At 34.2% G+C, this 72,089-nt stretch overlaps 1 protein-coding gene across 2 annotated transcripts; it reads left to right on the top strand.

Moving 5' to 3' along the window:
• The first annotated feature begins 40,413 nt into the window (after nucleotides 1-40,413).
• Nucleotides 40,414-45,310, top strand: LOC112779811 (polygalacturonase At1g48100). Of its 2 annotated transcripts, XM_025824162.3 has the most exons (6): nucleotides 40,414-40,951; nucleotides 41,956-42,123; nucleotides 42,326-42,370; nucleotides 43,137-43,344; nucleotides 43,439-43,520; nucleotides 44,564-45,310. In XM_025824162.3, the coding sequence occupies exons 1-6, from the start codon at nucleotides 40,505-40,507 to the stop codon at nucleotides 45,063-45,065; spliced, it is 1,452 nt and encodes a 483-aa protein (XP_025679947.1). In that variant the 5' UTR covers nucleotides 40,414-40,504; the 3' UTR covers nucleotides 45,066-45,310. The 2 variants fall into 2 exon arrangements, with proteins under 2 accessions (XP_025679947.1, XP_025679948.1); XM_025824163.3 differs by lacking the exon at nucleotides 42,326-42,370.
• Nucleotides 45,311-72,089: the final 26,779 nt, after the last annotated feature.

Below are 72,089 nucleotides of genomic sequence, written 5' to 3'. Positions count from 1 at the left end.
GAAATGTTGAATGCTTGATTTATGAGCAGAATGTGGTGATAAACAAAACTCATTTGTTATCATAAATTGATTTTCTGCTCAAACTACAACATAATTAACCAAAAAATATTTTTTTTAAAAATAAATTGCTGTTTTAAAAATATTTTCCAATCAAATCAGAGCAACATACTTATGGTAAGAAAATATTTTTAATCACGACATAATCACAGCAATTTTCAACATTTATTTTCATACCTAATGCTTAAAGGAACTGCCAAAAATAAAGTATTCAGCAAACATGTTTACCAAGATGAATCAGAATATTTCTTTTCCACTAGTAACAAGCATATTCATCAAGATAAATCCATTGCTTCAACCACTAGAATACATGTTCACAACCAGGCAGCCACATTATTAAAACAAATGCAGCATAAGCATTATATCAACAAAACATAATCTTCAAAAACACAATATTTATAACAAGGATAATCATAAATCCACACGGATTTCATTCCCTATTTTCATGATTTTAATTTTCAGCACTTTCTCCCCCTTTTGTCATCAAGGGGTCTTGCAAAATAAATGAAAACAACATACAAAAGGCAGAATATTTGTTTTTCACCAAAACACAATAGTCCAGTTAGCACACATGCATTTGAGCAAATGACAATCAAAGTTCAACTCGAAATTAATCCACTAACACAAAGTGCTCAAAACAGAGCCAGATCATAGCATAAAACAGAGCAAAGCAGGTCTGCAAAATAGTGCAACAAATCAATGAAACATAACAGTTTCAATTCAGCCTTTTTTTTTCTCTTCTCCTCCCCCTTTTGTCATCAAGGAGGGACCCTGCAAAAAATGAGGAAAAAGCAATGCAATCTAGTCAAACATAAAACAAAACAGCATCAAGTTAAGTTTGGTACAGTCATCCAAGACAAATGAAAATAGTTCCCCTGAGTCAAATACACATAGAGCAAAATAACAGAGCATTCAGTAGCAGCAACAGGTAACCAACATATCAGATCAAATAAAATTGGCAGGCAATAAACATCAGAAAATTCAGAGTAACATTAGATCAGTCACCCCCTATTTCTACTATCCTCCCCTATTAAGATATGATGTGATAAGACCACAAAAAGATTTTGATTTTCAGAAAACATGATGAACTAACAAAACGGTCAGAGTGGGGTCAAAGAGATTCAATGGGGCCCATAAAAATTGAATTCTGCGTTGCCTCCCCCTTGATCATAGCTCCTCCATTATGCCTGCATTTTTATCTCGTCCAAACCTACGAGACAAAACTGAACAGAGTTAAATATTCACAAATTTTCAATGAAACTTAAATCAAACATTCCCAAACTTTTTCTTAAGCTACAGAATCTGTCTTCACAGAGGGGTTTTGTAAAAATATCAGCAATTTGGTCTTCAGATTTTACAAATTGAATATCAATAGTACCCTTTTGCACATGTTCCCTAATGAAATGATATTTTATCTCTATGTGCTTGGTTCTTGAGTGCAGAATAGGATTTTTTGAAATATTTATAGCACTCATATTATCACAAAATAAAGGTATACTATTGATTTTTAATTTGTAATCTTCTAATTGTGTTTTTAACCAAATTAATTGAGTGCAACATGCAGATGCAGAAATGTATTCTACTTCAGCGGTGGATAAAGCCACTGTGGCTTGTTTCTTGCTTGACCACATGTTGAGTGAGCTTCCAAGGAAGCAACACATGCCGGACGTGCTTCTTCTATCCACTCTATCTCCCGCATAATCTGCATCACAAAACCCTACTGCACAAAAGTTATCAGATTTAGGATACTACAATCCATAATCACAAGTTCCCTTGATGTATCTAATGATGCGCTTAACGGCCGTAAGATGGGATTCTTTTGGGTGAGATTGAAACCTTGAACATACACCCACACTTTGGACGATATCCGGTCTAGAGGAGGTAAGGTACATGAGTGATCCTATCATTCCCCTATACCTTGTTTCATCCACATCTTGACCATCATCATCCTTTTCAAGTTTTGTGTTGGGATGCATTGGTGTACCCATTGATTTGGAATTTTCTAGGCCAAACTTTTTGATAAGTTCTTTTGCATACTTTCCTTGGTAAAAAAAAGTACCACTAGGAGTTTGTTTAATTTGGAGGCCAAGAAAGAAAGTAAGCTCTCCCATTAAACTCATTTCAAACTCACTAGTCATGAGTTTTCCAAACTCTTCACACAAGGAAATGTTGGCCGAACCAAATACAATGTCATCAACATAAACTTGAACAAGGAGTATATCATCATTAGATGCTTTAATGAATAAAGTAGTGTCGGTGGTACCCCTTTGAAATTTATTTTCCAACAAGAAGGCACTAAGCCTTTCATACCAAGCTCTTGGAGCTTGTCTAAGACCATAAAGAGCCTTAGTTAATTTGAAAACATGATTTGGAAACTCTTTATGTTCAAAACTGGGGGGTTGTGCCACATACACTTCTCTATCAATAAAGCCATTAAGGAAAGCACATTTAACATCCATTTGAAACATTTTGAAACCTTTATGGGCGGCATAGGCAAGAAGCAACCGAATTGCTTCCATTCTAGCTACCGGAGCAAAAGACTCATCAAAATCTATACCCTCTTCTTGATCGTAACCTTGGGCCACTAATCTAGCCTTGTTACGAACAACTTGTCCATCCTCACCAAGTTTATTTTTAAATACCCACTTAGTACCCGTTACCTTCATACCATCCGAATAAGGTACTAATGTCCAAACCTCATTCTTGTCAAATTGAGCTAGCTCCTCTTGCATGGCCTTGACCCATGATGGATCTTCAAGAGCTTGTTTGACATTGTTGGGCTCCATTTGTGACAAGAAAGCGAAGTTGCTAGGTTTGGTTTGCCTTTTGGTGGAGGATCTTGTTGTTACACCATGAGAGGGATCACCAATGATGAAGTCATGAGGATATCCCCTCATAGACTTCCATTCTCTAGGCTTTCGAACAGGTGTAGAGCTTTGATGAACTTCTGGTGGTTTCTCTGTTTCAGTTGCTCGTGCCGGCTCAGGAGACAAAATGGAAGTGTCTCCTCCAATCTGACGAGACAAAACCGTGCTGACAGATTCTTCATTTTGCACAGATTTGGGATTTTCTTTATTTGATCCAACCTCTTCACAATCTGAATCAATATCCTTCACAATACTGGGAATTAAGTTAGAATCACAAAAAGTAACATGTATGGATTCCTCTATTGTCCTATGCTCCTTGAGATAAACTCTATAGGCCTTGCTTGTGGTGGAATATCCAACAAACATTCCTTCATATGATTTTGGATCAAATTTTCCAAGGTTTTCCTTATTGTTGAGCACAAAGCATTTGCATCCAAAAACATGAAAATACTTAAGATTTGGAGGGGTTCCTTTCCATAGCTCATAAGGTGTTTTCTTTAACCCTTTTCTAATGATTGTTCTATTCAAAATATAACATGCTGTGTTCACAGCCTCAGCCCATAAGAATTTAGGAATTTCACTCTCACATAACATAGCCCTAGTCATTTCTTGAAGGCTTCTATTCCTTCTTTCAACCACCCCATTTTGTTGGGGGGTTCTAGGGCATGAAAAATTATGAGAAATCCCTAAGTCATCACAGAATTTTTTAAAGTCTTGATTTTCAAATTCTCTTCCATGATCACTTCTCAAATGGGCAATTTTCAAATCCTTTTCATTTTGAATTTTTTTACAAAGGGTGGAAAAAGCATGAAAGGCATCATTCTTATGAGCAAGGAAAAGTACCCAACCAAATCTAGAGTAATCATCTACCACCACAAGACCATAGTGTTTACCTCCTAAACTTTGAGTTCTAGTAGGACCAAAAAGATCAATATGTAACATCTCTAATGGCCTTTTGGTTGAGATTCCATCTTTTGATTTAAAAGAGGATTTTACTTGTTTGCGCAATTGGCAAGCATCACAAGTAAGATCCTTATCAAACTTGATGTTTGGAATTCCTCTAACCAAATTCTTTTTGACTAACTTAGAAATTTGATACATGCTAGCATGTCCCAACTTTCTATGCCAAAGCCATTTTTCAGATTCAAAAGATGTAAAGCATGTTACATTTTGTTCCTTTAAATCCTCAAGAGTTAATCCATACACATTATTGCATCTTTTAGCTTCAAGAAGAACATTCCCATTTTTCTCACAAACAACTAAACAAATAAACTTCTTAAAAATAACTTCAAAACCCAAATCACATAGTTGACTAACACTAAGTAAATTATGTTTCAAGCCATGTACAAGGAGAACATCATTTATACAAGAAGAAAAATTTTTACCAACTTTCCCAACAGCCACAATTTTTTCTTTTGCATCATCACCAAAAGTGACAAGCCCTCCATCATATTCATCAAGCTTTATGAAGAAGGTTGTCTTTCCGGTCATATGTCTAGAGCATCTGCTGTCCATATACCACATATTTTCCTTCCTTTTGGATGCTAGGCACACCTACAAGAACAAGCTCAGGTAACCTTAGGTATCCAAATCTTTTTGGATCCTTTTACGTTAAACCATATTCTATGTCCTAAGTCATTGTAATCAAAAACAATTTTATAAACCTTATCACCGACCATTCTTTCACCAAAAAAGCATTGAATGGGAAAGTGTCCATTCCGATTGCATAGTCTACAAAATCTTGGAGTTGCTGTTTTGTTAAAGTAGGTGGGATCTTGAAATCTTGTATCATTAGAAGATGAAGCAATATTTTCAAAATGTGATTTTTCATATTTATAGAACCCCAACCCAGCCTTATCATAAAGAGGTTTTTGACTAGCCAAGATGTGATTCAAATTTTCGGAACTTTGGGTGAACTTGGCTAAGTCTTCCTTAAGTCTTTTAACCTCTTTAAGCAACTCTTCATTTTGCTTAAAACAATCCACATATGCAAGAACAGAATGGTTACTTTCACAGCTTCTAACTTGGGCTCTTAACTGCTTATTCTCTTCAACAAGATCACAAGCAGTTTCGGCCTCTCTCACTTTTTCTTTTAGAAAACTGTTTTCAGCCTTAAGAATGGTGTTTTGTTGTTCAAGTTCTTGATTTTCCAGCAAAAAACATCTTATTTTTTCAGAAATGTGGTCTATCATAAGATGAAGATCTTTAGTGTTAGGGTTATGAAAGACTACCTGATCTATGTGGTCTGCCATGAGACATGTTTGTGACTTGGTCTCGATTTCATCATCATCATCATCTGAGTCATTCTCCAAGTCTTCCCATAAGGCCATCAGTCCCTTCTTCTTTCCTCTTTTCGGTTTTTCCTCCTTCTTTAACTTGGGACAATCAGATTTGAAATGCCCCATTTCCTTGCAATTGTAATAGGTTACTTTGCTCAGGTCTTTCTTCATCTTCCTTGAGCTGTTGCCTTTGCCTTTGAGCTTCACCATTTTCCTGAATTTTTTTGCAAACAACACAAACTCATTTTCAGAAGAGTTATCACTGGATTCATCATCCATAGGGTTAGTCACAGAAGAAAAAGCAATTCCTTTCTTTTTTGAATCCTTTTTTTAAATAGGTGTTTTCAAAAGCAAGAAGATTTCCTCTCAAATCATCAACTGTCATGGAATCTAAGCTACTGCTCTCAGAAATAATTAAGGCTTTTGTTTCCCACTCTTTTGTTAGACATCTCAACACTCTTCTCACTAGCACAGATTCTGAATGTGTAATTCCCAGAGCATCTAAGCCAACAATGATGGCATTGAACCGTTCAAACAGTTCATCAATGGACTCTCCTTCCTTCATTGCAAACATTTCATACTCTCTATTTAACATGTCTGTCCGAGCCTTCTTTACAATGGTGGTTCCTTCATGGGTGATTTGCAATTTATCCCAGATTTTCTTTGCCGTTGCGCATCTTGATACCCGTCGGTACTCCTCAAAGCTGATAGCACAGTTGAGCAGGTTTACTGCCTTGGCATTTAACTCCACTTTCTTCCTATCTTCCTCGGTCCAGCTTGCTTCTGGTTTGAGAGAAACAACTCCTTCGGCACTTGTAACAGTTGGATATTGAGGTCCTTCCAAGATGATCTTCCACAGTCTGTAATCCACTGCTTGCACAAATATCTTCATCCTCTCCTTCCAATAGGTATAATTTTTTCCATTGAAAAGAGGAGGTCTATTGCTTGATTGACCTTCAGTCAGATTGTAGGACACCACATTTGCGCCACTGTTTTCTGCCATAAGGATCTTTACTCCAAGCTGCAAAGCTTGATCTCTTTGAGACCAAGCTCTGATACCAATTGATGGTTTCAGTGGCTAAGAGAAGGGGGGGTTGAATCTTAGCCCCTTTTTTGCTTGCTAACCCTTGCTGGATTTAGAGGAGACTTTTCTGTTTTTAGCTCGTCCCTAGCCACGAGACTTTTTCGTTTTGTCTCGTCACTTGGCACGATACATTTTTGGTTTTTGCTCCTGTGCAGTAGAAAACAGAAATGAAGTAGGAGAGAAGGAAGATTACACCCAGATATATCCTGGTTCAGCTGCTAAGTACAGTGCAGCCTACATCCAGTCTCCATCACAACAATGATGGAATTTCACTATAATCAACTTGATTACAAACTGTAAAGTGCTAACCCAACTTACAAGGGGATTCCCACAGAATCATGAAACACAACATAGATGAACAAAGGAACTCTATGGACATCTATGGCTTTTTCTTTTAATTTTGCACTCTCTGCCTTTTTTCGCTCTATGGCTTTTTCATACAAACCTCACTGTTTGCCTTTTTCCATGAGACTCAAGACATGACAAAATTAAACAGAAAAATACTAAACAGAATACATTGAATGAGAAGAAAATCTGTAAGCTTAGGTAGCTCTGAGAATCCTGTGCCTTGCACTCTCACTGCTTACTTCTAACTCCTTGCTCCAAACAGTGGTTGTTCTCCCTTTTTATAGAAAAGAAAAGCCTCCACACTTGAAGCCAAAACCCAAGCCTAACTTCTTTTCCTTCACACATAACCGGTTCGGCCACACAGAGAGAGAAGAGATAATCATGCAATAACCAACATGCAATTACCTCTAGTCCTTCTTTGGTCATCACTCTTCATCAATCCGAGCTCTCCATCCTTGGCTTGCTCTCCAAGATGGATTTCTGGCCCTTGATGCTTCATGATGATGATGACTTCATCTGCTTCAATCTCTGCCTCTACCATCACTTCGCCACTCTAGCTACTTCCTGTGGTGGTTGAGCAGAATCAAAGACAAGCCATCCTCCAAAGATCTTCCTTGCTGGCCGAATCTTCATCCTCTATTTTTGGTATGGAGAAGCTAAGATATCATCACCATATCTTACCATATGTGATAAGAATCTCAGCCACTATATTTTTTTATGTTTTTCTTGCCATCATTTTGATGGACTTTGGAGAGTGTTCTTCCTTCTTTTTGATAGCTCAAAGTAGCTTTCACGGCTTCCATAATTTCTGTTGAAGTGACCGAAGAGAAGAAAGAGATGAGAGAGAAGATAAAGTGGAACTAAAAGCATGTAATGAGTTTGAATAAAGTAAAACAATGCTGAATTAATTCCTACTCCCCTTTCTTTCTTGGTGGCGTGTAGCATTAATGAGCCATCAAATCAATTGTATAATCTCTCTCATGTTTCCAAGGCTGCAATAACTCCAATTAATAAAATTTGGATTCCATCAAAAGATAAAAGTGATATCCGTTGAAGCATGCAGCACATAATCAAGGAATGGGTTTCTTTTGTTAAGTGAATAAAATAATATTGTGCCACATTTTCTTTTAATTTCGGACCAAGCATTTTTGGTCTCATACCAAGACCTTTAATTGGGCTTGTTATCACAATTGCTAGCCCACTTAATAAAACACTTGTTTCAGCCACCATCCTCATAATAATTTTAACATCAAGGCTGAATGTTGATTTTATTGGGCTTGGGATCTCTTCTTTTCATTTCGGCCCAAATATAAAATCTGCAACACAAAATTATTAATTAACATATGTTAAATGAAAATCAAATTAATAATTTTGTAATTAATTATTTTAATAATGTTTAGTCATCACAAATATTAATTTAGAGTTTTCCAAACTCATCAAACTTTTTTACCGAAATAATTTATTGTCAAATCCGCCAGTAAACCCGATGGTAACGTCCAATGCTAGATCCGACAGTATTCAATATTTTTCTTGTAGTGAAAATATGGTTCTGCTGTTTGGAGGGAAGAGGTTTTCTATTCAATTGTGGTTCTATTGCCTATCTGTAGTCATCAGGTCTTTGACCCAAAAACTATTCCGATTTTGAGTTTAATTGCACTGGGTTTCTGGGATAGTGAAAAGGTATGGCGGGAGAGCCATGGGTCTCTGAATATTCTGATGTTACAGGCACTTCCTACTTTTCACGTTAGGCCTTTTTCCACCACTTTTGCCTTTGTAGAATGCTTCTTCAGCCCATGAACGTGAGTTTCCTATCTTAGCATTCATAATGTCATTATATCTATAGTATTTTTCTTTTAAAACCCTAGCTAGGAATGAGTTAGGTTAGGTAGCTAATCTCCAACATTGTTTGCCAATCAGAGCTAGATTTTGAGCTCGCAGGTTCACAAGCCCAAGGCCCTCTTTATTTTTTTTTCTATTCATTGTATCCCAACTAACCCAAACCATCCGTCGTTCCGCACCCTCCTGATCCTACCAATATTGTGTGCAAATATTGTGAATGTCAGAAAATAGGGAAACCAATAATTTGAAATAGGATAGGGTGTAAATCAGGGCTATTTTCCCAACTCCTTTAAATAGGATATGATTTTTCTCCGAGATGTGTTTACATTTATTAGGTCAATTTTCGGAGACATTAATACTATAGATATACCATGGATATGATAGTATGTACTGTATAATTTGTTTTTTTTGAAAATTACATATACCAGAATATCAAAGACGTTTTCCGATCCGTTGTCACATCCAAATTTTAAGACATTTTATTTTTGAAACCTAGTTTAAAATAAGTTATTTCTACTACTTGCTAGTCTAATTCCATTTGGTTGAACATTCTTCTTTCTCTTATAAATTTTGAGAAAGTATAAAAGGTTGATTTTTAGTTAGACAATTATTTTAGAAGTTAGATTTATAATTTAAAATTTAAAATTAAGAATTTATGATTTAGGATCTAGAATTTAAAATAAATAAAATAATTGAAAAGTTTAATTGATGTTAACTAAAAAAATTAATTCTCTAAAATTATTCATAAATTTTAGTCTCTTAAATTCTAACTATGTTATATAACTAGTCTCAAGTTTAATAAATAAAGAGAGTTGTGTTAGTCTTTTAATAGTTAACATAAAATTTTATTGAATTTTTATGATATGAATCAAATATGTTATTGTGTTGAGACCATATTGTTATCCAAAAATAATGCGTTATATGACTTAAGTCTATTTGTAGTCGATCTTATTCAATGCGATAAAACTTAGCTGTTGTTTTAATTTTATTCATCCGAATTTAAATTTAAAAAGTTTTAATGAAGTTTGATTAAATCAATTAGTTGGTGTAATTCATTTGTATAGTACCTTAACTAGGTTTTCTTATCATTGGTTTAATTTTGCGTTTTAAAATAAGATAAAAATTCGTATGCCGTTGTTATTAAATAAAGTTATTAGTTAAAACAATAATGTTCCACATCCATGCAAAAAACCTAACCAAGTCACCCAAGCATTTTTTTTTAGACGCGCCCCCCAAGTTATGTGAAATACACGTGCTCCTCCTCCCCTCTTATTAACGTAATAGAATTACGTAAAACTTTTTCTTTAATGTAAACATTCTTCAACATTAATGATTTGCATTATAATTTTTGGATCTGTAATTTTTGCTGCTCGTTGTTCTTTTCTGTTGCTCATCATTCTTCTTCCTATTCTTCTTTGTTTTCTTCTTCGATTTATGGATTTATCTTCAGATTTCAATAGACTATCAAAACAATGAATGATTCAACTTCAAATTAGTTGAATGAGAGCGATTTGGATTATTCTTCTGAAACGAATCAAGCAGACGAGGTTTGGATTATTTTTTGAATCGAATTGAATAGAATGCAATTGCTAAATTGAATTGATAATCTCTAAATTGTAGACACAGGTGTTTTGAATTTGATTTTATATAATGGATAATGTTCTGTTCATTTAGTATTATACAATTGTTTCACCTTAATAACGTGTTATGTTCATTATGTAGACAACTGTTCGAATTTGAATTTATATAATGGATAATTTTCTGTTCATGTAGTATTATACAATTATTTTACCTTAATAACATGTTCAGTTCATTATGTAGATAGCTGTTCGAATTTGAATTTAGATAATGGATAATGTTCCATTCATTTAGTACTATACAATTGTTTCACCTTAATAACGAATATGTTCGGTTCATTATGCAGACTAGGTGTGTTGTGGATGAACAATTTATCCCAAAGGTCGGGATGACTTTCAAGACACTAGAAGAAGCTGGAAATTTCTACAAAAATTATTCCAAACTTGCTGGTTTTTCTACCAAAATAAGAAACATGACTCGGAAGGGAGATGAGATTAAGAATCAACTAATCATATGCAGCAGAGAGGGGAGGTGGAAATCCAAGATATCTCCAACTCTGAAGACAAATCCTTCAGCCGGCATAAGCTGTCCAGCCAGGATCTACGTACACATTTTGAAGGACATCAGTCTTTGGACAATTTTCAAAGTTGTTCTGAATCATTCACACCCCCGCTGTCCAGACCGGGCAGAGATGTCCAAACAACACATGGAGTTAAGCATGTTCGTGCGTCGCACCATCAAAACCAACAAGGAAGCCTGAATCAGACTGAGCAAAACTTATGAATCATTCGGAGCAACAGTTGGTAGTCATCGGGAATTAAGTTTTATAGAAAAAGATGTGATGAATTACATCACAAGGGAAGTACGGAGTGTTTCTAAACAAGACGATGCCAAAGAATTCGAGAAGTACTTTTTAAGAATGAAAGAGAAGAACCAAAATTTATTTTTTGAGCTCAACCTCAAAGGGGATCACTCCATCAAAAATGTATTCTGGGCCGACACAAGAAGCAGGGATGCATGCGAGTATGTCGGAGACATGGTTTCATTCGTCACCACCTACAACACAAACAGGTATTCAGTTCAATGAAATTAAGTTTTTAGGTTCATTGAATTTACACATTTTAGTTCATAACTGTGTGAGAGTGTCCGTTTTTATAAGTACAATATGGTTTTTGGTTCTTTTGTGAGCGTGATTCACCATGGTCAGTCAAAACTTCTCATATGCGCCCTGATGAAAAACGAGGACATCCAATCATTCAAATAGCTATTCGAATGTTGGCTTCATTGCATGGGAGGGAAGGCACCAAAAGGCATTCTCACCGACCACTGCGCATCGATGCAAAGGGCCATCGAGATGTGCATGCCAACAACAGTTCACTAGTGGTGCATCTGGCACATCATGAAGTAGATCATAAGCAAACTAAACGGCTAGAAGCAACACGAAGAAATCGAACAAGAGATGAGCCACGTCGTTTGGAACTCGTTCACAAAAGACATATTCGATAGAAACTGGAACAATTTTGTCACAAAGTACGGCCTCAGAGGCAAAAAGTGGCTCTTAGGTAACCGGGGTTTTAATTCGAATTATTTTCATGCTGTTACTTTTTTTTGTTAAAACATGCACAGATTTCGGTTTATGCTGGCTAATGTTTTCGGTTCCTTCTGTAGAGCTATACAAAGATCGCCATATATGGATTCCAGTTTACCTGGATCACGACTTCTGGGAAGGGATGAGAAGCACACAAAGGAGCGAGAGCATGCACGCAGAGAGCAAAGAGAGAAAGAATTCGATGTTGCAGATTTTTACACCGTGATATCGTGCGCAACAAAATTAGCAATAGAGGCGCAGTTTCAGCACGTGTATACCCTCGAGAAGTTCAGGGAAGTTCAAGGAAAATTCAGAGGAAAGGTGAAATGCATCACAAGATCAATGCATTCCACCCTAGGTTTCACACTTACGAAGTCGTAGAGCAGGTTTCTAACTCCAAACATTCAACAAGTTTTTTGTCACCTACGACGCAGTATCACGAGAGGTAAACTGCCAGTGCCTGCTGTTCGAGTCAAGGGGCATATTGTGCCTCCATTCTCTGAGTGTCTTAAGCTTCGAGCGAGTAGATAACGTGACACCAAAATATATACTGGAACGCTGGAGCAAGAACATAAAGAGGAGGCATACACACATCAAGAGCAGCCAAGACAAGCCTCTATTGGAGACGAAAAGCAAGAGATTCGATGATTTGGTGTTTCAGTCGCACAATATTTGTGAATTTGCGTCAGAGTCCAAAGAGCTTACCAGAATTCTGCACCGGGTGTTTGACAATGTCATGCCGAGATGCAAGAATATCAAGCGAGAAGCAAAGGAAAAGTTCGTTATCCCACGAAGAAGCGACGCTGAGCGATGTGAACGACCTTCAAAGCCCACCTCGTGTTAGAACAAGAGGCCGACCCAAGAACAAACTGGGATCAAACTTGGAAAAAAAGATCTCAAACACCATGAAGAAAAAGAAAAAGCCAGCTCCAAGCGAGGTAACATTGATTTGCTTTCGATTAGGGAAACATTCATTTGTGCATTTTGCTAATATAAGATTTATTTTCTCTTTTGCAGTTAAACCTTTTAGACGGCGGATCAACGATTCAATCAAGCTCCAGTGTAAAACCAAAAAAATTAGTAAATAATTAGCAAATAAATTAAGTATTTTCTAGCAAATTAGAAAATGGAATTTAATAGTTTAAAGAGATAGAAAAAATTAAAATAAGAATTTTGACACTAATTTCAAAGAATTTGGCCTAAGACTGGGCCGAACGGACTGAACTGGGCCTAACCCAAGCCCACAATTAATAAAAGCTTCAGCTCTTCTTCCTTTTTTCATAATGAAACATGTTGGGAAATGGATGAAGGGGAGAAGAGACATATAAAACCCTTGCTTTGATTTCAATTTGCCATAACTTTTGATCCGGAGCTCCGATTGATGAGCCGTCAGCGGCCACGCGTTTGTCTCAGAATCCTCTACAAAACCCATTCAACTATTTGGTAAGAAAATCGATTTTTCTTACCTAAATATTCTCATCTTAGTTTCGAAATTTTTTGAGATTAGGTGTTGAGAGTTTGTTGAATTTTGGTGTTTAGAAGCAAATTAGCTTTGTGGATTTGCTGGGTTCTGTCTCAATTTCGCATTGGTAAGGTGAGGAACGTTTAATCCTTTTCAAGTTATCTAATTAGTGAACCCTATGGTAATTTTAGTGTTATTTTGTGAAATTAGTTTGGATTGTGTACTTTGGAAACAAATTGGTGGTGTTAGAGACTTGGTATTGGACTTTGGGGAGCCGAAGACCCGTTTGGGGAGACTTTGGAACCTTGGGTGTCGTGGAACGGTGACAAATTGTGACGTTCCGGGTTTTACGGGAAATCAGCCAAGGTATGGTTTAGATTTCTCGTATTTAATATATAATGTTATATGAAAACTTAGGCTAGATGACCATAGGATAGGCTGGAACGTATGAGTATATTTAATGAGTAGCACATTTGATGTTGATTACTATTTTTCATGATGGTGTGTTAAATGATGAGTTGATGGAGATTTATATAATGATATGAATGTGTATACAAATATGTATATTGGATTGGTGAATGTTAATCTTGTTGATGTCTTTGGGACTGTTGAAAGTAAGGAATGGTAGGTTGTGAAGGTTGTTGTGGTGATGGCAAGGATATGTTGTGTTGATGATTTTGGTGCATAGCATATTAGGTTTTAAAGAAAATTGAGGTTTTGAGGTTTTGTGTAAAGTTGGTTTTTGGCCGAAATTCGGTGAGTTATAACTCGACTTTCGGATCCCTGAATGATTTCAAACTTGTTTTATACGAAAATTGGGTCCGTGAAGTTTACGCTGTTCGAAGAACAGATGAAAAATGATTTAAAACGAAAGAGTTATGCCCATCGGAAGTTTAGTGCAAAAAGTGAAGGATGGTCTAGAGTAATTGAATTGAGATGTTAATGATGAGATTAGGGATGATTGTGTGTGGCCGGACTGGTCGAGATGTGTATGTGGCCGGAATGGTCGAGAGGGCAAGATTTGGGTGCGATCCCGCTTGCTCGTTAACTTAAAAATATATTCGGATGGCAAGTTGAGGACAGAAGTTCCCTCTCTTGTCGTGATGAGGGTGTGGGAAAAGTGGAAAGGTACTCTTCTTCGTATTGTTTTCTCCACATTCTTCTCTGGTTGCAAGGTGGAAAGGCACGCTCCTTCGATGTGGAAAGGCACTCTCCTTCGTATATCCTCCAAGAGAAGGTGGAAAGGCACACTCCTTCGATGTGGAAAGGTACTCTCCTTCATTTATGATCCTCCTGGAGATGCGCAACCTAGAGACCAATGTCTGGGTTAGCTACCAGATGTGTCGGGCTCTGGCGATATAACCAACACGTGAGCTCACGGCCAGTAGGACAGGCATGCATCATGTTGCATTTGTTTGCTTTGTTTGGGTGTGCATACTTGTTTTGGTTTGCCTATCTGATAAATTCTGTATAACTGATAATTGTGATACTTGTTGTAACTATTCTTTAAATATGTTTGCCTTGTATTTCCTTGTGTCTGTGTTTGTCTTTCTGTTTTGGGTACTGGTGCAAGAAATCGTGATTCACACTTTTCACAACTCCGCACAACTAACCAGCAAGTACACTGGGTCGTCCAAGTAATACCTTACGTGAGTAAGGGTCGATCCCATGGAGATTGTCGGCTTGAAACAAGCTATGGTCATCTTGTAAATCTCAGTCAGGCAGATTCAAATGGTTATGAGATTTTGATAATTAAAAGATAAACAAAACATAAAATAAAACAAAGATACTTATGTGATTCATTGGTGGGAGTTTCAGATAAGCGTCTGGAGATGCTTTGTTGCTTCTGAACCTCTGCTTTCCTACTGTCTTCTTCCAATCATGCGCGCTCCCTTCCATGGCAAGCTGTATGATCCTCTCGGATGAAAAATACCAGGTACGATCTCTGTACGGCTAATCAACTGTCAGATTTCTCATCTCGGATGAAAAATACCATATACAGCTACCGCACGGCTAATCATTTGTCGGTTCCTGCTAGCGTCGGAATAGGACCATTGTCTTTTTGCACACTGTCATTGCGCCCAACATTCGCAAGTTTGAAGCTCGTCACAGTCATTCCTTCCCAGATCCTACTCGGAATACCACAGACAAGGTTTAGACTTTCCGGATCTCAGGAATGCTGCTCTGGTTCTAGCCTATACCACGAAGATACTAATCTCACGGACTCGGTCTGTGTATTAGATATCCAAGAGAATATACTCCGGCTGTCGTCCAATGACTACGTTGAACATCATGTAGATCTCTTGTGGTTGTCAGGCACGCGGATCTTGGCTAAGCGAGTAACGATGATAGTGGATGATTGTCATGGGTCACCCCTTCATTCTGACTTAACTAAATTAAGTACAAGAGTATATCTTGGAGAAGAAGTAGGCGTGAATTGAAAGAAAAACAATAGTACTTGCATTAATTCATGAAGAACAGCAGAGCTCCACACCTTAATCTATGGGGTGTAAAAACTCCACCGTAGAAAATACATAAGTGAAAAAGATGTCTAGGCATGGCCGAATGGCCAGCCTCTCAAAAGAGGTTCCAATCATAAAAACATCAAAAGACTCCGAATACAATAATAAAAAGTGCTATTTATACTAAACTAGTAACTTAGGTTTACAGAAAATGAGTAACTAAGTGCAGATAGTGCAGAAATCCACTTCCGGGACCCACTTGGTGTGTGCTTGGGCTGAGCATTGAAGCTTTCACGTGCATAGGCCATCCTTGGAGTTAAAACGCTACCCTGGGTGCCAAAATGGGCGTTTAACGCCAAGAAGTATGCCAGTTCTGGCGTTTTACGCCAGAAACCTCTGATGGCCGTTTGGATGCCAGTTTGGGCCATCAAATCTCGGACAAAGTATGGATTATTATATATTGCTGAAAAGTCCAAGATGTCTACTTTCCAACGCAATTAAGAGCACGCCAATTTGGCTTCTGTAGCTCCAGAAAATCCATTTCGAGTGCAGCAGGGTCAGAATCCAACAGCATTTGCAGTCCTTTCTCGGCCTCTGAATCAGATTTTTGCTCAGGTCCCTCAATTTCAGCCAGAAAATACCTGAAATCACAGAAAAATACACAAACTCATAGTAAAGTCCAGAAATGTGATTTTTTCATAAAAACTAATAAAAATATAATAAAAAGTAACTAAAACATACTAAAAACTATGTAAAAACAATGCCAAAAAGGGTATAAATTATCCGCTCATCACAACACCAAACTTAAATTGTTACTTGTCCCCAAGCAACTAAAAACAAAATAGGATAAAAATAAGAGAATATACAATAAATCTCAAAATATCAATGAAGCTTAGTTCCAATTAGATGAGCGGGACTAGTAACTTTTTGTTTCTGAACAGTTTTGGTATCTCACTTTATCTTTTGAAGTTCAGAATGATTGGCATCCATAGGAACTCAGAATTCAGATAGTGTTATTGATTCTCCTAGTTCAGTATGTTGATTCTTGAACACAACTACTTTATGAGTCTTGGCCGTGACCCTAAGCATTTTGTTTTCCAATATTACCACCGGATACATAAATGCCACAGACACATAACTGGGTGAACCTTTTCAGATTGTGACTCAGCTTTGCTAGAGTCCCCAGCTAGAGGTGCCCAGAGTTCTTAAGCACACTCTTTTTGCTTTGGACCATGACTTTAACCGCTCAGTCTCAAGCTTTTCACTTGACACCTTCACGCCACAAGCACATGGTTAGGGACAGCTTGATTTAGCCGCTTAGGCCAAGATTTTATTCCTTTGGGCCCTCCTATCCATTAATGCTCAAAGCCTTGGATCCTTTTTACCCTTGCCTTTTAGTTTAAAGGGCTATTGGCTTTTTCTGCTTGCTTTTTATTTTTCTTTCTTTTTCTTCATTTTTTTTGCCATTTTTTTCGCAAGCTTTGTTTTTCACTGCTTTTTCTTGCTTCAAGAATCAATTTTATGATTTTTCAGATTATCAATAACATTTCTCTTTTTTTATTATTCTTTCAAGAGCCAACCGTTTTAACATTCATAAGCTTCACTATAAAAAATATGCACTGTTCAAGCATTCATTCAGAAAACATAAAGTATTGCCACCACATCAAAATAATTAAGCTAACTTCAAGATAAAATTTGAAATCATGCACTTCTTGTTCTTTTGCAATTAAAAACATTTTTCATTTAAGAAAGGTGAGGTATTCATGGAATAATTCATAGCTTTAAGACATAGACACTAGACACTAATGATCATGTAATAAAGACACAAACATAGACAAAACATAAAGCATAAAAATCGAAAAACAGAAAATTAAGAACAAGGAAATTAAAGAACGGGTCCACCTTAGTGACGGCAGCTAGTTCTTCCTCTTGAAGATCCTATGGAGTGCTTGAGCTCCTCAATGTCTCTTCCTTGCCTTTGTTGCTCCTCTCTCATGGCCTTTTGGTGCCATTAATGGTTATGGAAAGCAAAAAGCTGAGCTTTTCCACACCAAACTTAAAAGCTTTGCTCGTCCTCGAGCAAAATAAGATAGAAGGGAGTAGAAGAAGAATGATGCAATTAATTTTGAAAACTTATTATTGTATGCAAGAGAAATTAAAAAAGAGTTGAAAAATAATTTTGAAAAGATATGTAAGTTTTGAAAACATTTTGGAAGAAATTGAAAAGAATTGAAAAAGAATTAAAAAGAATTGGAAAGATTATTAATTTTTGAAAATAGAAATTGAAAGATAAACGTTTAAAATATGTTTGATGCAAAAAATTATGAATTAAAACATGAAAAATTGAAAAAAAATCGAATTGGAAACAAAATTACCTCCCTTGTGTCATCCTGGCATTAAACGCCCAGAATGCTATCTATTCTGGCGTTTAACGCCCACTTGACTGCCATTTTGGGCGTTTAACGCCCAGCCAGATACCCTGGCTGGCGTTAAACACCAGGAATCCTTCTTTAGTGGGCATTTTTCTGAACGCCCAGAATGCTGTCATTTCTGGCGTTAAACTCCCAGAATTCTATCCTTACTGGCGTTTAAACGCCAGTAAGCCTGTCCTCCATGGTGTGCTGTTTTTGATGCTATTTTTTATTCTGCTTTAATTCTGCAGCTGTTTTTATGACTTCACATGATCATCAACCTAAAGAAAACATAACATGACAATGGAAAATAAATAAATATAATTAAATAACATTGGGTTGCCTCCCACTAAGTGTTTCTTTAATGTCAATAGCTTGACAGTGAGCTCTTAGAGAGCTTCACAGATACTCAGAGTATGATGGTGGCCTTCCAACACCAAACTTAGAGTTTGAATGTGGGGGCTCTGGTTGACTCTGTAATGAGAGAAGCTTTTCATGCTTCCTCTCCATGGTTACAGAAGAACATCCTTGAGTCTTAAACACAAGGTAGTATTCATTAGGGAGCTTATTAGTGGTCAGTGGACGTCCATTGAGGCCTTCCTCACTGGAAATCACTGCCTCCTCCTCCTCTATAGGTTCGGCCACTTTGGATATATTGATGGCCTTGCACTCTCTCTTTAGATTCTCTTCTGTATTGCTTGGAAGAGTACTAGGAGGAGTTTCAGTAACTCTTTTACTTAGTTGACCCACTTGTGCCTCCAGATTTCTAATAGAGGACTTTGTTTCAGTCATGAAACTGTGAGTGGTCTTAGTTAGATCAGAGACTATGGTTGCTAAGTCAGAGAGGCTCTGCCTAGAATTCTCTGTCTGTTGCTGAGAAGATGATGGAAAAGGTTTGCTATTGCCAAACCGAATTTTCCCACCATTATTATTATTGAGCCTTGTTGAGGCTTCTGTTGATCCTTTCATGAGAAATTTGGATGATTTCTCCATGAAGGATTATAGGTGTTTCCATAGGATTCTCCCATGTAATTCACCTCTTCCATTGCATGATTCTCAGGGTCATAAGCTTCTCCTTCAGAGGAGGCTTCTTTAGTACTGCCAGATGCAGCTTGCATTCCAGTCGGATTCTGAGAAATCATATTGACTTGCTGAGTCAATATTTTATTCTGAGCCAATATGGCATTCAGAGTATCAATTCCAAGAACTTCTTTCTTCTGAGTCATCCCATTATTCACAGGATTTCTTTCAGAAGTATACATGAACTGATTATTTGCAACCATTTTAATGAGTTCCTGGGCTTCTGCAGGCGTTTTCTTCAGATGAAGAGAGCCACCAGCAGAGTGATCCAATGACATCTTGGACAATTCAGACAGACCATCATAGAATATACATAAGATGCTCCATTCTGAAAGCATGTCAGAAGGACACCTTCTGATCAATTGCTTGTATCTTTCCCAAGCTTCATAGAGGGATTTATCTTCCTTCTGTCTGAAGGTTTGGACTTCCACTCTAAGCTTGCTCATCTTTTGAGGTGGAAAGAATTTGGCCAAGAAAGCATTGACCAACTTTTTCCAAGAGTTCAGGTTTTCTTTAAGTTGTGAATCCAACCATATCCTAGCTCTGTCTCTTACAGCAAAGGGGAAAAGTATTAGTCTGTAGACCTCGGGATTAACCCCATTGGTCTTAACAGTGTCACAGATTTGCAAGAATTCAGCTAAGAACTGATGAGAATCTTCCAATGGAAGTCCATGAAACTTGCAATTCTGCTGCATTAGAGAAACTAATTGAGGCTTAAGCTCAAAGTTGTTTGCTCCAATTGCAGGGATTGAGATGCTTCTTCCATAGAAGTCAGAAGATGGTACAGTAAAGTCACCAAGCATCTTCCTTGCATCTCCACCATTGTTATTGGGTTCGGCTGCCATGTCTACTTCTTTTTCAAAAATTTCTGTCAGGTCCTCTTTAGAGTGTTGTGTTTTAGCTTCTCTTAGCTTCCTCTTCAGAGTCCTTTCAGGTTCAGGATCAGCTTCAACAAGAATGTCTTTATCCTTGTTCCTGCTCATATGAAAAAGAAGAAAACAGAAAAGAAGAGGAATCCTCTATGTCACAGTATAGAGATTCCTTTATGTGAGTAGAAGAATAGAAGAATAGAAGAATGAGATAGAGAAAAAATAAAGAGAATTCGAGCACAGAAAGGGAGAGAGGGTTCGAATTTTAAGAAGAAGAGAAGTGTTAGTAATTAAATAAATAAATAAAAAGAAAAAAGAGGGAGAGAATTCGAATATTACTTAAAAGAAAAGAAATATATTTTTGTTTATATTTTAATTATAAGTTAGAATTCGAAAATATTAAAAGAAATAAAATAAAATTAGAATTTAAAATAATTAGTTAATTAAAAAGAATTTTGAAAAAGTGGTTAGTTAATTTTCGAAAATTAGAGAGAGAGAGAAAAGTAGCTAGGTGGTTTTGAAAAAGATAAGAAATAGTAAACTTTTTAAAATTAAAACAAACAAGTAAAGTAGTTAATTGAAAAAGATTTGAAAATCAATTTTGAAAAGATAAGAAGTTAGAAAAAGATTTTGAAATTAAAATTTTAAAAAGATATGATTGAAATTTATTTTGAAAAAGATTTGAAAGAGAAATTAAAAAGATTTGATTTTTAAAATTAAAGTTGATGACTTGACTAACAAGAAACTAAAAGATATGATTCTAGAATTTAAAGATTGAACCTTTCTTAACAGGAAAGTAACAAACTTGAAATTTCTGAATTAAAACATTAATTGTTAGAAATAATTTCGAAAATTATGAAATAAAAATAAGAAAAAGATTTTGAAAATTTATGTAAGAAATTCAAAAATATTAAGAAGGAGAATGAAAAAGATTTGATTTTTGAAAAATATTTGAAAAGATAAAATTTTTAAATTGAAATTTTGACTTGACTAACAAGAAACAACTAAATTTTAAAAATTTTTGACCAAATCAACTCAAAATTTTGAAATTTATGAGTAAAATAAGGGAAAGATATGATTTTTGAATTTTTTGAATTGATGAAGAAAGAGAAAAACAACAAAATGACACAAGACATAAAAATTTAAGATCAAAACAAATAATGCATGCAAGAACACTTTGAATGTTAAGATGAACACCAAGAACACTTTGAAGATCAAGATGAACATCAAGAACATATTTTTGAAAATTTTTAAGAAAAGAAACACATGCAAGACACCAAACTTAGAAATTTTTAATGTTTAGACACTATGAATTCGAAAATGCATATAAAAAACAACAAAAAGCACAAATCAAGAAAAATTAAATATCAAATAAGGAAAATCATCAAGAACAACTTGAAGATCATGAAGAACATAATGCATGAATTTTCGAAAATTTTAATAAAATTAGAAAAATGCAATTGACACCAAACTTAAAATTTGACACAAGATTCAAACAAAAAACACAATTTTTTTTGTTTTTATGATTTTATTAAATTTTTTTGTATTTTTTTTGAAATATATTTTTTTTGAATATTTCAAAAATAAAAATAAAAAGCTTAAACATAAAATAAAATTGCCCAATCTAAGCAACAAGATGAACCGTCAGTTGTCCAAACTCGAACAATCTCCGGCAACGGCGCCAAAAACTTGGTGCACGAAATCGTGATTCACACTTTTCACAACTTCGCACAACTAACCAACAAGTGCACTGGGTCGTCCAAGTAATACCTTACGTGAGTAAGGGTCGATCCTACGGAGATTGTCGGCTTGAAGCAAGCTATGGTCATCTTGTAAATCTCAGTCAGGCGGATTCAAATGGTTATGAGGTTTTGATAATTAAAAGATAAACAAAACATAAAATAAAACAGAGATACTTATGTGATCCATTGGTGGGAGTTTCAGATAAGCGTCTGGAGATGCTTTGTTGCTTCTGAACCTCTGCTTTCCTACTGTCTTCTTCCAATCATGCGTGCTCCATTCCATGGCAAGCTGTATGATCCTCTCGGATGAAAAATACCAGGTACGATCTCTGTACGGCTAATCAACTGTCGGATTTCTCATCTCGGATGAAAAATACCATGTACAGCTACCGCACGGCTAATCATTTGTCGGTTCCTGCTAGCGTCAGAATAGGACCATTGTCCTTTTGCACACTGTCTCTGCGCCCAACATTCGCAAGTTTGAAGCTCGTCACAGTCATCCCTTTCCAGATCCTACTCGGAATACCACAGACAAGGTTTAGACTTTCCGGATCTCAGGAATGCTGCTTTGGTTCTAGCCTATACCACGAAGATACTAATCTCACGGACTCGGTCCGTGTATTAGATATCCAAGAGAATATACTCCGGCTGTCGTCCAATGACTACGTTGAACATCATGTAGTTCGCTTGTGGTTGTCAAGCACGCGGATCTTGGCTAAGCGAGTAACGAAGATAGTGGGTGATTGTCACGGGTCACCCCTTCATTCTGACTTAACTAAATTAAGTACAAGAGTATATCTTGGAGAAGAAGTAGGCGTGAATTGAAAGAAAAACAATAGTACTTGCATTAATTCATGAAGAACAGCAGAGCTCCACACCTTAATCTATGGGGTGTAGAAACTCCACTGTAGAAAATACATAAGTGAAAAAGAGGTCTAGGCATGGCCGAATGGCCAGCCTCTCAAAAGAGGTTCCAATCATAAAAACATCAAAAGACTCCGAATACAATAATAAAAAGTGCTATTTATACTAAACTAGTAACTTAGGTTTTGCAGAAAATGAGTAACTAAGTGCAGATAGTGTAGAAATCTACTTCCGGGGCCCACTTGGTGTGTGCTTGGGCTGAGCATTGAAGCTTTCACGTGCATAGGCCATCCTTGGAGTTAAAACGCCACCCTGGGTGCCAAAATGGGCGTTTAACGCCAAGAAGTATGCCAGTTCAGGCGTTTTACGCCAGAAATCTCTGGTGGCCGTTTGGATGCCAGTTTGGGCTATCAAATCTCGGGCAAAGTATGGACTATTATATATTTCTGGAAAGCCCAAGATATCTAATTTCCAATGCAATTGAGAGCGCACCAATTGGGCTTTTATAGCTCCAGAAAATCCATTTTGAGTGTAGCAGGGTCAGAATCCAATAGCATCTGCAGTCCTTTCTCAGCCTCTGAATAAGATTTTTGCTCAGGTCCCTCAATTTCAGCCAGAAAATACCTGAAATCACAGAAAAATACACAAAATCATAGTAAAGTCCAGAAATGTTATTTTTGCATAAAAACTAATAAAAATATAATAAAAAGTAACTAAAACATACTAAAAACTATGTAAAAACAATGCCAAAAAAAGGTATAAATTATCCGCTCATCAGGTACTTTGGTGGTGGACTAATAATAATGATGAATTGTTTTGAAATGGGCCGGAGGCCGGATTGAGTTTATTTGGGCCAGAGGCCGGGTTGAGTTTATTTGGGCCGGAGGCCGAGCTGGTTTGATTTGGGTCTTAGGCCGTGACTGGTTAGGCCATGGTAAAGGTTGGTTAAAAATGATTTCTTAGTAAGCGGTAAAATTTTCTTAGAATGTTATGTTAGGTGAAAGTGGAAGCAAGGGTTAGAGTTATAATGTGACTTGGATACCTTAGAGCATTATGACCGAATTTATGGTTTAGTTATTTCCTTTAAGATTATATCATATCTGAGTGTCAGGGTTCTAGGATCACCTTCGGCTTTCCCGGGACCTTATTTATTATATATGTGGGCACCTTAACTATACTGAGAACTCTCGGTTCTCATCCCATACAATATTGCTGTTTTTCAGATGCAGGTCGAGAAGCACCACCCTGTATTTTGGAGACTCGGTTGAAGCGAAGAACTCTTGGGGTTCAGTGTTGTACTTATACTCATATTTATATATGTATTTAGATTCTCCACCTTGTATTCTATGTTTGTCCTTTTTTGAGGTTGACTCGAAGAAACAGGTTGTCGTTTTCTGCTTTGGGTCATTTTAGAGTTCTCTTATATATATATATATATATGCTCTGGCCTGTTTATCTTCGCGAACCGAGTTGGAAGCTTTGTTAGTTGTATCCGTTTCATGAAAGGTTCCCTTTTACGTCAGCATTACGATTTTTGTTTTAAACTTTTTTTCAAAGGCTCCTCGGTATAAATTCCTTCAACTACTATTATTATATATATATATATATATATATATATATATATATATTTTTACTTTTAGAGGTCGTAATACCTTGCCACCTCAGTTTTATGGCTTAAGCATAAGACTCTGTGTGGTAGGGTGTTACATCCAGCCTTTGCAATTCACAGGATATGAATTATTCTGGAGATGATTATAGGAGTTTCAGTTTTTATTAACATAAATTTTCATTCATGTATAAGCAAATTTTGGTTCATTGTAGTTATAGGAGGGTTAATTTCTGACTGGTGTTAGTCTTTATTGAATAGTCTCTTTTTTGTTTTTCATATTAGCTTTCTGAACTTCTTTATTGAATAGTCACTTTTTTGTTTATTGAATAGTCACTTTTTTTAATACTTATCTATACAATTTTTTTCAAATTAGCTCTCTGCTATAGTGATATATGCACTTTTCGGTTCATCCAGTGTATTAATTTCGGTTCATTTATGTTTTGGGGGCTCTTAATGTTTGATAAGTACCCTGAATCCATTCACTGTGAACCTAGAAAGAAACAACAGCCAAACTGTTCCAACAGATATATACATTAACATTATATTTTCCATTAACATTAGATTTCCAATAAAATTTACATTAATATTCACATATATACGTTAAAGAAGTAGTGTTTGCTTTTTTAAACAAGTTAAACAAAATAGTGTTAATTACAACCAGTCAAACAAAGTATATCTTATTTACTATCTATATCACCAGATGTGAATTTACAAAAAGGGCTGGAGAGGACAACAGATAGCTTTGGGAGTCTTATGAACCATATTCGTGCCTGAAGGCATTAATTTCTTCCTACAATTCAATTGAAATGAATTAGTCACATAAGAAATGAACCCCAACCAAAATAATAAGTGAAACGAATTTTATTAATTTAGAAATTACTTACTTGTGTCCAGTTTTTATATTGATACCTCTTCCCTTTTTTGATCTTTCGATGATCAATTATTTCGAGCCATTTCATGACATATATCCCGCAATCATAGCTAAGCAAGAAATAAGTAAGATATGATTAATAGTATACAAAATAAAACACATTAAAAATAGCACTATATCAGAGAAAGATTTTTACTTTGTTCGTTGACCATTGAGCCTGATATACTCTGCTTCTAATCCCTCTCTGTCCTCCATTAAGGGTTTTGCCCCAGCGTAAACCCTCATATGGGAGACTATTAATCCCTGAAAAGTATACAAAAAGTAATGATGAAGTGAATGTAAATCACCAACTACAATGAACCAAACTCTGTTCATATTTGAATAAAACATGATAAACATTCAATCAGCAAGGGGAACATTTCTACATACAAAAGAACTCAACTGAACACTTAAGGATGAACTGAATGTAAATCACTAACTCTAATGAACCGAATTCTACTCATGTTTGAATAATTTACAACAAAATATGTATGATTTAAATAACTTACAACAAATTTGTTCAGTTTAATTCTCAAGTCAGGGATTTAATTTTTCTTCTTGTTGACAGGGTCAAGCACATAGAATGCCTTCTTCTGGACATCGCCAATCCACAACCACCAGTGTCCTCCATTGCAAATCGGCACAAACAGCTGAAGTTTGGAAAAATGATAGAATATTTCAGTCCAAACTATAACAAACAATAGAATTATCAAAGAAGTTTTAGAAATCACAACTTACAAATGGATGTGATGCTAGTTTTCTTTTGTCATGAAAACGGTGGTAGTGGGTATATTGTTCGATATCTATCCGGTAGGCCTTGTTATTATTTAGATCAATGTAATTCTCGCCATGGGTACCCAACATAAACATCTGCAAAATGAACCTCAGTTAAATCACAAATGAACCAAAATATTTATTAGAACCAGTACATTACTCAGGGAGTAAAAAATTTGACTTACCACAATATCCGTCAGCACACAGTATATTTCTTCGTGAAATCGGCGACATTTTCTGTCGTTGAGAATCATACATTGTGCATTGACTACCTACAAGAAGAAATTTTATGAGATATACAATATAAGAGTCTTTAGAAGTAATCATTAATGTTAACGCAATAGGTTAATAATTTACCATGTTATCTACATTTTCTCTGGGCTTTAGAGACAAGAACTGACTTTTAAGCCCCTCCAAATGCGCTTCATGGTTAAAGACGAATATGGCATCATATTCGTTGGTACTATCTTTGGTTTCTTTTACATGTTTCATCCAATGATAACAATTTTTCCTCAGCTCTTCTATGATTTCTTTTTCTCTCTCCAGAGTTTTGTACCCTGCAGCCACTGTGAAGCTCGGCTTGGGACTAGTTTCCCCAGCAAATTTCAATGTCGCCGCCTCCCTAACATCTATCACCGCCTCTGCCAGGATTTTAAGTTGTGTACCGTCGGCTAAGAGGTCTGGGGAGTTGGTTGTGATGTCGGAGGACTTATCCCAAGGTTGAAGAAAGGTGCATCATCTTCCCATAAAGAAGGACGAGTAGCACTGCAAAACAACAGCGGAAAGTTTTAAGTAATAATGAAAAACCAATATCATATAACACGAAAGCTAAAGATAATGATATTAATTAAAATTTACACATTCAACGGAGGTTCTGGCTCCGCCTTCCTCGGGAAAGATTCCTTGCCGGCCTGCTTTTCAGGTTTCGGAGTGCAGCTGTAACAAACAGAAGAGAGTAATTGATTTCTGGATTCAAATGAACCCCAAGTAAACCATGTAATGAACCAAAATTATCCAGATTTGAACAAGCAGAAAACTTACAAATCAGGCTATGCTTCTTCTTCCAATTTCCCTGCCATCAGAGCTTCTTGGCACGGTTGCTGTTGTTCTTCGGGAGGGCTGCTGCATTAAACAGAAAAGAGTTCAATAACGACCCGGAATTATTATCCTGTACCATTAAAACTAATAAAAAGAATTCTAATTACAAATTAAAGGAATAATGAAAAAGCAATATCATATAACATGAAAGCTAATAAAAAATTATATTAATTAAAACTTTCACATTCAACGGAGGTTCTAGCTCTGTCTTCGTCGGGGAAGATTCCTCGCCGGTCTGCTTTTCAAGTTCGGGAGGGCAGCTGTAACAAACAGAAGAGAGTCCAATATAAGAACACATGGAATTGAGTTCTAGATTCAAATGATCCACAAGTAAAGCATGTAATGAACTGAAATTACCAAGTTTTAAACACGCAGTAAAACTTACACATCGACAGGTGCTTCTTATTCTGATTGCCTTTCCTGTATTTCTTCGTAGGGTTGTTGTTGCGGTTCCGGAGGCTACTGCATTAAACAAAAAAGAGTTTAATAATGACCCCAAATTATTATCCTATAACATTAAAACTAATAAAAAGAATTTTATGTGCAACTTACTTATTAATAGAAGCTTCTTGTGTTTGACTTTCGGAAGGAACATAGGTAAAGGGATATTTTATTAGCTCTTCCTTAAGAGAACTCGGAAGAGATACCGCAATAGAAAATCTAAGAAATATAAACAAGAAAGAAGTTAATGTTGAATGATTAGAATAGGTACCGTGAAACCAAAATCTGCACATTGAATAACTCACATATCCAAAGGTTGAGAACGAATTTCTTCTCGAACCTCAATGATTTGTAGTTGAGGATCAGGTGTAGTACTACTGACATTTAAACACAAATTTTGTGTGATTAATTAAACAAAAATTATTACCTAAATCTAAAAAACCAACATAAATATTTCAACTTACATAGGTAGAGTTTGTAAACCTTATTTTTTATGGATTTTCTTTCTTCTAAAAATTTTTACCGGGGTTTTCAGGGTATTTTTCCTAATAAAAAGATACCAAATTAAAATTAGCAACCAAGATTAAAAGCAGAGGTCTAGAAACACATTGATGAGTCCATATTTGATGATATATTTTGACTCAATTTGGTTAGATTCTAGCACATGAACTCACACTTAAGCACCAAAATAGCATACTTTTGTGTTTTATCCTCCAATTTGATCCTAAATATGAAAACATGCAATTTTGTGCTTAAAATGAGCAATTTAATTCCACTTTTACTCCATTTGATGCCATGACATGTTCGTTGAGTAATTTCAGGCCTTAGAGGCAAGAATGGATAGCCAAAAGTGGAAGAAAGCATGTACAAGGGAGAAAACAGGAAGAAAACAAGGAAAAGCACACACAGCGAAGTGTGCGTGCGCACAGGTCAACTTTAAGCCAAGTGTGCGTACGCACACATCTGTGTGTATGCACAGGACCCTGCACATGATTTCATTAAAGAAACACGTGCTTCGCAATTTCTGAGGCCTCTTGGCCCATTTTGGAAGGCTTGAAGGCTAAATTGAAGTGCTATAGGAAGGGGAATTCAACACAAAGAAAGGGGGCATTACTATTAGGACTTAGACTTTATTTTTCCATAGTTTTACATAGTAGGAGTAGGAGTAGTGTAGATTAGGGAGAGCTCTCTTAGGGTTTTTATGTAGTTTTCATGTAGCATTTTATAGCAAGCTTTGATTTTGGATTTTGCTTCTTAAATTTTAAGTACTCTTAATTTCCTCTTTAATTTAAGCACTTTTACTTTCATTTCCTTTTGGTTCAAGTTACTTTGTTCATAATTGCAATTTTGAGTTTCTTGAAGTTTTGATTAATGAATTTCATATCTTATGCTTTCTTTACGCTTGATTGCTTGTCTCTTGTTGATATTGTTGATAGTTAGTTATAGTTTTCTATTTTTCCTTGCAATTTTCCATGTTTTACTTTTATGCACACAAGGTGTTTGTAAAAATGCCAACTTTGAGTTTTGAGTAGATTTTCATACCTTGGCTTGGGATTTGAGTTCCTAGGATACTAGAGTCATAATGTCCGATATTTAGTGGTAATTCTTGGGGAGTTAGTTGACTCTTGTTTCCATTAAAGCTAGCCTTTTATCAACTAGTTTGGTAAGTTGGTTAGGACTTATGGATTAAGGTCAATTATGCTTGCTTGACTTATTCCTCGATGTTAGGGGTTAACTAAGTGAGATTGACTCATGATAATTACCAGAGTTGTGGTTATGATGATGATAGGATTCCTTGGATCCTCTTATTCCCAAGTCAAGGCTCTTTTACATATCTTTTCATTTTCACTAGTTTTGATCTTATCTTCTCTTTACTTGCATTAATTCCAATTTTGATAATCTCTTGGTTCTTTTATTGCTTAGATCCTTTAATTTTTTGTTCTTTGATTACAAAACCCCTTTTTGTTCCCTTAACAACCGAAGGAGAAACACTTCTAATTGCGTCCTAGGGAGAACGACCCGAGGTTGAAAGACTCTCGGTTGATATGTTTGATTTGAATTAAACTTTGATGATTGGGATTAAATTGCCGGTTTGGACTATACTCACAATGAAATTATTTTATCTAATTTTCGAACTGGTGTAATTGCTCTCGTCAAGTTTTTGGCGCCGTTGCCGGGGAGCGCAATTGATTGCTATATTTTGGTTGTTGTAAATATGTTGATAGTGTAAATATCTCACTTTTTGGTTGCTTGGTTGTTTTTGTTAATATTTGGGTGTTCATTTTTTTTCTTGTTTGTTAATGTCTTTTGCTCTTATTTTCTATTTTCTTTATGAGTTATCACCCCTGTTGCTTGGAGCTTAGTTGTGAACGTTTTGTAGGGTATGATGGATTCCGATTGGGATCGCTTCATGGAGTGGGAGAACCAATTTAGGGAGGAACCAATTGCGTATGAGCAACACTCATGGCAAACACCTCCCTCATATATACTACAACGAGACAAACCCTCCCCTATGTGAACACCAACCCCAAAGATATGAGAGATACCCCATATACAACCCTCAACCACCAAACCTTCAAATACCATACCATACACCTCCATGGAACCAAAATATCTATACACCTTGTCACCAACCATATGAACCATCACCCCCTTTTACACCACCTCAATATCCCTACCCACATGAACTACCTCTCAACTACACAACCTTTCTCCCAACCTTTGAACCTTCTCTTCCATCCAATTGTGAATTTTTCCAACCTTTGTCCCATGAACAACAAGACCTTCAAGCATTCTTTCAAGAGCAAGAAGGATTCTGAAGGAAGCAAGGGGAGTTCACGACTACCATAGCCGAAGTGGTAAATCGCTTGGCCTCATTACACTCAACCACTCAAGACATCCCCCTTGAAGAAGGTGGAGCATCAAGTAAGGAGTGTAGAGAGGAGGAGAACATGGAGTCTCAAATTGAGAAATGGAATTGAAGCTCGAGTCACAAGTAGAGAAAGGTAGAACTAGTGAACCGGAAGAGGTAAATGGAGAGTTGAAGGAGTTTGATCAAGAAGTGGATTGCATCATCAATGATTTTTTGTCCACCTTGGTCAATCCCCTCAATGATCTTGAGGAACCTTCCCCTCTTGAGTTTGAGAGAGATAGAGAAGAGCTTGGAAAGAGTGGTGAGCAAGAGGTGATCACCCAAGAAGTGGAGGCATACATGCAAGAGTTTACAAGAGTGACTCCAAACCAAGGGAAATTTGAGTGGGTAACAATTTCTTTCATGAGCTTCATAGGCCCATACCAATTTGCAATCTTAGAGACGGATTATCAACTTAGGGTGCTTCTTGGAGTGCTGAATGGTGAAAGATTGGGTGTTGGTTGCCAAAGAAATTCAAGGTATAAATAGTGCAAGATACAATTTGGAGGATTCCAAGGATCATTTGGGTGCTTAAAAGGTGGTTCAAGACGTTGTTCATCCAATTTTAACAATGAAGATCAACAAGAGGGCGATAGAGAAACTAAAGTATGGGATCAGAGAATTAATTTCAAAAGTCAACACTCATGGATCCTAATTACTAACTTGGAGTCTCTCAAGAGTTTGAGACAATTCATTTGGGACCCCGGAGGTCAAATCAAGAGCAAACTTAGTTGGAGATTCAAGGAGGAGTGGAAACATAAGCCGCCCTAACAAGGATCTCCTCAAAAGTCCAACTTGAGGACTTTAAACCAAAGTGCTTGGTGGGAAACACCCCACCATGGTAATATCCTTCTAACTTTCTCTCTTTTAGCCTTTGTTTCTTGAATAAAAGGTTATGTTATTTACTTTAGTTTAGTGCATTTTGATGTTTGTTAGGTAATTTTGGTGGAATAATGTGTTCTTGGGAGTTTTATGATGTTTTGGGACTTGAAAACCTATTTTGGATGTCATGTTTGATGCCTTAGAGGCATAATTTTTGTTGCAGGAACAGAGTCCTGTGCGTACGCACAGCCTCGTGCGTGCGCACAGTTCTCCCGTTTTTTTTGTCCCTATGCACATGCACACTCCCAAACACCCCTTCTGGTCACAGCACGTGCACAGCTTGTGCGTGTGTATACACCCCTTCTTTTCTCTCTATGCGTCCGCACATTATAGCACCTTTTCAAAAAAAAAAGAAAAAGAAATGAACCGAATTTAAACCAAGAAATGAATGAATTTACCTGGTATTGGCCGGGACATTTACAGACAATGTGGAGCTCGTTTGTGTCTGTAATAGAGGTTTGCTGCCCAAATTTATAGTCGGCAGTCAAAGAAAAATAAATAAATATTACTCAATAAATCTAGAGGAATTAGAAGAGGTTTTAGGAAAAGTTAGCAAACAAAGAAAAATAACTCGATATAAGAAACCGAATCTTACGTCTCGGATAAATCATTTCACGCCTCTGTCGAGTCAAAGCCATCCGGAGCAACATTTGTTTTCTGAGCTCCATCATTTCTTCTCTTTGCTCTCTTTTCTTTTAAAAACTACAACGCCTTTCTTCTTCTTTCGGCAGTGCTGACCCTTACTCGTTCACTTCTTAAAATTCATAAAACAAGTATCAATGAACCTAAAATAAAAGTATCATTTAACCTAAAATATGATTTCAGAAACTTCCTTTCAGATTCAATTTTGCTCTCTGAATCTATCAGAACAAGCTTGCTTGATTTGGTTTGTTTTTTGGCACCCCTCTCTGGTTGTTTTCTTTTCATTGTTGGTGTTTTTTCGATTTTTTTTCTCTACAACATATACAAACACATCGAATTTATACTTGAGAACAATATCACAGCTGTAATTTACTTAACAAGCACACACAAACAATTTTCAGCAAAGAAAAGCAAAACTAAACCAGATAAACATCATAAATCATAGAAATGAACTGAAAATTATCAATTCCCAAACTTACTGGTTTTCATATTTGCTTGTGCTCTCCGAATCTATCGAAACAGGCTTCTTTATTTTGCTTTCTTTTTTAACTATCTTCTGTGGTTGTTTTTTTTTTTTTTGTCTGTGTTTTTTCAATTCTTCGTCTTCTCTGCGATAGATAAGAACAAGCGCAAAAGAAAAATTTTCACCAAATACAAGCAAAACTAAACCAAATGAACATCAAACTTATTGGTTTTCAGATTCACTTGTGCCTTTTGAATCTGTGGGATTGCTTTTAGATTCACTTGTTGTTTCCGAATCTGTTGGAACAATCTTTTATTTTTTTACCAGTCTCTGTTGTCTTGTTCTTTTGGTCGGCGGTGTTTTCTCGGATTCAGATTCGGATTCAGATTCAGATTCGGAAAAACTGTCTTTTTCTGAAGAAGAATCCAGAAAAGTAATTTTCTTTTCTTCTTTCTTCCGCTTTCCCTTCTGTTTTCCCTTTAGAAAAACTGATTTCTTTTCCACTTTCTTTCCTTTTGTCTTTTCCTCCCTTAATTGTGCTCTTTACAAAAGTCCCTAAAACACAAGCTTATTTAGTTAGCAAAGTATTTTTGAAGCATCTGAACCAAAATTTCAGGGGAAATTTTTGTTTAATTTACTATTATATCGGTTGATTCCTTAAAAATCTGGTTGAGAATCTTCTTCTGTGTCCAGTGGGCCACCCACAGTGGCCCGAGAGTCTCACGTGCATCCAAGCGAGAAAACTTGAATTCATGGAAATATATCAGTATCAAAACAAACACACAACCATCAACAGACTGTTTTTTCCCTTTTGTCCTGTTTTCAATCCCCTTCCTCAAGAAGCTCAGGACATGAGTTGCCCAATCCCACTGTTGGGTGTTGTCTACACGAAGGACAGGCGGCTTATGGATCAAGGAGGCCATGCTTACCGTCGTGGGCGGCAAGAAGCACTTTTGAACGAAGACAACAAAAGTTCTCCAGAATTTCTGCCAGTTCTCCTCCCCTTTAACACTCATATCGAGGACAGATTTTGTCAAAGATACCAATGTAGCACATTTAAAGCCGTCAATTATCTACTTGTCTGCTTCATTCAATCTGCCATACTCAACTTTTTTAGGAAAGCGATCCTCTACAATATTTTAACCAGTCAAATAGGCTCAGTTTTATTTTCTATACACAAATAAACTAAAAAATAAAGCAAGCAATGAACCGAAATAAGCACAAGGTGGAAAGTGTATTACTGTTGTGATTTATGCCCAGCGCAGCTGCTACCTTGTCAGGTGTTATAGATATTTTCCCATAGAGAGTGTCTAGGTATCCATAATAGTCATCATAGCAAGCAATCAATTTGCTCAAGAGGCTGTGAGAGACATTTATTTTCGGGACATGTGCCAGCGCACCGAATCAGTGACTCATTGCCTTGAACACCCTCGCTATTGCCTTTGTCTGGCATCTAAGATCGTGGGTTTTCTGCAAGGTTTTGAAACAGTATGTCATGATATATTTATAATACAAAATAGAGTTTATTTGAATGAAAGGGGATAAGTATATTTAATGTATACATATGCTTACGTTATAGCGCGGCTTCTGTGTTTTTGTCACCATCATCTTTTTTATTTTTGTTGTAAGCACAAAAAAAATTGGTCAATACTTCACTCAATACACCGACAAGCACAAGCATGCATATTTTAATCAAGTGAATCAAAATGGACAAATCCATTGAACCGAACACCATTGATGTTTTGAATAAAACATGATAAACATTTAATCAGCAAGAAAAATATTTCTGCATGCAAAAAACTCAACTGAACACACTAACAATCAAGTGAATCAAAATTACCAATTCCACTGAACTGAACACCATTCATGTTCTGAATAAAACGTGATAAACATTCAGTCATCAAGAAAAATATTTCTGCATGCAAAAGAATTCAACTGAACATACTAACAATCAAGTGAATCAAAATTACCAACTCCACTGAACTGAACACCATTTATATTCTGAATAAAACGTGATAAACATTCAATCATCAAGAAAAGTATTTCTGCATGCAAAAAAACTCAATTGAACACACTAACAATCAACTGAATCAAAATTACCAACTCCACTGAATTGAACACCATTCATGTTCTGAATAAAATGTGATAAACATTCAATTATCAAGAAAAATATTTCTGCATGCAAAAGAACTCAACTGAACACTTAACAATCAAACGAATGAAAATGACTAACTCCACTAAACAGAACACCATTCATGTTTTGAATAAAACGTGATAAACATTCAATCAGCAAAAAAAGTATTTCTGCATGCAAAAGAACTCAACTGAACACACTAATAATCAAGTGAATCAAAATGACCAACTCCACTGAACTGAAAGAAAATAAGAACACATTTTCATTCCTATGCCCTAGTTACACAAAAAAAAATGAATCAGAATAAGTCAATCTACTAAACGAAGCAACTCAATCTGGTAAACCTAAAGTGCAACTAAATAAAGAAACGCGAGATTGCAAGATTTTAAATGAACAGTAGTTTTTATCATACCTTTCGCAGTCTCTGTTCTTGTTTTCGTTTGTTTTTTCTTTTTTCTTTCGAAATCTTCTTGTGAATTTTCAGTAGAACCAGTTTCGGCAGAAAATACGAGTGAAGTTTGAGAGATTTTGAGAGAGATTCGAAGTTTTCCAATAACGGTTTCAAGGTTGAAGAAAGAACGTTGTTTCATATTCAATGCGCGAATGAATATTAACATTTCAGGAGTTTGGGGCGCGTGTATTTCACGTTTTATTTAATGAGATTAAATTTTTTTAGTATTATGCCAGCTTGGATGGACTTGGATGGAAAATTATATAAATGTGTAGTCCAACTGTAATTAAAAACAGTTAAATAATTTAATATATTTAACTATATTATTATTTAATAATTTAATTTTAACTATCACATTTACATAAAGAAAATTGCATGTAAGTCTTCACTCTAAATTAAACAATTTCAATGATTATTGAAAAGAAGAAACACATGCAGCTTGAGCTTTTATCCTTTTACAAATATATGAAGTTCATTAACCATATGTACCCAATACCCAGCTATAGCAGAAATGTAAAAGCAAAATAAATAAATAAATCAAAAGAAAAAAAATGTGGAAAAAAAAAAGACAATTACGATATATAGCATTGAAAAAAAAAATCAAAAAGGGTTGGGAAGGGTTCATTAGTTTGTGTATGAGGAAGAGAAGTGAATGAAAGTCAAATAAAAACACTAAATAATAAACCGTCATCATTAGCAACACATACATTCACCACCACCACCAGCACAGAAGAAACCGAAAAAAACCCTGACCAGAAATAGTGCTATCAATTGGGCGGCATTAGAAAGAAAGAAAACAAATCTCAAGTGCTGTGAGTGGAAGCAGCGCAGCAAAGCATGAGATTCATGAAATTCTCAACTTCCAAGTGGATGGACGGTTACAGATATATGATAATATAAAGATAATGTTTTTTTTATGTAGACAAAATTTATATATATATTTATCATGAAACTATTTATTCTATCATAAAACAACTATCCAAAAGCTTAAACACTTATAAGCTTAATTAATTACCTAAATTAAGCTATGCATTTACGCTAATTAACGAATATTTATAGAAATATATATAAAGTGTCCCTAAAAAATCCTTTTAGTAATAAAGAGAATTTAAACATACAGTAGTATTATTTTTTTTGTTGAAATAAATACGTTCCAAGTTATTTCCACGCATGTCAACTTTAGGCATAAGATAATGATAATATACAATGACAATTAATATTTTAATTAGTGTATGTAGATAATGACAAACTATATCTACTTTCAGGACTGCATTCATTTTTGTGTTTATTTTTAAAACAGGAATTGAGTTAGCCCCATGCAACTTGCTATTATTTATTTATTTATTTATTTCGCACTTCTGTGACTATAGTATACTCCATTCGCTTCGTAGAATTATCTTACCAACTGTTCATTGGATTTAAATATTTGGAATCTTAAATAAAGAATCAATAATTCAAAGGAAGCTCCTCCAGGAGCATTCGTTCTCAGAATCAGACTAAATTTAAACATATAAATAACAATGTTCATCAGTATAAATTAAACATTTGTTGGGTGAATATAATGTTCGTCACTTTTTCATATAATATACGCACTTTGCCAATTATTTAAGGAAATTATATTGTATTTTCATTTACTATTTAAATTTTTTGTGTTATCATCATGGGAAAGTATAGAGAAATAATAAGAATACTAAATAATGTGAATAATAGATATGTCAGATGTTCAATTCAATAGATATGCAGATGCTTATGTTGATTATTTTTAATTGGATGGTTATTTTTTTTATTTGATTTACTAATGCGTGGTTAACAATAGTTGGATGTTCAATTCACTAGGTGTGTAGATGGTTATTCTAATGTTAAGGTTTAAGAGATAATTTGAGGGTAGAGTATTTTTTTACTTTATTGAATTAATTTTAGATTCTATGTTTACAAAAGTCATTGTCTACCTAATAAAACTGAATCATTATTTATATTTATAACGCTTTTATCTAAAAATAAGTTAATGCTAAATGCACATCAAAAATTATGAAGTTAATTTTAACATTCTTATTATTTAATTTAATTCGTTTCATTATCTCTTAACTTGTTAATAACATTTTTTATATCATTCAATATTTTAATATGTTTAAAATGTTAACTAACGACTTTTAACTATTAACTCCATTACATCAAAAGTTAAAGTTCTAATGGTTTATAATATCTTTATATAAATGAAAAAGAAAGAGAAGGTTGGTGATGAGGTTATTGTATCTTATTAGAACTCGACAAAAACACAAGGAAGCGGAAAGTTTTGTTGATCCTGTGGGCAGCGAAAATTATTCTAGTGTGACACAGATTAGGGTTCCTCATCTAAAACTTTTTTATATTATTACTATATATGTTGACGTGAGCATCATCCTTAACTATCTTCTTGCGAAACCATATTTTCTTGTTTTTTTTATCAAATAATAATTTCAAAAGATTATAAATTTTTTTCTAATATTTTATTTATTTTAATTTTATACTAATTATAACGTTAAATTTAAGAAGTTTTAATGTTGTCTATCTAGACTTATTAAATTATTTATTCAATAAGACCAGTTTAGTAACCGATTTTCGATTAATTAATCCAATTAAATTGATCGATTTGATTCTATCTTTAGAATTATAAATAATGTTGATGATAGTGACGGTGGTATTGACAATAATAAAAGGATTGATTATATATCGAGCAGAGAGTGGTAACTGTGGTGATGTCGCAACCGCAAATGTGCTTTAAAATAGTGATGCTCTTGGGAGATGAAGCAGCAACCGGAAGATTGGAAGTGAAAGTGAAGAAGAGACATGAAAATTTTTTTTGTAATAATAATGTTTGTAGTTCATAGGTTAACATATTTGAATAGTAAAAATAGTATTGAAAAACTTTAAAATATTTAGTATAAAATTGAAATATATTAAATAAATTGTTAAAATAATTATAAAACTTTTAAAAGATTTAAAATTATATATTTTACATTTATCTATCTATTTAAAGGATAATATTAGGTAGACAAAAAAAAAAACAGCCAAAACCTGTCTTATTTAGCATTAATTAATTGTCGCAACAATTAATAAATGCTAAATAAGGTAAATTATGACTGTTTTTGACTGATTTTCTTTGGTTACCAAACATTTTCGCTATTTAAAATTATATATTAATACACTAATAATATATATAATGGATATATTTTCTAAAACTTTTACCCACACACCACCTATATACCAATTGTTTTACTAAAATCACATATTAATAACCATGTAATTGAAGATGCTGTTATTTACATATATTTTTAAACAAATGTGTTGGATCTTCCTTTGCTGGTTTCTTAATAGAACCATCAATAAATTGCCATTTATTTTTGGACATAAGAGCTCTGGATATTGTAGTTTTTCAAGCATGATAATTATTAGGTCTAAGTACTATAGAAATTAATGGAATTCTTAGACTATTTTTAGGATATAAATAGTATGGACTCGCCGGATCTAAAATCAGACTCATATTCGAGTGATTGGTGATGGACTGCAGCTAATTCACTTAATTCATTAGGTTTATAATTATTTGAATATCAAAATTTTCTATCGAATTCGTTATTATTGATGGTTGCTATTCAAATTCATCGTGCAGATTTCGTAATGCTTCTATCACTATTTCTGAGAAGCTTAAACTATTCACAACTAATCTCGTAATCGGAATTGTACAGTGTGATGAGGGTAGAAGAAGTAACATTAATATCAATATTATTTGATTCTATTTTTAGTTAAGTCACTTATATTTTATTTGAGTTCAAAGTGAATGTTATAGGAGAATTTGTTATAAAAGAAAAGAAAAAGAAAATTGTTCAATATAGTATCCGTCATCCTCATATTTTAATGCAACACAACAAACATAGAAAAACCTACAATATTAGGAAATTATAATTTCTGAGAGTTTGAATTGGGAATTTTGTTTGTATAATCTAAGTTGGATTGTAATTAAAATAATTAAGAACATCATATGATTAATTAAGAGTCAATACAGTTTGTCAATTCATCTATTTCGTTAACTAGATATTTTTTGTTAATGGCGATGCTTCTAGGGGATGTTTGATTACTTTCGTCAAAAATAATAATTTTTGGGAGAAATTATTTTGTCTTTTATGCCTTTTGAGTTGTTTTTGTCTCCATTAGAATTTTTTGGATATAGATTTAGTGGTTTAAACCATTCATAACCAATTTGAGTTGATCGAGTGGTCAGTTCATTTGTTTGTTTAAATAAATTTTGGAATTTAAATCACATTTAGCTTTGTGTATGCAGTAGCCCGTTAATTAACAATAAACACTTAAATAGAGTTCAGATTCATGACAGATTAATCCTTGTCTTATCGAAGTAAGGGATACTGTGAAAAAAAAAATCATCTATGTGTCTCTTTCTACCCGCTTAAATGTTTAGAAAAATAGTTTTATGATAAAGTTTCAGAACTTTTATGACCGAAAGATCTAGAATTGACTCTTGCTTGAAGGATCGTGTTAGATATATCCATTTATGTACCTCCTACTATTCGTTCAAACTTGTGGGAAAAATGTTTTCATGACAAAAAAAATCTTACACTATAACAAAAATCGTTTTTAGTGACAAATCTTTAGGGACAATAATATAATGGTTACTATATATCTTATTTAACTTATATTTTTGCGAAAATTATATATGACTATTATTACTATATTATATGGCAATTATATACTTTTTATGGGTATTAAAAATATCTTTACTGATAATTGTATAATTGCTGCTAAAACCTTTTAGTAATAAAGCATAAGATGTCTAATATTCAATTGTCAGTAAATATATTAGTAGCTATTTTTATTGACGCTAAAAATAAAATAATTAATCACTAAAAGTAATTTTTCTAATAATGTTAAAAAAGTAATTGGGTTAAAATAGTTTCATCATAAAAAAAATCTAAAATAATGGTTGAAGCCTCAGATGTAATTCATAGAAATAATCACTAATATAATTATTAAGTTAAACTATGTACATTATATTTTTTAGATATAGTTCTTTTCAGATTATGTGTTAACGCCAAATATTTATGCATAAAAATACACTTATTTAATACTATTGTAACAGTTCAAACATAAATTATATATTCAAATGTATTAAATTTTCAATCTATTAAAATTCTAAACTGAAAGATGTTTGGAAACGGTGGGATTTCTAAAAGTTGTTAAAACTTTGATATAGCGCTATAGGACATAAAATAAAATATATATAATTAGAGTATTAGAGTGATGGGGAAGAACATGGGAGGCTGGCTGGTTTATTATCAAGTATCCACTCATGTGTGTCTTCTGGTTATTCCGTTTTACTCTTTTGAGAATAGACATATGCTGACTCCACATTCTCTTAAAGCAAATTAAAGGCCCAACCCCAATGCCTATTAGCTATTTGTCGGTTCCCATTCCTTTTAAGTCATTAAAATATTGCTAACGTGCATATCAAAGAAACTTTGGCAGATAAACCCACTATGTCTTTCATTCTCTTATATATTATATATATAGTAACTCACCCTGCATGTACTTCAAGGTCCCATTAACTTCTCTTTCTATCTTCTTCTTCTATACCATTGCTTCTCATTATTATTAATTAAACAAACCCAATATGAGGCACTCTCAATATATCTTAGCATTTTTCTTCACTTTAATTCTTACAACTCAAGCAAGACACCATCACCATACAAAACACAAACACTCTTCACATTCTAATAATAATGACAATAATACTAATAATCAATCATATCCTCCTTCTCCTTCTCCTTCTCCTTCTTCCGGAATTTCAATGCCTCCTGTGGCTGCACCCGGTGGTTATGATAATGAAGCTCCTAGTCCTAGTCCCTCTGATGATGATGGCTCCGAAATCTTCAATGTTCGAACATTTGGGGCCATTGGAGATGGTATAGCTGATGATACAAAGTCCTTCAAGATGGCGTGGGACAGTGCTTGCCAAAGTGATTCAGCAATTAACATTGTACTTGTTCCTCGCGGTTTCTCGTTCATGGTCCAGTCTACAATCTTCACTGGTCCCTGTCAAGGTGGCTTAGTGTTAAAGGTATTGTACTTAGTTCTATTCTTTTGGTCCCATTTACAAATTGTGGTAGCACTTTAATGCTTCGTTTTGTTGGTGTCTCAGAGACATACAGATATTTGGTAGTATTAAAACAGAAATAGAAACAAATGCACTAAGACTAAAATAAACATCTTCCATACTAATAATGTCATTTTTATTTTCACTGTCTTTGTCTCAATTTATATCATCTCTAATCCTTATAGAATAAATTTGTCTTCATATCCCTCATATATTTAGGGTAAACATAAAAAAAGTGCATTTCATTGTTTCTTTGATTATTTTCTTTTTGAATTTGGTCGAAATTTGAATTTAGGTTTAAAATAGAATTTAATTTTAAATAATGCTACATGTACACTAAAATCAACCACCAATATACATTAAAAATAAATTAAACTACACATGTATTTATACACAAATATATTAGTAGCTGATTTTAGTTGCTGATTTTAATGTATAAATAGTATTTTTGTTTAATTTTAATGCATTATCTGTATAAAGAATTTTATATAGTAATTTAATTAAATTTATATATTTAGATGATTTTTTTAAATAATAACTTTAAAATTAATTACTTTTAATAATGTGATAATACACCATTAGTTAATTGGATAAAACTTTTTTATACTAACCATGTATGAAAATTAAATTCTTCAAAAAATACAAAGACTCTCATTAATTAGAGATTAAGACAGAGTTATATTTTAATCTATGTCTTTTATTATTCCCAACTTTGTGTTGATAAAAAAATTGAGCATAATTTTGTCACAAAATAGAGATATTTTGTTTATTCTACTAATTAGCCTCTTCAATTTCCTAAACTAAATTTGTTCCTTTAATGTAGTTATATAAGAAAAGTACCATTACATTTGTATGTGGATTTTTCTAGTTTGGGCAGTTTCCATTAGTTACCTTATTATTACATGCTTATAAAGTAAAGGGTATAAGTATAAAGTGAGTAATGGAATTTGATGGTGCGCATGGAAAAGGTTGATGGCACTCTCATGCCACCAGATGGACCTGAATCTTGGCCAAACAACACAAGTAGGCGTCAATGGCTTGTCTTTTACAGAATCAATAATATGTCACTACAAGGAAGTGGTGTTATTGATGGCAGAGGACAAAATTGGTGGGACCTTCCTTGTAAGCCTCATAAGGTAGTAATATATATTATTCATTCTTCAAAAATTCAACAAGTTTTGCCATGTTTTCGTTTTCAGCTGGTTAAGCTCATCACTTTAATCATTTTAGTAAAATCCTAAATGAAATATTAAAATAAAACAGAAAAAATTTCCATGAATAATAAAACATATGGAACTACAAATATATTCTGATGACTGGAATATGAAAATGTCACAGGGACCTAATGGGACTACACTTCCAGGACCTTGTGATAGCCCAGTTGTAAGTTGTAATGACCTTTTATAAGTTAATTTCTTCTGAAATCGCATACCAAGTGATATTGAGACAGAGATACAGAGAGATGAGACATGGATAGAAATATAAACACTAAATTAGTGTATTTTGTATCTATTCTGATAGGAAGGACACAAAGATACTAATAAAAAAATATAATTTATTTTTTATTTTTTTTATTATTCTTGTTAATTTTTTATAATTGTATTTTTTTATTATTATATTTTTTCTTTTCAAATTTTTTGGATAAAAAAATGAGAATAAATTAAATTTTCATAATTTGTTATAGTTTATCATAAAAAAAAATACAAAAACATACAATTTTGTGTCTATATTCTTTGTGTTTTGTTCTGTCTTATCTTATCTTGTTCTCAGATACAAACGCAGCCAATATATTTCTCTTTATGCATTATTATTACTAGAATAAATATCATTTTTCATCTCTAATCATTTGTTCAAAATCTAAAACACTCTTTCATTATTTAAAAATCTCTAATTGATTTTCAACCATTCAATAATTCGTCTAAACAGTCTGTAATATATAAGCAGTAGTTCATTGTTTATAATAACTACTTAGACCGATTATTTAGATGGTTGAAGACCGATTAAAGATTTTGGAATGGTAAAAAAAATACTTTGTCCTTTAAACAAACGGTTAGAAGGAAAAAAAAAGAATTTACTTTTGTTACTGTTATTATAATAGAAATAAATGAAACATTCTTCCCCCTGCCCCCAACCTTTCCCTATTTTGCAGGCATTAAGGTTTTTCATGAGTTCAAACTTGAGTGTGCAAGGACTTAGAATCAAGAACAGTCCCCAGTTCCATTTCAGATTTGATGGCTGCAAAAGCGTTCGAGTAGATTCAATCTTCATAACATCTCCAGCACTAAGTCCCAACACTGATGGAATACACATAGAAAACACAAATGACGTAAGGATATACAATTCCGTCATTTCCAACGGTAAGTCACAAAAACAAATGCTAATTGCTTTTCATGGTTTATTGCATCAAGAGTCTGTTTATTTAACAATGTTTCCTGAATTGTCATTTCACAGGTGATGACTGTGTGTCCATTGGAACGGGTTGCTATGATGTTGATATAAAGAACATTACATGTGGTCCCAGCCACGGAATTAGGTACTTCTATGATCACTTATTTATGTACTATTCCCAAAAGTTTCATTCTCTTTTCCTACTTCATTAATTTGTTCTTAACTTCTCATCTTGTCAAATAAATACTTTCTCTGGGTCAAATTTTATTTGCTCATAAATAACTAAATAAGTAGTATTTATTTAAAAATTAATCATTATTATTTTCCAATAGTAACTACTTTATTATTAAATAACTAATTTGCATTGGTCGAGTGGTCAGTTCACTCGTTCACTTAAACAAGTGTCGGAAATTCGAATTCCGTTTTGTGCATGTAGCAATCTATTGACCAGCGGCGGCAGATCTTTCTGAAAAATATCGTGAACAAAAAAAAAAACTATTTTATTAAATAAAGGAGAAAAATTTTATAAAAAAACATTTCAAATAAAATTCTCTGACTGGTTCTAATTATTAATTTATTGTATGTTTTATTTTTATAATTTTATTTGGTCAAAATAAATTAATTTTTCATTTAGAATAATTAAGTAGCACTAATTTATTTTTTTCATTCGTGTAACATATTAAATATAAAGAAAAGAGAATATTTTATACAATAAGTTTAATTCATTTAAAATAAAAAGATACTTTTCTATTATTTTCTTAAGAATATGGTAGGTGGCCACTGGTTTTTCCTTTTCAACTTGTAGTTAATATTCATAAAAAAAGTGCAAAATATAATGATTTATATAGGCATGCTATCGACAATCTATATTATAGACTCTTCTCTATAATATTAAATTATATTAATTCAAATGTGGATCATATTAGTGTGCAAAAACAAATAATCACACTGTCCCTAAAAAAATCAATTATTAAATCAGTTATTTATATAGAATATATATTAAAAATAAATAAAATAACATATATTTATACACCGATTCATTTAGTGACTAATTTTTTATTTTTAAATGTCATTTTTATAATTGGTGTGCTTATCAACTGATGTTGCCTTTTAGAATTATTGTTTCATTAATTTATATATATAATTAATTTTAGTCACATATATATAATGTTAATTTTGTTTGTTCAGCATTGGTAGTTTGGGAAACCACAACTCAAGAGCCTGTGTGTCAAACATTACAGTAAGAGAGTCAACGATCAAAGGGTCAGACAATGGAGTAAGAATAAAAACATGGCAAGGAGGATCAGGATCAGTATCAAAAGTAACATTCAGCAAGATTCACATGGAGAGTGTACGGAACCCAATAATAATCGACCAATTCTATTGCCTATCGAAAGATTGCAGCAACAAAAGCTCGGCAGTATTTGTATCAGACATAGTATACTCAAACATAAAGGGGACATATGATATAAGGCACCCACCCATGCGTTTCGCTTGCAGTGACTCTGTGCCTTGCACTAACTTAACTCTTTCTGATATTGAGCTTCTTCCTGCACAGGGTGATCTTTTTAATGACCCTTTCTGTTGGAATGCTTATGGCAATTTGGAGACACTAACTATTCCTCCTGTTTCTTGCTTGATTGAGGGTCTTCCTCAGTCTCTTCCAGGGAATGATTTATCTCGTTGTTGATTGATACCAGAAAGGTGAAAACTCAGTTAATATTATGTAAAGAGTGTGTGTATTTTATTAGTATAGACATTAATAAGGAGTGAAAGATGTATTGTCCTGAGCCTAGCCTGCCTTATAGATTATGCTGTGATTGTTGAGGATGACGAGGACTTAAGTTTTAGAGGTTCCTCCCCCTCCACCAGATGCTAATTAACTATAATGCCTGTAAATGTTTCCGGTTTCGAATCAAAGTTTGGACTTTTTTATTTCTTAGTAATAAATTAAAGGTGAGTTTGGTATATTAGCTGAAATACGCTTATTAATTATTGAGTATAGCCCACCTGGCTGTGACAATTACTTCGAAAGGACAAAGAGGTCTTAAAAAAAAATACTAAATTCGGCTTCTGATCTTTTTTTTTTGGACTGATTAGCTCTTGTGCAAATTTGACTTTTTTTTGCACAGGGGATTAGATTTTTTTTTTGTTAAGGACTTCATTGTCTTTCGAAATAATTATCAGGCCTATTTTAAATTTTTTTTCTTAATTATTTTTACAGTGTTGGCGTGTTGCTAATATGAACGCTTTTATATGTACTATAAAAATCTGTGATGTCAGATAGTCAAAGAAAAATATGAAAAAGTATACGTAGATAACAATATTGCTAAATAATATGAATAATAGAGTTAAAAAAGTAAATTAATTTTAAATTTAATTAATGACATGAGTAATTAATATCTAATAATAACCAAATTTATGATCCGTTATTCATGTTATTCAAAAAAGTTATTGATTACCTAACATTATCCAAAAAATATTACTAAGGAGTTATAATTTTTTTTATAAGTTTGTGGAATAACATACGTATTATAATGGCATTATCGTCTCTCTGAATATTTGGGATTATTAATTTTCTTGTAAAATTAATTTTAAATATTTTCAAATCACATTTCATAATTTTCTTAATCACATTTTTACGCATTAAAATTGAGTTTGGTATCATGAAATACTCTAATTATTTTTAGAATTTGCAACTAATATGTATCCTAAAAATACATTTTAAAAATATCATAAAAAATATTCTATTAAAATAAAGTTATTGAAAAGATAAACACTTTTATATTTTTGATGCATTGAATGTATTAAAATATTAAAAAAAAATTATGTTCTTTCAAAACATAAAATAATTAAATTTTTATTAGACTATAGTTTAGTCAAACATATCAATTTATCTAATAATTCTTAATTTTTATATTCAAACGAAGACAACTTCATGTGATTATTTATCAAATTTTTTAATATACTCTTATATCATTTAAGTATAATTTTCTGCTTATGTTTATGCATAATTTTTTTTCTCCTCTAAATTTGGACCATTTTGCAATTTAACATTTTTGAGGGGCAAACTAGCAATATGTGAAGCATATGTACGGACTCCAATTCATCCACTCATTCAGAATCTTTAGCTAAGTTCTTAAAGGTGATCTTTTAAGTTCCCCCACCTAAGACAAAGCAGATAATGTAAACATATATAGGAATCTCAAAAAGCAGGAACAAAAAGGTAATGATAATTACACAACAATGAGCGAGATTGCGTGATTTCAAGAGGGATTTGTGCCCCCATGATTCTCACTTCCAATGCAAGTTGGGTTCTGAAGTGGAGGAGAGTGTGACCAAATTAAACTACCTTTCTTGCTTTTCTCATTTTTTCTTCTCCCTTCAAATTTGCACGCGCAGTTGCCACTTTAATAATCATGGGTTGGGTCAGTGTGTCTATAGAAGGAAGGTATTCTTGCATTGCACTGAGAAAAAGTAACAGTCGGTGCACGGGGTTATAAATCACAATTTCCACCCACCAATGATCAAACAATCTTTCTTTTTGCCCCCTCTAAATTCTAAAGGTTATTATTGTTACTACTACCATAGGGTGGAAAGAAATTGAACACTAGTATGCTACGAAATGTAATGTGCACGCTCTTGCAAAAGAAACTAAGGTGATGCGTATCGGTTTTCATTGGAGGTTACATATGTAGTAAAGACGTTTTGGAATTTTGGTTCCTCTTAAACACGCTTCTTCAATTATTGAGGGCTACAAACAACTCTGGCTATGATTAAATCTTATATCAGATCAACTAGCGTTGTAATAAAGATTGAATATAAATAATTCATAACAATAAAGCACAGAATTTTCTACTGTTAAGAATATAATAAGATCAATAATATCCACACACACAAATAATAATGGCAGAAACGGAATAATAAGGTAGCAACAAAATCATACAGAAAATACAGAAATAGAGACAATATACCAAAATTTTAACCTGATAAAAAATCTCTAAAATTGAGAGACAAAAATCATGACTTACCAAATCAGACAAAATGGCTTTAGTGTTATCCGAATGTATTACAAGAAATTCAGATATTATTCACAAAACGTGGCAATTCAAACATCAAAACTTACAAAAAGAAAATAAAAAAGATGACAAATAAAATAATGCAAAGCACAGTGAATTATAAGAATGGCAAACAAGTAAGTTCGCGTTGTCTTGCCAAACTAAGCATTTAAAATTCTAACACGTCCTTCTTTTTTGGCAAGTATGTGGTTGGCCCGCTATAAATTTTGTATTTTTGAAAAATTTTAAAAATATGTTTAGAGAGTTAATTAAAATAAAAAAAATTATAACTTGATAATTAATTAATTATAAAAAATACTTGATAAAATTCATAAATTCAGAAAAAATAATTTCAAAAGTATAAAAAAATACTTAATCTTTTAGCTCTTTATGTTAAAAAAGTTAAATTAAACTGGCATCCGACTATCCATCCGCCAAAACCTGCAAGCTAAGTGAGATGGATTGTTTGGCAAATATTTTTTTTTATAAATTCAATTTTTAAGTCCAACTCACGTTTTTTGACCGTTTAAATAGGCCGACCCAACATATTTTGGCCTACTTGCTCTCCCTAGTAATTTGTAAATACTACTATAGATTTTCTCTTGACAATTCAAAAAATCAAAATGAAGGTAAATTAGACAAACAAATTAATAGGGATCAATATTACCAATGTCCTAAAATAAATTGGGTTACACGTATATCCTAAAGTAACTTTATGTAAATTAAATCAACTAAATTCGATTTACTACTAATACAGATTATTGACATATTAACTTTAAAATATAAATGTCAATAAAAAAATATTCTCCATTTGGATTCAAATAAAATATCAAAAAATCAAAACGAATAAGAATAGAAATTCAATTTTTATGTTTTAGTTCAAATTTTAGAAAAATCTATATTTTTATAAACTTATGAATGTAAATGGTACATTAAAAGATTTCTAAAACATTATTAAAAATCATCATTTGACTCATTAGTGTAACACTCTACCACCCAAAACTTTACGCTTAAGTTGTAAAATAGAGGTGGCGAGGTATTACGACTTTTAAAAATTAAAATACATACTTATAATAGTAGAAAGAATATAATAGACTAGGAGCCTTGAAAAAAATGGGTAAAACAAAATTGCGAAGTGAAAAGCGCCACGCTCCGGAAACGAAACAACTTGCGTGTGAGGCAAACTATAACTATAAAACGTAAGACAATAAAAGTAGGAATCGAAAGCCATAGGTACAAAATAACAAGCTCCTAACTCAGTCTGCGAAGTCAAGGCTGGTCGGAGAATATTTACATATATATATACATATCCAAAACCCAAGATGTACATAAACAAAATCCTGCCTCTCCATAAACCTCTAAGAGAATAAAAAAGAATAAGTTATGTGGAGAGAAAGCTAAGTACGTGTATATACATTACTGCACAACAAAATAACACAGTAACCACTTCGCTTCAGGTGTCCCGACGCCTAATGAGATACCTCTCGACCTGCATCTGAAAAACAACAACATAGTATGGAATGAGAACCGGAGGTTCTCAGTATGGTAAAGGTGCCCACATAGTTAATATAAAAGGTCTCGGGAAAGCCAGAGGCATTCCTAGAACTCCGACACTCAAAATCATTCTTAAATAAAATAAACTAAATCAAAAGTTAGGTAAGTTTTCTAAGGTATTCTAGTTCTGAATCTAACTTTAACTTAATACTTCACTTTCTGTCGCCTCCAATCCTCTGAATCACTGGTGGAACAACTCTCTCCCCTCACACCTCCATCAAGAGGAATTTCTCAGAAAACATACACATACAGTTCAAGCAAGGAAAGCACAGATAGAGAAGCATTTACAGCAAGTAGAACAAGTAGCGGATAAGCAGAATTAAACAGTTAAGCAAATCAAAACAATGCACACTCAAGCAAACAAACAAATGCATATGATGTACGCCTGTCCTATGACTGATGAGTCTCATCTGTCGGTTATACAGCCAACCCGACATGTCCTGGTAGTTAACCATTGGACAGTCCCTCCGTGTGCGCATCCCCAAGCTCAATAATATTCCATGGAGTCAAACTCCAAACTCAAATATAATATTTCATGGAGTCACACTCCAAGCTCGAAAATATAGTATTCCATGGAGTCGAACTCCAAGCTCAATAATATTCCATGGAGTCACACTCCAAGCTCAATAGTATAGTATTCCATGGAGTTAAACTCCAAGCTCAATAATATTCAATATTCATATTTATATGCATGCCCATGGGGGAATCCGGGGAGTTAAAGTGCCCGGTCACATCTTGCGACAGAGGGTCAATAAATAGTCTCAAATATACAAACCACATAATAATCTCTTTCCTTTTAAAAACAACATCTCAAATCAAAACTTCAATTCTTATAGAAACTTTGGCAGTATCTCCTCTAAAACTCGAATTTCTGCCACCCTTTAAGGGTCCCAACTATCAAACCCAACACCTCTCAGTCATTCAAATCATTTTCAGTAACAAATTATTTCAAAATCAGACTAATACCAATATTAAATCTTTTTCCATACCAACCAACTTCAACGTCAAATTATTAACAACAGCTAAACCCCTCATTTTATTCCATATACACAATCCATCAATTATACGTTTAGTTCATTCCTATCTTAATGTCTTCTAGCCTAAGTTTTCACGTGACATTAAACAATAAATACAAGAAACCAAAACCATACCTTCGTACAGAATCAAAATATTCAAAGCTCCGGAGAAGCTTTCTGACTGAGCTATCGAAAAAGAAAATGTCCAAAATCGTCTGTGCCTCCTAAAACTCCCGTTGGCCAAACCCAAGAGATAAAGGAGCTACGTCACCGTCAACTTTTACCGACCAAAAGTGGTGCCAACGTGTAGAGGAGGAGGATACAAATACTTTTACTGGATTATATTTTTTATTGGAGTTACGGATTGCAAGAAATCGAAGTCGGAAGTTCGAAAAAATTTACGTTCTTTCTTTTTCTCTTCGTTATGCTATTCTCTCTCTTTTTTTTCTTTCTTACGACATTCATATATATATATAAAAGCAAGCCGCCTTGGCTTTCTTTATTATTAATAATAGATTATACTTATACTAGAAGAAAGAATAAATCATAATAACATAATATTATATTACAAAACCTAATATTATATGTATATATACACATAACGATAATGATAAACTTTAGTGGATATATATAATGATTCAAGTATTAGGTTAAATAGTGAATAATAATAATGTATATATATATATATATATAAACGAAAGCGTAGACTAGGTAATCGGAAATAGGGAAGTCAAATAGTTATAATAATAATAATAATAATTTATATATAAAATTAATAATATATGAGTTACTAATTTAAATGACATTAGTAACTTAAGGGTGAAAAGTATTTGGTGAAACATTAGCAAAGCTAAGCTCAGTAAAAAGTACCAATATTTACTCATATCGACAGATATCGAACTCGATAATAAAAGAATTTCTAAGTATAGAAAACTCCAATTTATAAAATAAATTTTAAATTATTTATATTTATATTTTTAAAAAATGAGGGTTGCTACATCCTATCCACCTTATAAACATTTTCGCCCTCGAAAATTGATATAAAATGGAAAAGATTCATACTAACGTAACTTCCCTTCTTGAACATATCAAAGAAAAACAGAAAGATTTGACACGCTTAGTTTGCAAATCCAGGATATGGCTTAAAAGTCTATGCAAAGCAAAGGATACAAGATAGACTCGATGCAGAAAGGTTATAAGGCAAGCTGGTATTAGAACGACGGGTTTACTGTCCCTAATACTCACTTCATCTAACTCCTAAGTTCTGCTGATTCTAATGGTGTCGTCATACGTAATACTATCGAAACTAGTTCAACATCTGACACTAAATCTATCACAACATACTTTTCTCTCGACACCTAACTGGTTATCAAAGAGATATTTCTATCGGCCTAAACTCCTAGTCTGTATCCAAGTCCAAAACTACGTCCAGTCTTTTCAGTCCTAAACTTCCCAATTCGATTATGTAACCTAAACGAAAGCGGAGTCCTAGCTCTACACAGAACAAATCCGTTCTACACGTTTGGTATCATACTTACCTTGATCCTGTCGTGGCCAACTCGCATCTGCGGCTCTCCCACGCGAACAATCCCTGGATATGTGTCCCGGTGCTCCACATCGAAAGCACATTCCTAGTCCGTACCTGCGTGGCTCCTCTGGAGTAGTCTCACCAAAGCCTTCCTGTAGCAGTGTCCACTTCATGGAGCAATCCTCTGCGAGCTGGCTCTTCCTAACCAACTCAGTGAAATTTGTTAGCTTTTGAGGATACACGTAATTAAAGATATCCCTCCTTAGTCCTTTCTCATACTGAGCACACTTCCATTCCTCATAATCGGCTGGATTTTCTTGACAAGTTTTTGAGAAACGACACAGATTATCGAATTCACGGGTATAGTCAGCAACGGACATATCATTTTGCTTCATCTGCATTAACTCCAATTCCTTTGCAGTGCGAAATGCATGCAAGAAATATTTACCGTAAAACTCTGTCTTGAATCTATTCCAAGGGACATCCGTTAACTCCACCTGCAAGGTATGACACAACTCTTGCCACCAATTCTGAGCATCTCCCTCCAACATATGAGTCACTATCTCCACTGACTGTACTTTAGCAACGTGCTGAATGTACAAAAAGCTCTCCACTTCTCGAAATCACTGATCAGCCTCCAGGGCATTAGCGTTTCCGTTAAACCGAGGTGGACCACTCTTGAGGAAGTCAGTAAGGGTCATAGACCTATAGTATCGACTTATGTTACTTGTACTAGCACTAGGGTTTCCACCTCGACGTCCTTGCATTAGTTCAACCACGGGATTTCCTCTCTGAATACCTCGTTCGGATCCACGAGACGACATTTGGTCCCTATTCACACCAAACAAGTGATATTAAGTTGATCAGTCTCAATATCGCAAGTTTAATGCTTCAAGTTCCAAATGCATGCTCATGAACATTTATACCACATATATCAATCAGATATCCTAATAGCACATACACACACCCAGAGTATGCCCAGAAGCATAATCAGTCCATCCCTCAGGCTCTATAGGAACGAACTCCTCTGATACCATAATGTAACACCCTACCACCCAAAACTTTACGCTTAAGTCGTAAAATAGAGGTGGCGAGGTATTATAACTTTTAAAAATTAAAATACATACTTATAATAGTAGAAAGAATATAATAGACTAGGAGCCTTGAAAAAAAATGGGTAAAACAAAATCGCAAAGTAAAAAGCGCCACGCTCCGGAAACGGAACAACTTGCGTGTGAGGCAAACTATAACTATAAAACGTAAGACAATAAAAGTAGGAATCGAAAGCCATAGGTACAAAATAACAAGCTCCTAACTCAGTCTGCGAAGTCAAGGCTGGTCGGAGAATATTTACATATATATATATACCCAAGATGTACATAAACAAAATCATGCCTCTCCATAAACCTCTAAGAGGATCAAAAAGAATAAGCTATGTGGAGAGAAAGCTAAGTACGTGTATATACATTACTGCACAACAAAATAACACAGTAACCACTTCGCTTCAAGTGTCCCGACGCCTAATGAGATACCTTTCAACCTGCATCTGAAAAACAACAACATAGTATGGAATGAGAACCGGAGGTTCTCAGTATGGTAAAGGTGCCCACATAGTTAATATAAAAGGTCTCGGAAAAGCCAGAGGCATTCCTAGAACTCCGACACTCAAAATCATTCTTAAATAAAATAAACTAAACCAAAAGTTAGGTAAGTTTTATAAGGTATTCTAGTTCTGAATCTAACTTTAACTTAATACTTCACTTTCTGTCGCCTCCAATCCTCTGAATCACTGGTGGAACAACTCTCTCCCCTCACACTTCCGTCAAGAGGGATTTCTCAGAAAATATACACATACAGTTCAAGTAAGGAAAGCACAGATAGAGAAGCATTTACAGCAAGTAGAACAAGTAGCCGATAAGTAGAATTAAACAGTTAAGCAAACCAAAACAATGCACACTCAAGCAAACAAACAAATGCATATGATGTATGCCTGTTCTATGGCTGATGAGTCTCATCTGTCGGTTATACAGCCAACCCGACATGTCTTGGTAGTTAACCATTGGACAATCCCTCCGTGTGCGCATCCCCAAGCTCAATAATATTCCATGGAGTCAAACTCCAAGCTCAAATATAATATTCCATGGAGTCACACTCCAAGCTCAATAATATAGTATTCTATGGAGTCGAACTCCAAGCTCAATAATATTCCATGGAGTCACACTCCAAGCTCAATAGTATAGTATTCCATGTAGTTAAACTCCAAGCTCAATAATATTCAATATTCATATTTATATGCATGCCCATGGGAAAATCCGGGGAGTTAAAGTGCCCGGTCACATCTTGCGACAGAGGGTCAATAAATAGTCTCAAATATATAAACCACATAATAATCTCTTTCCTTTTAAAAACAGCACCTCAAATCAAAACTTCAATTCTTATAGAAACTTTGGCAGTATCTCCTCTAAAACTCGAATTTCTGCCACCCTTCAAGAGTCCCAACTATCAAACCCAACACCTCTCAGTCATTCAAATCATTTTCAGTAACAAATTATTTCAAAATCAGACTAATACCAATATTAAATCTTTTTCCAAACCAACCAACTTCAACATCAAATTATTAACAACAGCTAAACCCCTCATTTTATTCCATATACACAATCCATCAATTATACGTTCAGTTCATTCCTATCTTAAGGTCTTCTAGCCTAAATTTTCACATGACATTAAACATTAACTACAAGAAACCAAAACCATATCTTCGTGCGGAATCAAAATATTCAAAGCTCCGGAGAAGCTTTCTGACTGAGCTATCGAAGAAGAAAATGTCCAAAATCGTCTGTGCCTCCTAAAACTCCCGTTGGCCAAACCCAAGAGATAAAGGAGCTACGTCACCATCAACTTTCACCGACCAAAAGTGGTGCCAACGTGTAGAGGAGGAGGATACAAATACTTTTATCGGATTAGATTTTTGATTGGAGTTACGGATTGCAAGAAATCGAAGCCGGAAGTTCGAAGAAATTTACGTTCTTTCTTTTTCTCTTCGTTACGCTATTCTCTCTCTTTTTTTTTTCTTTCTTACCTTTCTTACGGCATTCACACACACACATATATATATATATATATATACTCTATGCCCTGCGGTAATGATTCCTCTGACATTACGGCCTTTACCACAACGATGCTGTCCATACCCCCTTCAAAAAAAAATAGAAAAAATAGGATGCGTAAATAAAAAAAAAGATGGACCATCTTGTTCTTTCTTCAGCAATTTCTGATCTCTAGTAGACTTCTCAGTAGGATTCGAACCCAGATGCAGTTCTGACCATCTGTCCTGAAAAAATCACTAAAGAAATCCCACACCTAAAAGTCCATTTACTCCGAAATTTAGACAAAAATAGAATTGTTACCCCCTATATATATAAAAAGCAAGCTGCCTTGGCTTTCTTTATTATTAATAATAGATTATACTTATACTAGAAGAAAGAATAAATCATAATAACATAATATTATATTACAAAACCTAATATTATATGTATATATATACATAAGGATAATGATAAACTTTAGTGGATATATATAATGATTGAAGTATTAGGTTAAATAGTGAATAATAATAATAATACAGGAATGAACTTTAGTGAATAATAATAATATATATATATAAACAAAAACGTAGACTAGGTAATCGGAAATAGGGAAGTCAAATAGTTATAATAATAATAATAATAATAATAATAATAATAATAATAATAATAATAATTTATATATAAAATTAATAATATATGAGTTACTAATCTAAATGACATTAGTAACTTAAGAGTGAAAAGTATTTGGTGAAACATTAGCAAAGCTAAACTCAGTAAAAAGTACCAATATTTACTCATATCGGCAGATATCGAACTCGATAATAAAATAATTTTTAAGTATAGAAAACTCCAATTTATAAAATAAATTTTAACTTATTTATATTTATATTTTTAAAAAATGAGGGTCGTTACAATTAGTATCTAAAAACTCATTTGTCGGGATTTTTGATGTTTAAAAAATTAATATAAAGTATAGTCTTCCAAGGTGACATATGAATTAAAACTTGAATTTTTCAGAGTAAAAAATAACAAATAATTATACAATATATAATGATCAATTATATTTATACAATATGTAATTTGAGAAATAATCAAAATACTATATCAATTAAATTATTATTTAATTTGTAAAATTAAGTATAAAATTTATGCCTTTAACGATGACATTACTTTTAACATAAACTTAGATTTTTCAGAGCATACAATCATCAAAGCATAAGTTTTATACCTAATTTCATAAATTAAATAATAATTTAATTGATATAGTATTTTAATTATTTTTCAAATTACATAATGTATAAATATAGTTGGTCATTTTATAATGTATAACTATCTGTTACTTCTGACTATAAAAATAATTCAAATTTTAACTCCTATGCCACCTTAGAAGATTATACTTTATATTAATTTTTTAAATATCAAAAGTCTCGATAAATGAGTTTTTAGATGCTAATGAGTTAAATAATGATTTTTAATTAATTTTTAGAAATAGTTTATTGTTTCGTTTTAAATTCATAGGTTCATAAAAATGTATTTTTTTTAAATTTAAACTAAAATACAAAAGTTAAATTTCTATTCTTATTCATTTTAATTTTTTTATATTTTATTTGAATCCAAATAGAGGATATTTTCTTATTGACATTTATGTTTTAAAATTAATTTAACTTTAAAATTAATTTAATTTAAAAATAGTAAATGTCAAGAATCTGTTACAAGTAATAAATTGAATCAAGGTGATTCAATTTACTATAAATGTATTGTTCAATAATAAATCAAAATCTAATTGATTCGATTTACATTAAAAAAAGTGTAAATTAAATCTAATTGATTTGATTTATATAGAATCATTTAAGATATAGTTGTAACGAAAATTAAAATAGAACATTAACATAATTCAAAAGTTAAAATGATTTATTAGTCTGTTTTACCTGGTGTTCTTAACTCTCCAGAAAAAGTAAGTGTCTTGAATATGTGGTCCGAATTTGAATTCGAATTAATGGTTAATGAATTTGTAATGACCAATTTATACAGACAATTTTATATTTGTGTGAAAATATTGTTTTTTTTTTTACCGTCGATAATCTCTTAATTATAATCTTAGCTGACCCTAAATAACTCCACTCTCAACTGAGAATAATCATAGATTTAGATACAAATAGTTAAAAAAAATTATAAATACGAAGGAAATTCAACCCAACAATAGCTTTGAAAAAAAACTAAATTGGAATACAAGATATTATATATAATATCAATGCAATGTTATCAGCCCATCTATATACTTTGGAGAACATTCTTTTCGTCTTTTGGGCTCATTGCCATGCTGCTAGCTGCCTCTTCTTTTCTGCACTATCTCACATTGTAGCTCTAGTCCATTAATTATTTTGCAGCAAAATGACGGTGCAACATCTTTGAAAGCCTGTCTACTTCAAATTATAATGATTGAAAATTATGTAATAATAAAAAAAAGGACGCATAATTTCTTTATCACCGAGAAAGCAATTCATTATAGCTAGTTTAGATTCTAAAAAGTATGAAAGCCATCAATTATGTAAGTATTTCAATATAAAATTCAAAACAAAAACATGTAACAAATACTAGTTAGTTGAATATCAAAATCAAATATACTAAAAATAAAAACAAAATCCATACAATTTACAACTACTGCAGTTGCACGACAACATACAAAAATCAGGTGGAATTACATGAAGAGTGGGTTAACTTGATTCAGAATCTAGAAATAAATGCAATTATAACCTAATAATTTGGGTTCTATCATCTCTTCTTTCATGACTACTTTGGGATTCAAGTGTTTTTCAATCCACAAAGAGAGAATAAAATGTAGAAATTGGTGAAAAAGAGGCTTCACTCTCATCAAACACTGTTAGATGAGTCTGAGAACAAAGAAAAAATGGATAGAGAGAAGAAGGTGAGAAGAGAGATAGTTTGAGAGAGAGAAAAAGAAAGAGAAGTAAACAGAGAACCAATATTAAAAGTGGCTGAATGAATTCTCAAAGAAAAATTAAATGAATACCCTAATAGCTATTGTATATATATGTACATAATAATAGTAATTGACTAACTAATTTTGCCAACGCATTAGGGGTAACAAACCAAAATGCCAACTAGCGCATAATTAGCAACCTATGACTCAACTTACGCCTTCTCGCAAACTAGGGCTGTGGATGTTTAGAAGTCCTAGTTTGGAAAGATTAATCGCAAAAGGACTTGGTGCCAAAGCTTTTGTCAGAAAATCTGGGAGCTGATTGGACGAGGAGACTGGCATCAAGTGTATTGGTTAGGTATAAGAGTCTTCCAACAAGCTGCCGGTAAGGAGTGCGATTAGCTAGAGCAGTGCCACTATCTCTTGATAATTTGAAAGCACAAGTGTAAATAGGTGTGCTAACAGGTTTGCAATCTAAATACCCAAAATCTTTGAGGATGTCAAATGCATATTTTCTCTGACATATGTGAATTTCTTTGGAGAATCTGGCCACTTCTATTTCTAAGAAATACTTTAAATCACCCAAATCTTTTATTTTAAACCGCAAATTAAGTAACCTTTTAATTCTCTCAATTTCATCAAAGTCATCACCAATTAAAACAAAGTCATCAACATAAACCATAATGATGGTAACCCCCTGAGGATTGATTTTCGTATATAAAAAGTGATCTGATTCAAATTTGGTGAAGCCCGCAGTGGTGAGAGTTTCTGTCAACTTTAAGTTCCTTTGTCGACTGGCTTGTCTCAAGCCATAAAAAGATTTTTAAAGTTTACAAACTGAATCTAATCATACATCCGGATGATCGAGCCCAGGAGGAAGTTTCATGTATACTTCCTCATTCAAATCGCTGTAAAAGAAAGCGGTGTTAACATCTAGCTGCTTGATGTGCCACTGTTTGGCCGCAGCTAGGGCCAATATAATTCTTAAGGTTGTCATGCGAACCACTAGACTGAACGTATTTATAAAATCAACTCCTTCTATTTGGGTAAATCCTTTTGCTACAAGCCTGGCCTTATAGCGTTCAACGGAACTGTCGGGGTGAAGTTTGACCCGAAATACCCACTTGCAACCTATAGGTTTCTTACCAGTAGGGAGTTTTGTGATGCACCAAGTTTGATTTTGCTTCAAAGCCTCCAGTTCACTACGAATGGTCTCTCTCCAGCAAGGATGAACAATTGCTTCCTCATAATTGTTAAGCATAATAGTTGTAGCAACAGCCAAAGAAAAGGACTTGTGTTTGGGACTAAGTTCATCATAAGACATATAGTGTGATATTGGGTACCTGCAAAGAGAATTGACAGTAGATGTTGTGGTGTGCATCTTACAATGGTAGTCCTTAAGGTATGTTGGCATTTTCTTTATTCTTGAAGATTTTCTTACTTCAATTGGGGGTGTTGGTGTGTGTAATGAAAGTTGTGCGCTGGCTGAGGTGTAAATGATGCACAAGTAGTTTGTAATGCATGCAATGTAATGGGACTCGGGAGATGATTGTCCCCACTTGTAATGTTTGGTGATGTAGTTTGTCCAGGATTGAACAGCAAAGGGTGCCACAAGTTGAAAGTGTCATCAATAGAGGGGTCAAAGTTATTTTCATGCAAGTTGGATGCAAATTAAGGTTGGTCATATTGATGAGAATGATCAGAAATCACAGGATATGGAAAGCAATCCTAATAGAAGACAACATTTCTTGAAATAAAAATGTTTCTAAAATTCAAATTAAAAAGAGCAAATCCTTTAGTACTATCTTTAAAGCCCAAGAATATGCACTTTCTAGCTCTTGGGTCCAATTTTGATCTCCCATTGGTGAGGGTTGATGCATACGATAAGCAACCAAAAACTCTTAATTTGACAAAGTTGGCAATGTACCAAAAAGAATTTCAAAGGGAATTTTATTTTTGAGAAATTGACTAGGATGAATGTTTATTAAGTACACTGCATGTCGAATAGCAAAATTCCAAAAATATTTAGGCATGGATGAGTGAAACAATAATGTTCGAGCAATGCCTAAAATGTGTTGGTATTTTTTCTCTACTATCCCATTTTGTTGTGGGGTTTCAACACAAGAAGTTTGATACAAAATTTCTTGAGATGCATAGAAGGTTTTCAAAGCAAATTTAGGTCTATTATCTAACTTGAAGCATTTTATGATTTTGTTAAATTGAGTTTGCACAAATTTGACAAAATTCTTTAAAATTTTAGATGCCTCAAATTTTACTTTCATACAATGAACCCAAGTATATCTACTTTTGTCATCAACAAATACTTTTCTCCTTACATAGACGGGGTAAAAATGGAGCCCTAAATATCCACATGCAACAAATCAAAAGAATTCACAAATTCAGTCATACTATAAGAGAAAGGTAATCTTTTTTGCTTTGTCAAATGACAAGAGTTGCAATAATTTATGTTCTCATTACAATCAACTAAAAGATAAATTTTGTACATGATTTCTAGTCTATGCCATGGAACATGTCCTAAGTGTGAATGCTAGAGTGCAGTTACATTATTTGCTATGTGTATAGTCACATAGTTGCTGTCCAAAGTGACAACAGCTGCATAAGTGTGTCGTGAAGTGCTTGAATCATGAATGAAGTGATTTACATGCTTGTTAATGCCAACAACAGCTTGACTATCCATAGTATAGAATCCATCCGCACATTTAGCTACTCCAATCCTCTTCAAAATAGCTTGGTCTTGGATCTCACAAATTTGATCATTTATAAGCATTTGACACTAATTCATTAGTTATTTTAGACGCAAAAATCAATTTGAAGTCAAATTTTGGAATAAAAAGCACATTTGTTATATATAATTGATTAGAGAACCTAATGGTACCAATGGTGCTACTAACCATTTGGCTCCCATCAGGCATTCTAACAATTATGGGGCTGGTTTGAATATATGACTCAAAATTATTTAAATCAAATATACGTGATCAGTTGTCCCAGTGTCTATGACCTAAAGGGAAGATTTTGCAGCAACAAAGGATGACATATTTGTGTTGTATTTTAAAATGATACTTTTACCTTGACTCATTAGAATGGTGTTTATGGAACGTTGTATCTGATTTGTAATTTAGGATTGTACATGAGCTTCTTGTCCATTGAGAAGTTTGATAATAGTTTTTTTTTGTGAGAATTTAGATCAAATTTTGGTGAATCACTAACTTTCTTTGGGCAATTGCTTAGATTGCTTTAACTGAATTCATCACTTTTCTTCTCATCTAGTGGTTCAGCAGCCATGTAATTGATACTGCTAACTTGCCTCTGTGTCAGATAAGGGGGCAAGCCATGCTTCTTATAGCATGTATTCATTGTGTGTCCTATTTTATCACAAAATGTGCATTGCATTCGGTTTCCTCTGTCTCTTCCCTTTGCCTGAAATCCGTCTCTTCCTCTGTCTTTGCCTCAATTCCTCTCATCACTAAGATGAAGTCCTGAATTAGTCTTGTTGAAGAAAACTTTTGACTCTTAATTATCACCAAATTGTCTTTCCTGTTGAGTCAACATTGAGAAGGCAGCATTTCTGTCAGGCATTGGGTTCATAAGCATCAACTGTGACCTCACGGTGGAGTATTGATCATTCAGACCTCGAAGAAACTGAGTTGTACAGTCTTCATGCGTATACTGCCGTATCACATCCAATCCACATGAGCACGAAAGTTCACATCTCTTGCAATTATGTATCAGTCTAAAATTGTTTAGATCTTCCCAATTTGATTTCAATTTGGTGTAATACGCAGTCACATTCAAATCATTTTGCCTCATAGAGAATAATTCTTCCTAAAGTTCAGCCACTCTGTGCTTGTCTCCCTGAAAATATCGATGTTTCAAATCTTACCAAAGGTTCGAAGCAATATTATTCCAAACCACACTTTCTAATATTTTGGGACTCAATGACAAATTGATCCAGGATACTGCATATGTATTGCACCTTTCCCAAGCCTCAAATAGTGTATCATCCTCATTTGGTTTTGTGAGAGATCCATCTACAAACTTCAATTTGTTCTTTCCTTTCAAAGCTAATAACATTGTTCTACTCCACGAACCATAATTGCTAGCATTGAGAGTAATTGAGATTAAAGGATTACCAGAATTTTTACTTGGGTGAATGTAGTAAGGGCTAGATGGATCTTGCATTGGATTGACATTGTTCTTTGCCATCTGAGCTTGAAATGTTGAGATTTGGCTAAAGAAAGTTGTGATTGACTGAGCATCTAATGGATTAGAACTTGCTTCTTGATTATAAGCCATTACTGGTCAAGAATTGAGAATTGAAATTCAAGAATCAAGAATTGAAATAGTTAAGAACTTGCAGATTTTCTTTGAAAGAACAGAGAAGAGAAGCCACAAGCAAGAATCGATGAATCTGCTACAATGTTAAATTTCGAGCCTTCTATCCTCATTCTCGTTGATTGAAAATTCAGCTCTCCTCCACGTTCACCACACCATGTAGAAATTGGTGAAAGAAAGGCTTCACTCTCATCAAACACTGTTAGATGAGTCTGAGAACAAAGAAAGAATGGGTAGAGAGAAGGTGAAAAGAGAGACGATTCGAGAGGGAGAGAAAGAAAGGAAAGTAAACAGAGAACCAATATTAAAAGTGGCTGAATGAATTCTCAAAGAAAAAGTAAATGAATACCCTAATAGCTATTGTAACTATATATATATAGTAATTGACTAACTAATTTTGCTGAAGCATTAGGGGTAACAAACCAAAATGCCAACTAGCGCATAATTAGCAATCTATGACTTAACTTACACAAGATTCTTGGAACATCTTTCTCATCCACATTTAAACTGATAAAACTTGATTTTTGAGGATGAAGCTTTGAAATGCCAATACAAATCAAATGTCTTTTCTCCTTCTCGGGTTAAGAAAAAGAATGGGAGCTAAGAGCAACTTGGATCTCGAAATAAATTTCTTTGAAATCGCAATAAGAATTCTCAAAAAGGTAGAACTTTTTTTCATACAAAAAATGTAAGAAGAAAAATAGGATGATAAAAAATATAATTATGAAAAGTGATAAAAATAATTAAATGAAAGATGAAAAATAAATTGTATCTTTTACTAATATTTCAGTATCTTTCATGTTAAGGACATAATACATTAATTCAATATTTTAGAACACAATATCTATGTCTCTGTCTCATCGGCTAAACATAATTTTGTGTCTCTCTATATCTATTTCAGTGTCTCGTACTTGTAAACAGATAGGGGTAGCAATGAGGCGGATTTTTGCTCTACCCGACTCCTCCCTACCCTACAATAATCCGCATAGAACCCGCTCCACTCCTATTCGCGAGTAGTAAAAAGTTGAACCTTGATCAGCCCCGCCCCTATAATTATTAAAATCCAACAAATAAAATTAAATTTCAAAATTTATATAACCATCATCACATACATAACATAAATTAAAGTAAAAACTTAAATATGATACAATATTATTAATTATTTTACATACATTACATGTATTATATACTAAAATTATATATATATATATATATATATATATATATATATATATATATATATATATATATATATATTCCGAGACGGGTAGGAGCGGGTATTACCTAAATTTGACCCCTCGCTAAAAATCTGTCCCAATACGGGGCAGGTAATTATCCATCCCATGTAAACTCTGCTAAAATTAGTAAATAATTAGTCAATAAATCGAATTTTAATTAGAAAAATTAGAAATAAAAATCTTATATTAAAATAGGATAGAGCTCTTTAAAATGAGAATTTTGACATTAATTTCGAAGAATTTGGCCCAAGATTGGGCTGGACGGGCCAAACCGGTTGAACCGGGCCTAAAATGGGCCCAAGGTCCAATCGAGCCCATCCCTTAAGTGAGGACACAACTTCGTCTTTCCATTCTCTTTCTCATTCACGCTGGGAAACACTCATAGAGGAGGAAGAACACCCAAAGCTTCCAAACCCTCATTCAAAAACTCCCTTTGCCATAACTTCTCCATCCGAGCTCCGATCGCCGCACCGTTTGCGACTACGCGTCCAGCGTGTCGAGCTCTAAATTTCTATTAGAACAATTTCTTTGGTAAGCTACTCTAAAACTCCAGCCTCTCCTTTCCCCCAATTTTCAAAAATTTATGAGTGGTGTTGAATTTCTTTACTCTTTGATGTATTAGGATCCAATTAGCTTGAGAAAAACGTTCACTCTTGCTTATACAAAGCTTGGGTAAGGTGAGAAAACTATAACTCTACCTAAATTCTGAATTTGTGCAATAGATAGAGTTTGGGTATATATGTGTTGTATATTTGTATTAGGTGGTGTGTATGTAATTGGAACTTGAAATTGTGGACATTGGAGGCCTTGGAGTGGTGTCAATTCTTGGTGATTTTTTAAATTGTGAAGCTGTTTGCGTGTGGCTTAGGTGTTGCCTTGGACCAAACGTGAAAATCAGCCAAGGTATGGTTAGGTTTCGCGTATTTAATATATAATGCTTTGTGAAAACTTAGGCTAGACGACCTTAGGATAAGTTGAAATGTGTAATTATGTTAATGTTTAGTAACTTTGATGAAATTATTAAATGATATTGAGAATGAGTAGTACTTTGATGATTTTGTTGAAAGTGTGGTATTGGTGTTTGATGATGAATTCAATTGAGTTTGATGGAAGTTGAATTAGTGTACTTGATATAAATTAGCAATTCTTGATATAAATGTTGAGCCATTCATGATAGTGGGATGAAGTATTTATTGTTGGTGATTATTGAATGAAAGGGTTAAATGTATATGTTAGTATGTGTGACATGGGAACTATATATATATATATATATATATATATATATATATATATATATATATATATATATATATATATATATATATATATATATGAGTATATTTGTCATTGATTTGGGTTGAGGAATTGTGAAGATGTATGTGTATATGCAGGGAGTTACTGAATAATTGAGTGTATTGGGTGTGGTGTTGTAAAATGAATGGGAGGTGTGGAGTTGAGTTTTGGTAATGCTTGGTTGTGAAATGTTTAGGTATGAAATAAGGTTTTGGTAAAAATAGGGGTTTGGTGATTTTTGGAAAAAACTGATTTTTAATGAACTTCGGTGATCCATAATTCGAATCTCAAATTTTGGATGAAGATGAGATTTGTTTCAAATCAAAGAGGGTTTTATAAGCTTGATAACAGTATAAATTTTGTGAAAAACCGAATTCTGTAGAGGAAGTTATGGATGCCAGAAATCTTGTGCAAAAAACTGAAATTTTCTAAAGTACAGTAGAATCAGAATTTCTGGTGTGTGCCTACCCACACTGATGTGCGCATGCTCCCAGCAGTAGTAACAATTTCATTTGTGCGTACACACGTCTTTGTGCGCACGCACACCTTGTGTTTTACAGAAAACGTGCGTACGCATGCCATGATGCGCATGCACACACAAGGGTATGCATACTGCTAGTGGCGCTCACATATGTGAGGCACACGCACACTAAGTAGTTTCTGACTGGTGTGCGCAAGCACACGCTCTGCTTTTCACAAATTGTGCACACGCACACTTGTGTGCGTCCGCACACACTCTGTTTTTCTGCACCTGTATTTTTGTGATTCAAGTATGGTTTCGAACCTTTAAACCTCTATTTTTATCCTTTTAACCCTATATCTTATTACTAAGCTTAGTAATTAGTTGAAGCTAGGAAATTGAGGTAACTTGGGGATGAAGAAAAGGGTAAACATGATGAATTATAAGAGAATGATGTGAAAGCTAAATGAATACATGTTGCTATGGCTAAGATGAATGATTATATGATGAATGTGAATGGTTTGAATATTATGCGGCTTATGAATTTAATGATATCTGAGATACGAGTTTTTTTGGGTGACAGAACCATGGCTTGCCACCACGTGTTCCAGGTTGAAACTCGATATTCTGTTGACCCTACGTCGTAAGGGTGATCGGGCACGTATAAATCCCGGGAATGGATATCCCCCATTGAGTAAGTTATATGTGAATGAATGAATGTATGAATTATGAATGAAATGTGAAAAGCTATGCATAGACTCATGGGGATGTGCGATGAGGGACGGTATAAGGGTTTCGGACTTGTCGGGTTGGCTAGATAACCAAAAAATGAGCCTCATCAGCCATAAGACAGGTATACATCATGTGCATTCTGTTTGTTTTGTCTGTTATGTATTACTTGGGATTGCCTAACTGAATATATAATATGCTCATTATTATATTTGCTACCTGCACTACCTGTTTTCTACTTGTGCTTGAAATTTTTTGGTTGTTTGTCTCTGCTAAATCATTGGTGATGGAGGAGCGGAGGAAAGGTGGATCGGTTCGGTGATAAAGTTAAGTTTAAGTAGATAAGTTTATAATTTCGTAGAACACCTACCCTTTTTATGGATTCTGTATAGAATCTAAGTTTTATAACTGAGTGTCGACGTTCTAAGATTGCCTCTGGCATTCCCAGGACCTTATATATTATATGCATGGCACCTTTACCATGCTGACAACATCCGGTTCTCACCCCATACTGTGTTGTTGTTTTCAGATGCAGGTCGATAGGCACCTCGCTAGGCGTCTGGATCCCTGAAGCAGAGTGGTCCCTGGGTTCTTTTGATTATCAGTTTATGTATATATGTACTTAGCTTTCTCTCCAAGAAACTTGTTTATTTTGTCCCTCTCAGAGGTTTAAGGAGAGTTAGGTTTTATTTCCTTATTTTGTGTATTTTGGGATAGTTATATACGTATGTAAATATTCTCCGGTCAGCCTTGATTTCGCGGGCTGAGTCAAGAGCTAGTTATTCTGTTTTCTTAGCTATCTATCCACTCTTTTGCTTTATCATATCTATGATCATTAGGTTTCTTAGCACGCAAGTTATTCTGTTTCCTGAGCGTTGCGCTTTTTATTTTGTGATTTTGCTTTACCCGTTTTTTTCAAGACTCCTAGTGTATTATATTTTTTTTCTATTATACGTATGTATTTTATTTAGAGGTCCGTAACACCACACTACCTCTGTTCTACGGCTTAAGCGTAAAGCTCTGAGTAGTAGGGTGTTACATCCCAAACGGATAGAGGTAGGGTGGGGTACCCACGGATTTGGGTAGTATTGTCATCCCTATAAATAGTCACAACCTTTGGTACCAAGTCATACCAAGTTTGTGGTACTATATTAAACTAGCCCAAAAATAGTTGACTTTACTAGAAAAAGCTAACCTTAGAGGGCCAACCCAAGACAAGAGAATGAATGGTCCAATAAAAAACAGGTGACAGAGGAATCTTGAATGCTCAACAAAACATGGTACCATTACGGAAGTTAGATGAAGAATTTCGATAAAATATCATGAATTCCCTTTTATGAATAGTTTACGAGCTCATAAACTCGCGCGAAAAACTTTAAAAATGAATAACTAAACTATAAAACGGACAAGTGGGTAAGTAGTTTAACTTTGGAATACACCTTTACTTAAAATTATTCTGGCTTGAACGTCAGAACATCATTACAACTAGTTCCAACCACCTAATCAAGAATGCCACAAGGAGACAACATAATTTGAGTTTTTGATCCTCTTGAAGTAGGAAGTTACAAAGACTTCTGAACAACCTTTGACAAAACCTTTAAAATAAGTTATAAAATGTTGGTATGCATTATGACTTACAAGTGCTTTCAATGATTTTTATTGTCATACCATTGCTAACCGTATAAAAAACACAAAAATGAATTTAAAAATCTAAAAAAATACATTAATGTTTTTTAATCTTTTGTGATAAGATGAACAAATACAATTAAAGAGATATCAATTATTTCCCTCTATCTTAGCTCTATACTCATATTCCTTCAAACCATTCTCAATTCTACATTTAATAGCATAGAATATCCAAAAAAAAATACTTTATACTATAGAATCCTTTCTACATTACTAGTAACCACCACCCAAACCATCCATCACTCGCAAGTCCTACCACCATTTTAATTAAGTGTTAAACTGAAATGATTTCACAAAGTAATTTTATATCTACCATAGTAGCTAGAACCATGAGAACATGTCAAAGATAGAATGGTGTTGACAGAACACAGGTGAGAAAAATCTTACATTAAAATATTGAATCAATATACATATGAATACTAAATGTACACCTTTTGAAAAAAAATAAAAAACTAATTAAAATCCCTATTCTGTCACTAATAATGACTAAAATTACATTCACAAAAACTACATATCCAAATTGTACAATTAATTAGCCATGAAATTCAAAGCCACAAGCATAAATGCTCAAATAGTTCAGGTATTTTATCAAACAGGTCAGATGCAAAAATCAAACTTGTGAGAGAAAAATAGAATTCAAATGCCTTATAAAAAAAAAGACTTTATAAATAATATCAAATAGTAGAAGCAACACCAACAATGTCACTTTTTGGCTGGAAAAAAAAACACTATGACAACTAAAACAATAACTTAATTTCAGGGGAAAAAATTCCAAAGAGCAGTGAGAGAAAGACAAGAACATACATATAAAATAGAGAAAGGGTGATGTTCAATAGAGCAGAAAGCGCCAAATGGCAAATATGCCACTGCTTACAAGAGATGCCTTGTGTTCTGGAAGACAAGGTGTGGAAGGCGACAAATAGATCAAGAATTGGAGATACATCTAAAAATGAGTTTATAGTCCAATTAAAAAAAATTCTCATTAGAATTTATTATAAATAGAATAGTAGTAATAGAATAGAAAAATTATCACATGTTTCGGTGTATTTTATTAGGAGTAAATACTCAATCCGGTTCCTATCCATTTTAAAATAGGATAAGGCGATTCCTGTCAATAAATTACATTCGATCCAGCCCTTGTTCCTGACAAAAGTGAGCCAAGGCAGTCTCTCCGTTATAACCTCTCACCAAAATTGACTGAAAAGTCTTACGTGACATTCACCGACGCGACGTTGATAGTTACTCAAAGTTAAGTGCTATGTTGGCTTACGGAGAATGGACAAAAGTCGATTTGTCTCCCTCCATTCTCTAAAAACAACGTCGTTTTCTAGATCTACCCAGAAACAAAATCTAATTTTGGTGGATGATTGCACCCTAAGCCTCTTCCTACTCTTTGGTCTACAAAATTGGAGACAAATCCTAGGACAAGATGAACTTGCAAATTGGAGGTGATAATTTGAGTTGCAACATGAACTCAAGTAAGAGCGTTCGGGTTCGGAGGAAGAAGAGATGGTTCTCCCCAAAGTGCTATTGCGGGTCTCATGCTATTCTATTCATGTTTGGGACTAAAAACAATCCAGATAGATTATTCTTTCGTTGTCCTTATTTCAAGGTATGTAAGATTTAATAATGTGTTGATTCCAGATAGGTATTAGTATCCAAGTTTAATTTTGTACTCACTATTAATTTCACAAACTTAATTCATATTGTAGACTGCATAATTTTATTGCTCATTCTTTGCGTGGCTAGATGATTATATTGCTTCATTAATGAGTATGCTAGGAAGACAATGTCAAATGGGGTATTATTGCAAAAGCAGAATCCGTTTGAAGGATAGAGTGATGTAGTAGATGACAAAGTGAAAGAGCTAGAAGATAGGTTAATTAGATTAGAGAACAAATTGGAGAAGTGTAGATTAAAAATGGGTGGAAATACATGTCTGAATTTTTGATGTAATTTTTTTTTTTTTACATTTTTTGGTGGGGTTGTGATTGTCTGCTTATTTATACTCTTGTTATCCCTCGTTTCATTTATCTCAGCATTACCCTTCATTACATGCAAACCAAACTCAAAATTAGGGGTCATGCTATCAAACCAATACATGATCTTGTAATTTGTGTAACCAAGCTCCCTCAATAAAGCTTTCAAATCGAAGAAGTTCACCAAATCAATATCAAGAGGTGGTCATTTCTTCATTTTTCCATTAACATAATCCATTTCACCTTGTGAATTTCTCTTAAAATTTTTTTCATGATGAAAAACAGGAACTACTTCAAACTCATACATCTACAAATATGTACATCTAATCAAATTTCACTTCAAGTTATTAATTATCCAACTATAACAGTGATCTAAACAAATCACAAGCAACATTATTTAGGTAACAAATTAATTAGCTAGTTTCAGAACACCATTCACGCAAAAAAAAAAAAACACATTCAATGAACACTCCAACATGAACATGCAGTTGGAGAAAAAGAGTGAATACTAATAAATTTTGAAACCATAAAACCTACCAACCTGGATGGTGACAACAGCTACCTTCACTCAATGCCGCTAATGATGACACAGTCAATTATGCAGTTATAGTTGTCGTTTGGGACCCTGTCAGCGGCCTTATCAGCAACGCACTCAGCACAACTGCCAGGTGCTCCATCAAACGTTTGTTGTTTCGAGTGAAGAAGAGGACACGTGTTTGGTATTTCTGTAAATAAGGGTTAGGGCTTGGGGGTTATATGTGACCTTACAACATTTTATTTTAGTAGAAAATCAGAAACGACGTCGTTTTTAGAGAATGGAGGGGGACAAATCGATCCCTGTCCATTCTTCCTAAACCAACGTGACACTTAACTCTGAGTAACCCTCCACATCAACGTCGGTGAATGCCACGTAACACTTTTCCGTCAATTTTGGTGAGGGATTATAACGGAGGGGCCGTCTTGTCTCACTTTTGTTAGAGACAAGGGTCGAGTCGGGTGTAATTTATTAATATGGATCAGCTTGTCCTATTTTAAAATAGACAGAAATCGAATTGGATGTTTACTCTTTTACTAAAATATAATATACCATTGTACGACTCAGTTCTGAATATCATGAAACAATATTTACCATAAAAAATTAGAGTAAAGGACAACTCCGTCCCTGACCTTTTTTACCGCGGACATTTTCGTCCTCGAGGCTTGGGAAATACGTTATCGTCCCTGACCCCCCAGAAAACAGGACATTTTTACCCCTCCGTCAGAGTGTCTCCGTTTAGTCCTGACGAAAAACGATGACGTGGCCCCGTGGCGCTGACCTGGCCTTAACGGGGTGCCACGTTTGCCTGGCTTTCCAAAAGAGGACAAATATGTCCCCAGAGCCCAAGACGTTGCCGTTTCCACCCAACCTTTCGAAACTAAGCATAAGTCACACACACAATACACATAACGCGAAAACGATCAGAATCCCTCTCCCTGTTTCTCCCTCCAAAAATTGCACTACGTGGAAGAGCAGTCGTCGTGCAGTGAAGAAGCTGTCGGAGGCAAGAAAGAAGGTTACTGCATCACTTTAGCACTGCCGTCTTCCAATCAAGGTAAGATCGCCTTCCTTACTCCTGAAGTTTCCGTGGTTTGTAGTAATGGTGAAGTGATCATGCGTGCATGTTGATAGTGTCTGTAATAGTGGTGTAGTGAGGGCTAAAATTGGTTTTTAGAGCATGGTGGCAAGTAGTCGTAGGAGGTATTGTGTTAGGGCAAGGAGGGTTCTGTAATAAATTTTGAATGTAATGTAGTACTGAGACATTGTTGTTTCTTGGTAAATTTCAGATGGTGGATGTATTTGTGGTGCCAGTTTTTCACCACGGAGGTAGCTTCGTGAAAGGTGGTGATGGTGTTCTTGTTTATGAGAATGGTAAAGAGGAGAGGTTCCCGAAGATGGACCTAGATTTTGTGAACTTCGGAGATCTTGTAACGTTGTTCAAGGGTTTGGGATACCAGTCGTACAAGGCAGTTTACTGGTATGATCGAACAAGTGGGTTGCTTGAGTCTGGGCTGAACGAGTTAACCGGGGACGCAGGGATCAATGCAATGCGGGAGAATTTATTGAAGGACCAAAAGTCTCTTGAGTTCCACATTTACTTTGACCACCCCGTTGATGCTCCGGAGGTAGTAGAAGACGCTGGCAAGGATGGTGATGATGAAGTGGATGTGGATGAAATTTTAAAGGAATTGAATACATCCTCTTCGTCGGATGATGGCTATGAGAGCACCGAAGATGTGTTATATAAACCTCCACCAGCTGGGTTGGAGAATGATGGAAGTGATTCTGACAGTAGTATAGGGGCTGTTGGTGGCAAGAGGAAAAGAGTAAGGGAGCCAAGAAAAAAGGTGGTAACCCCGAAGAAGAGAGTCACAAAGAGACAAGGGGTGAAGGATAAGTATAAGAAGGGTAAGAAGAAGGTGCAAGGTGGTAAAAGCCAGAATCCAAGTGGAGATGATAGCTGTCAGACTAAAACAGGGGCAGCTGGTGAAGGTGGAATGGACTCAGCTACTGGGCCTAGTGATGGAGGAGGTGGTGACAATAGGGCTGGAGTAGAAGACGTAGGGAGATACTATGTAAGTGAAGTCCCCACAGAGCCTGAGGAAATCATGTTTGAGTACGAGTCCGAGGAATTGAACACATCTATGGGATCAGAGGATGAAGGTGTAGGCCACAAATTTCTAGAGTTTGATGATGACTATGCTCATGGTCAGGGCAGATTTGAGTTAGGGATGAGGTTTGCTAGTGTTGAATAG

Source organism: Arachis hypogaea, chromosome 19, assembly GCF_003086295.3.
Source record: "Arachis hypogaea cultivar Tifrunner chromosome 19, arahy.Tifrunner.gnm2.J5K5, whole genome shotgun sequence".
In the NCBI taxonomy this organism is placed as follows: Eukaryota; Viridiplantae; Streptophyta; class Magnoliopsida; order Fabales; family Fabaceae; genus Arachis; species Arachis hypogaea.
The sequence above is the reverse complement of the archived record's forward strand: the minus strand, read 5'-3'. Positions and strand labels throughout refer to the sequence as shown.

Coding starts and splice junctions, on each gene's coding strand:
- LOC112779811 (XM_025824162.3), top strand. CDS start 40,505: ATGAGGCACTCTCAATATATCTTAGCATTTTTCTTCACTTTAATTCTT. Junction 40,952..41,955: donor AAGGTGGCTTAGTGTTAAAG/GTATTGTACTTA, acceptor CGCATGGAAAAG/GTTGATGGCACTCTCATGCC. Junction 43,521..44,563: donor GGTCCCAGCCACGGAATTAG/GTACTTCTATGA, acceptor TTGTTTGTTCAG/CATTGGTAGTTTGGGAAACC.